At 34.7% G+C, this 54,040-nt stretch overlaps 4 protein-coding genes across 5 annotated transcripts; 1 reads left to right on the top strand and 3 right to left on the bottom strand.

The window, feature by feature from the left end:
* Positions 1–11,013: 11,013 nt before the first annotated feature.
* LOC131946468 (kxDL motif-containing protein 1-like) lies at positions 11,014–16,737 on the bottom strand. 2 transcript variants are annotated; one of them, XM_059307239.1, is made up of 5 exons: positions 16,608–16,737; positions 13,645–13,790; positions 13,125–13,277; positions 12,816–12,862; positions 11,014–12,674 (listed from the first exon to the last, which is right to left on the bottom strand). In XM_059307239.1, the coding sequence occupies exons 2-5, from the start codon at positions 13,779–13,781 to the stop codon at positions 12,466–12,468; spliced, it is 546 nt and encodes a 181-aa protein (XP_059163222.1). In that variant the 5' UTR covers positions 13,782–13,790; positions 16,608–16,737; the 3' UTR covers positions 11,014–12,465. The 2 variants fall into 2 exon arrangements, with proteins under 2 accessions (XP_059163222.1, XP_059163221.1); XM_059307238.1 differs by having other exon boundaries at positions 16,614–16,737.
* Positions 16,738–17,535: 798 nt separating this feature from the next.
* On the top strand, positions 17,536–21,615 carry LOC131946507 (ribosome biogenesis protein NSA2 homolog). The gene is made up of 9 exons (XM_059307326.1): positions 17,536–17,616; positions 19,558–19,625; positions 19,740–19,859; positions 19,975–20,125; positions 20,303–20,387; positions 20,749–20,843; positions 21,001–21,141; positions 21,317–21,368; positions 21,502–21,615. Exons 1-9 carry the CDS (start codon positions 17,614–17,616, stop codon positions 21,567–21,569), a joined length of 783 nt encoding a protein of 260 aa, XP_059163309.1. The 5' UTR covers positions 17,536–17,613; the 3' UTR covers positions 21,570–21,615.
* Positions 21,616–23,489: 1,874 nt separating this feature from the next.
* Positions 23,490–25,952, bottom strand: LOC131946517 (archaemetzincin-2-like). The gene is made up of 5 exons (XM_059307338.1): positions 25,708–25,952; positions 25,133–25,456; positions 24,782–25,009; positions 24,257–24,405; positions 23,490–23,823 (listed from the first exon to the last, which is right to left on the bottom strand). The coding sequence occupies exons 1-5, from the start codon at positions 25,950–25,952 to the stop codon at positions 23,627–23,629; spliced, it is 1,143 nt and encodes a 380-aa protein (XP_059163321.1). The 3' UTR covers positions 23,490–23,626.
* Positions 25,953–35,716: 9,764 nt separating this feature from the next.
* On the bottom strand, positions 35,717–50,830 carry LOC131946516 (bile salt export pump-like). The gene is made up of 24 exons (XM_059307336.1): positions 50,667–50,830; positions 50,421–50,425; positions 49,993–50,287; positions 49,426–49,597; positions 48,971–49,095; positions 48,680–48,851; positions 48,242–48,355; positions 47,854–47,964; positions 47,294–47,416; positions 46,897–47,100; positions 46,636–46,806; positions 45,623–45,784; positions 45,081–45,116; positions 43,394–43,564; positions 42,390–42,467; positions 41,886–41,969; positions 41,562–41,692; positions 41,110–41,182; positions 39,919–40,160; positions 39,119–39,281; positions 38,333–38,530; positions 37,004–37,210; positions 36,238–36,384; positions 35,717–35,932 (listed from the first exon to the last, which is right to left on the bottom strand). Exons 1-24 carry the CDS (start codon positions 50,828–50,830, stop codon positions 35,717–35,719), a joined length of 3,564 nt encoding a protein of 1,187 aa, XP_059163319.1.
* Between the last annotated feature and the right edge of the window lie 3,210 nt (positions 50,831–54,040).

Raw genomic sequence — 54,040 nt, 5'->3', positions numbered from 1 at the left:
CGTACTTTTTTATTTAAAAAGAACAACTACATGCCGTTTGGTGTTGTGGTTTGCTGACGGCCATCTAGTGTGAGTTTTTTTTTTATTGATTGTAGTTTCCTGATGGTCTCGAAGTGCTGTTTCTGCTTTCATTCATTTATTTCTTTAATACTTACTTTTCAGGCCAAAATGTATCAAATTGCTTGCTGATAATTTATTTTGACCTTTTTTGTGTGGTTATTTAAATACAAGTCACTTTTTAAAAACATTTATTTTCTGTGTATTAACTTATCGAGCTTAATTTTAACTGATGACTTTCAAATGTTTGTCCTTTTGGTCTAGATGTCGGTGTATTTAACCAAAGCATGCCAGGTTAAACGTCCACCTCGTGCTGCCTAAATCTATAGCTGCAGCAATATTGAAATCATCCACGTCCATATAAATCTCATTGAAATATTTTGTTGCTGAGGATAAAACTTAATACGGATCAAATAGATGTTGCCATGGAAACCAGATTCAAACAAGAATCATAATTAGACACATTATTTTCTTTCTAATACAATCCAACACAAGATATTAACGTAAACCTGTGTTTGATTTCAATTAGTTTTTAATCCTTTGATACATTTTAAATTAAATTCGTTTTCTTTTTGTCATAGTTTCGTGTCTTAATATGTCATAGGTTTAGATTTCAGTTATATTTATATAATATAAAAACAGAAAATGACTTTCCCGAACTCACAAAGTCTACATGATACACCATTTTAAAATGCCAGTTGCCATTTTGTCCAGATTTTTTCCACCACGATCTGTTGAACAAATGCGAAAGTCGTGTCGGGCACCAGTCGTGTCAGACGACCACTGACCGACGGCTGGTGTACCCAGAACTGATCCCCGCCCCGGGCCGATAGCCATTGATACAAATGAAGCCGTCAGAAAGAGCTCGCTAATGAGACGACGTTTAGGGAAAAATATAAAGAAAAATCCAAAAACAAAAAAAAAGTTTTCCAGTGTGAATAGAGCCTTATTAAACCCGGAGAATGTTATCCTAGAGAGGTGCAACGATTCGGTCTAAATAAACTCAACAATGACATCGGTAGCTCCCCTTAGGCGAGAATTGGAAATGTCTTGGGTTTTCTCCCTTTGATACTCAGTATTTAATGACGTATTACGCACGGATTAGCTGACTCGTTAGGGCTTCGAGACGAGGAGATATGCTCCCATCTTATACAATGGCTAATTTACTTTAGGGCTCAGCCTTCTCAAATTAGTGGATACTCTTAGCGTTTTCGGCGCGTGCGTCTAAAATTAGAATCCTCTCAGTGAGTTTGAAAAATTAAAAAACACATTTTTATCCTGTCTAGTGTGAAGATAAATCACACATTTAAAAAAAAAAATTCTTTCTAGTGTGAAGATAAAATCACACATTTTTAAACTCTGTATAGTATGAAAAGAAAATCACATATTCTTTATAATGTGTATTGTTAAAAATAAAATTACACATTTTTATCCTGTCCAGTGTGAAAAATAAAATCACACATTTTTGTATTCCGTCTAGTGTAAGGATAAAATCACAATTTTTTTTTTAAATTGTCTAGTGTGAAAAATAAAATCACATATTCTTTATCCTGTATTATGTGAAAATATTAGAATCACATATTTTTCACACCATGTGCACAAAAGGAAATAAACATCACATAATTTCCTCATCATGTGTACTAAAAATATGACAATCACATATTTTCTGCTACAAAAATTTGTGTACAAAAAAATTGGAGTGACATATTTTTCTTTATGCGTACAAAAAAATGTAATTGCATATCTTTTCTGCTCGTGTATTGAAAATAAGAAACATATATATATATATATATATATATATATATATATATATATATATATATATATATATATATATATATATATATATATATATATATATATGTAGTATGTATATATATATATATTATATATATCGAATACCACCTCATGTCCAGAAATGTATAGAAATAAAAATACAGGTAGTGAGTATTAAACTTTTGTTATAAACTTACATTCTGCCCTGTAAAATCACATCATATATAAATAAGGAGTATAGCGTAATTATTTTGCTTGAAAAATTAACCTCGTATAAAATATAAAAAAATATATACAGAAATTAAAAAAAAAAGACAAGAAATATTCTATGACAATGCTTTGTTTTTCTAAGTCTCTTCCAATGGTGGTTTACAAAAATATAAATGTGAAAACTACAAATATAAAAACTATGAATGTAAAAAACTACGAATGTGAATTGTAGGCTATGAATAAATAGGCAGTTCAGTTTTCTGCCTGTGGAGAGTTACATGATACCAGGACAATGACACGAGTGCACCTCATAAGACGACGTTCATCAATGACGTAATTGGTGGTTGGGTAACTGTGACGTAATGGTTAATAGGAACCCTAGCCTTAACCCTGGGGTGTTTGTGTAACCAGAGAGGTGTGTGTCAGGTGAGTGGTGTGATCAGGGTGGTATGGTGTTTTTCTCAAATTCTTCATTACCTGGAAGGTATTGCTCCATGGTATTTTAAAAGGTAATTCATCATCAAATTGTAATACCTAAATGAATCCCTGTATAAAATTTAATTTTGTTTTTTAAAAAGTATGTTTGAAGATTGAACTTCCGTGTTTGCACTATAATACAGCATTTTCTCGCCTAAATATTTATGGCGTTTGAAGTTTTACTGTATGCATAGAGTAAAAAAAAATTCTCATCTTTGATGAAACACTCTGGTCTGGAGATAATTTTGAATGTAACGATGTCTACACGTCTGAAAGCATCAGCAGTGAAAACAACAATCAACTATGAACACAATTTTAAAAGGTTTTAAAATCTTCATTTGTTTTATGAGTCTTCTTTAAACTTTGAGGTTTAAATTTAAACTGGTATCTAAAGAGAGATAATATTTATTACAACATAAATAATATTTTAAAAACACTTCAATACTAATTTTAAAAACATATAAAAACATATAAAAACACAAAAGTACTGTTATAGAGATAATTCTTTTATATTTTTTATTAAACATATAAAGTACGATTATAGAAATAATTCTTAATTTTTCTAACACATAAAGGACGATTATAGAAATAATTTTCCGCGATTTGCAACGCTTCAAACAATATTTTTTTTGTTGCTATTGGACAGTGCGAATGATTAGTCAACACACACCACTGAAATGGTCACTATGCAGATCAATATATCGTGGATTTAAAAATCTTACACTTATACATGGTAGTAATTCATAAACTGTACAACTCCGTGAATTAAAGTTTGTTTGATTAAAATTTCTGTATACTCGGAAAATCACAGTCTACCCTCAACTAGATCCTCAGCAAGCCATGGGCGGAGACTCAATTATTTCAATCTACTGTGACGACCGTTCTTGCAGTGATATTTTGATAAAGTCAGTAAGTTCTATGACACCAAGATCACGGAAACTTGTGTGCTGTATTATATAAACATGTTACGGCCTAATCCAGAAACCCTCCAACATGGGGAAATGGCAGGCCAAATCTGAAAATGACCAACCTTGACAAATAAAATGACCAACTTGACAAATAAAATTACCAACCATGACAAATAAAATGACCAACCTTGACAAATATCCGATATTTTCTTGACCTCAAGACTTGGTCATTCACTTTACGAAATATCACGTGACTTTTGGCCAGAGTTGGATACATACATTTTTATTGAGTATTATATTTCAGGTAGCTTAAATTATAATTCAAGAATAGTAAAGTATAATGATGAATTTTCTATCTAATTGTAGAATGTTTATTATTAGCAGAACTTCCAACAGTTTTGCAGCAAATAACCATCAAACTGTTTAAACGACGAACTTTGTGTTACAATAAGATAAAGTTTTTAGACATTTCGATTTTTTTTTTTGTTTCTACACTTGCAGCATTTTTTTGAGCACCTAGTAGAAGGCCTACAGCAACTACATGTGCATCGAGTGTAGCCCGGGCAGTCTGTGAGGGATTGGAAAGGACTCGACGGTTGTAAAGGATTTATCTTTTGTGCTCGAATATTACGGTATGATCTGTTTCTTGTGCAGAATGACAATCTCACATCTGGAATACAATTTTTTAAATAACATCATGTCAAGTTTCTAGCTTGTAGACAACGCACTCTAATTTCATGACATCTGTGAAAACACTTCTTGGGTCCCCATTACCTCTGTCAACATTAGGTATACATGACGAGTATCATCTCAGAATTTTTCTTGTGGGTATCAAACAACCAGATTTGGTTATATATTTTCTACCATTTCAAGCAATAGCCTGTCAAAATAGCATACTCACTGGTAGTTTCATGTACTTCGGACTTTGGCTATTACCCTCGGCCAATGTGGGAAACGGCCAGCCAAATCTATGTAAAACAAATGGGCACATAACAAAGTCGTTATCAGTTCCACGAGTTCCTTTTGTCGCCAAATCAATTAAGAACCGCCATCACATTTTTACCCTTTTAATTAAACTCTTTAAAGCCAAAAAAATTATGTGAGTGATTATTCCATGTCTCGAGTCAAGCGAGGTGGACCCTAATGTCTGTCCTCCATCCAATATTTATACGAACAAGGCAGGAAGATGAAGGTGTGACCTAGAGCCGTGATGTAATTATTCCAACAAAAAAAGCCAGGTAGTAATTGTTCAAGTCTCCCAGAGAACAGGGCGGGGGTGAATAATTCAAGCAGTTATTTGCCGTGTCTTGACTCGGACATGCTTGACTGGTCACGGGCTGGGGACGATTTTTATACTCACGCATATCGCTAGCACGCGCAATATTTACAGGGGAAGAGAAGGACGCGAACAGTAGGCGAACATTTTTACGAATTTTTTTTTGTTGAATTTTAATCTTACACTATGGTATCGATCTATGCTGAGACTCATGTTGTCTTTCTTAGTTGGGATGGCGTGGCTGTGTGGTGATTTACATGGTTAGAGTTCGATTACCGTGTTCGGGTTCAATGGACGACTTCGAACCCACCCACCTAGCTATGGTCTGTACCAGACTTAAGTCGGGGGGGGGGGTGGACTTTCGGCTGGGCATAGTGCTGACCCAACAATCCCTTCATGCACCAAAGTCACAGATACAAATGAACACTACTTCATCTGCCAAGTTATCGATAGAAACTGAAAATTTAATAGGTACAAGCTGGTTTTTTTTTTTTTTTTAAATAGAGACAAGCTTTTAAAAACCAGTCATCTCGATAAAAAACACCAAAAGTTCTTTAGTTAAAACTTTAAAAAATCAAGAACCTTTTTTTTAAAAAGTATTGACAGTCCACAAAATCACGTGCAGCCCCCCCCCCCCCTTCCCATGCTCACCCCACGTGCCATACGACATGTACTCACCAAATTAGATGCGACGATGAGAAGACTAAAATTTTAATTAAGGTCTGCTCACACCTCGCGTGTTGCCGTGTCGCGCAACATGCAAGCCTGCTCAAATCAAAGCCCGTGCGTGCTCCAAGGTAAGTTGATGAGCAGATAAAAAAAATTAGCCTCCACGACAGAAGAGTTCCGCGATTCCTGTTAGGTCATTTTTTATTTAGCCCAGTCACGGCGGGCAGGGATGAATAAATGTAGGATTATGTTGTCTTTTTGGTGGTTAAATATTAAACTCCCATGTTAAGTAAACCAGGCGGATTTTTTTTACCAACAAAAAGTAAAAGGAATCGGCCATGAATTATTACAAAGTCTAGGAGCGTCTATCTTGTAGGGTCACTGGAGGCCGTATTTTTCAATCTTATCCTGATAGTTCTACTCTTTGTTTCACCCTGTCCGTTCCATCTTGATAGATACAGCCACGACAGATGTTCTAGATATGTTGTCTCGTCCTTAGCGAAAATTATCTAATAATTCCAACTCGTAGAAATTACCTTTATGTTTTATCGAACCAATGTTCTTGTTACTTCCATCTGAACGTAGAAATGATCTTTACAATGTGTTTAACATTAATGATCTTGTGACTTCCATCTAGCCGTAAATATGATCTTCACAATTTTATCTAAACCACACAAATAATCTTCACAATTTTATCATATATATATATATATATATATATATATATATATATATATATATATATATATATATATATATATATATATATATATATATATATATACACTAGCTGTATGTCATTGCTTCACTATGACGTAAAATAAATTGAAAGTAGTACTGTGAAGAAATTAGAAAAAAACACACAATGTAGGTCGACAAAACAAAACAATTTATCACTCTAAACAAAAAAAACAAAACAAAATGTACACACAATACAACCAAAAACAATTAACGCAACATAATCTGTTTTGTAATCCTTGTAAAAAAACAATTTGACATAATGATTTCTAGAATATTAATTAAGACAAGCGAACTAGGGGAAATTATCACTCTCTTAATATTACTATGTATACTTCTAGAAATTTAATTTAAGATTTCAATACAGATCAATAATTACTTTAGCGTGTAATATAATAGTTTAACACTATTCGAGTTTACAAAAATATGTTGTCTACAATCAAAATTAAATATATTGTCATCATAAATGCTAAAATATTACAGCGTAAAAATAATGAAAGTTTTTAAAAACATAATTGGTATAAAATCAAATTTTTTAATTGTTAGAGATATTCTATCTATCTACATGGTAGAACATTCTGGAATAGAACATTCTACAATTTTTATCTAAACCAAACAAATGATCTTAACAATTTTATCTAAAAGACACAAATGATCTTTACTATTTTATCTTACAAAGGTATTTCTTATTATTTCCATCTAGTCACAAAGATTCTTTAAATTCGTAGCGAGCAGCCTATCTTCTTAGATTTAAAGAGCAATCATATCTTAGCATTTCTTTCTAGAAAAAAAAATGATCTTCACAGTAAATATCTTTATCTTTATAGCTATCTGAAATTATCTTCACTATTTCCTATAGCACTAATGATTTCCATAATTTTACCCCGCCCCCCCCCCCCCAAAAAAAAAAAACAAAAAAAAAAAACAACCTTTAAAAACCTAATTCAAACGATACAAGATTTCTTCATAATACCTCATTTACAAAATTGTCTTAAACATTCAGCCAACAATCTTCATAGCTGTAGCTATCAGAATTTATCTCTACATTTCCACTATCACTAATGATACCGGTACATCTAACGAACCAGAGTTTCTTTCCGGCATCTCTTCGGGGGAGGTGGGGGGTATTGGGGGTCCATCCCGGACGATATGAAAAAAAATGTACAAAGAAAATGTGTTCTTTAATCAGTGTCCTTACCCTCCTCGGAAATATTAAGCCCCCCCCCTCCCCACCTCGCCAAAAAATGCTTGAAAGAAACCTTGAAGCAGACACAGATGTAACAATACCCCATCTAGCAGAACAAAAGTATAGACTCTCCCTAACCCAACTGATATTCCAGAGTACAGACAGCAAGGAGAAATCTCCGTGTAGAAGATCTCTGTCTAGCAGATACAATCAAGTATGATGTTAATTAGAGGACAGAGATTAGCCGACACGTCGGTTCTTCAACCCACAGCATCCTCAAGTTCTAGTTGTAATAGAGTTAACCTCTCGCCTTCTTACATCACTTCCGGTGGTAAACAGGATGCGGAAATTGATTGTCAAAAAATAAAACGTGTATTTTACTTAGGTTTATCTCGAGAATGTGGGAAAAATGGAGGGGATAGCGGGGTAGGGGGCGGGGAAAAAAAGCTGACGTCATCGTGTTGCACCATATCTCACCCATAAAAACATAAACGGTTAAAGTGATGTTTTACAACAGAGTTGCACGTTAGTGCACTTTAAAATGTGTATGCCTTGGGTTGGGGAGGGGGAGTCGGGGGAGGCAGGGTGTATTTCTGATATTTTTTCTCGGAGGGCGGGGGGGGGGGGGGGGGGGTTAATACTTCTGGTGGGGGGGGGGCTATCAATAATTGTGTTTATTGTTAAAAAATAATTCAGATAAGTTTCATTTTGTTGTACAATAAACAATTGACTTATTTATGATAGCTATTTACGAGTAAAAGACAATGTATTTTTAATCTGAGTCAGAACAAAACTACAATGTCCTTTATGAGTTATACAAAATATAGTGTGAAATAATTTTTGTTTCGTGTATTTGTTAAATAAGACGAATCAAACACACTTCTTTCTTGTTCTTCGTTCTTAATTTTTAGCGTTGGAAGTGATCGAGCCTTAGAAGTCATCCATAAATGAAGTCACACTCGTAGGGGGAGGGGGGGTCCGTAATTTTGTGACGATGTGTGATGAGGGGGAGGGGGGGTTCAGATGTTGCGACGTCACATTTTTGCATTATAAAAAAGCAATGTTAGAAAACGAATTTTAGACGTTATTTCGCATTTTAGATAACTGTTTTAATAAATTGTAATAGTTTAGACAAGATTTTAGAAAAATATCGATGTTTAAAAAAAATTCAACTGCAATTTTGAGGGGGGGGGGGGGGTTTGTAGGTTGAGGCGTGACATCATTTTAGGGGGGGGGTCTGGCTTTTTGTGACGACGTATGACGGTGGGGAAGGGGGGAGGTAAAAATCGACAAAAAAGCGTGACGTCATTTATGGATGACCCCTTATCTGCCAGAGGGTTAGAACTCGAGACTTTACCAAACACACTGATTACGTTTACAAATAGCTTTTGGGCTGTTATACGAATTCTGGCAGGGTAAATGGATAATTCAACATTGAAGTTGAAGAGGGGTTGGAATAACATGTGTCTACACTACTAGAACATTAACGTTGCAAGCCTACTGGTATTTTTTACTCGAAGCAAATTAATGTTAGTTGTGTTGGGATGATGGTCAGGGCAGTAGAGAAATTTTGTATTAAAAGAAATACAAAATTAATATTTTTAACGGGTACACTAGTAGACACTGGTCTTTTTTTCCCACTATCTGTTATAGCATAAAACAAATGAAAAAAAAAACTACCAAACATAACATGAGTACTGCTGAGGATTCAAGAAGTACGGGCTTCTAGTGTTGCTGTTGTGCCAGCTTTGTTAAATGTCGCTTAAAATATCTGAATCAGCATTGAAATAACTAATTTTATAAAGTATTTGAGTTAAATTCCTGCGTTGTCGCTTGCATGAGACATGCAATTTTCGTGTATGCAGTCAGATATTCGTTCTTACAATAAAATTAAATACTGTCTTGTACAAAATTAACATGACTAAATGAGAAACATTTATCAATGAAACATTTCAAATATTTGTTTTTTTTGTAGGTTATCTTTTTTTTAAACACAGAGTAATTTCCCATGTAAATGTTTTGTTTTTAGTACTAAGTTAACAACATACGGCAAGATATAATAAAATACGGGACTTGAAAAACCAAATGGGGTGATAAAAATAGAACAAGTGCCTGATGACTAACCGGAGGTTGAATTAAATATGAAATAAGCTAATGGGACGTTTTGATGCGCTCATTAGCCAGCAGGAAACAGAATCCCGCCTAAAGGACCGCGTCACCAAATGCCGCGGAAAGGTGGCATGCATAGTTGATTGTGTGGGCATGACACGCGGTTAGGCGACCTGCAGACGATCAAATGTCACAAGGCTGCAGTCGCCCGGCCAAGATGGCACAAGGGGAGTCAGCCCGCAGTCAGCTCCGTGACTCCTGCTCCTGTCAGCTTTGACATTACCAGGCGTCATTGCGTCACTTCTACCCTTTCCTTGCCAATCCGGCAACACCCAGTTTGGCATATAGATGCGACTCAGCGTCGCACTACGACTTCCTGGCACACTGCACATCAAACAGATCCCGTCTGATAATAAAAACAATTGGAAAATTAGCGCTTGCTATTTTTTAAAGCATTACCGTAGTTTAGATCGCAGTTTTTTTTTGTGGTTTTTAAAAAAAAAAAAATCTTAATTAGCATTATCAAATCCCACAAAGACATACTTATTATTACATTCTAAATAAAAATACAGAGATTCTGATTAAAGCATTTCATAAAATTATTCATGGATACCTATTCTGCGATATTTTTTTTATAACAAGCTTTTATACTGGTGTTAAACAGCTGAATTAGAGGTCAATATTTGTTTAACAAATAAAATATATAATAACTGGTTTATGGTAGGCCAGTTTGTTGAGTTCTAAATAAGGAGAAATAGAAAGATGATTATCTATTCATTTCCACAGCCTGACAAATGTGAGGTAATCCACATCTCATCCAATCCACCACAGATAAATGTGCTTAACTAAATAGTGAGTGGCTTTATTCAGACCAATACATTTCTCTTAACATTGTAAAGTTCCCTTTTCAAACCATGGGGCAAGTGAAGTAAAGTCCACCTGTTTCTGTGACCTCTGCATATGAAGGGATAGTGTGGTGAGCTCGGCCGCCTTTACTTTCCGTAATGTGAGTTGGGTACCCATCGGAGCTGGGTGGACTCAGGGACGTTCTAGTGACTGGAACCCGGATTCGAACTTGGTAAATTCGGGGTAGCAGTCTAGCGTCCTACCACTAGGCCACACCTTCCACTATTGTTTAATTAACAATTTCATTCTTTTAGCCAATGTTAGTACTTATAAAAAATTTCCATGTTTTCACATTTAAAATATCTATTACTGCCCAGTTACTGATTCTTGCATTAATGTTATTGAAGATGAAGCATGTATAAAACATTTGGCATACAAAGTGCTTGGTCAACTCACCAAAGCTCCCAACATACTGTTTTCTCAAATACAAGTCAACATACATTGTCATGTTGGATGATGTGTATAATGTGAAGGTATTAAATTCTTCAGTAAATTAAGGTCCACTATTTTGTTTTAAATTAAAACACTTGATAAACTAGAACTAGAAATGGTTATCTTATATATGGAATGAAAATTGGTGTAGGTATAATTATGCACAGTATAAATAAAACTATTTTAGATTTTCAATCAATGTAATGACAGAGAATATTTAAAACCAAATCAATATTTAATAAGGACAAAAAATAAAGTAACTTAATAAAACATGACATTTTCTAGACTATAACATTTAGTCAACAATCTGCTATACACTTTTCTTTAAGTTAAAAAAAAATAGGAGCAGAAAAATCAACTTTTCTAGAAAAACCGATGCAAGGGAGGTAATTCATTTTTTTACAGTCACAAACAAGAAGGAGGATTATAATTTTTAAAAGTTCAATTTCAAAAGTTATACTTTTTCTTCATTAAAACAACAATCATTAAATATAAAGCCAGCATCTATTAACAAAATATTTGTGAGTAATGTACAGGTTTTATACATAAATTATGAGATATAAATCTAGAAAACATACAAGCAGCCAGTGCACATGGCAGCTTAGTGTGTGACATAGCCATAGTATAAAATTAATGTCACAAGAATATATCGCCTTACTCCTATTCCTTTAAAAACTTTAAAAACCTTAAAAAATTTACAATTATATTTCTTGATCAACCACATCTAAACCAGTTAACCTTATCTGAAAATTATTTGCTCATTAATGTAAATTTAATTATGCACAGTTTGTTACTTATAACTGTCAAATTTACCTAATGTACACTTAATAATGTTATTGTTTGCAGTTCAATGTCATTTTTATCACAATTAAAAAACAGGCATTTCTGTTAAATTAATTTAACAGTATCAAAATACCATTTGAAACATGTGTCAAAAGAAAAAGTTTCATGAATAGCTAGTCAAGATTAGCTTCTAAACATCCTTTTAAATATATTGATGTTGTTAAACAAAAAGAAAAACTGAATAGGACACATCAAGATTTACCTGAAATAAATCTTAACTTGAAAGTAAAAGGAGAGAGAAAGTAACTGATAGTTATTAATTGGAATAGAACTTAACAATTGTTGGAATTTTGAAAAAATTGTGTACAACAACTTAATTGCAGAAAGCATACTTTCCATTAGTGAAAATACAATAAGAAAATCAAAAGTTAGTTCTTATTCACCACATTTTCTTCAGTTAAAATTACAGTGTCATCATAATCAACAAATAATTTGTTGTGAAAGCTCAGAAGCTGTAGCCCAAACAGTAAGTAATGCACGTGAAGTTGAAATCTTGAAAAAACTATCAATAACTTAAAAGTTTAATTAAACTTTTTCATAGCGATAAAACAATTAAATTAAAATTATCATCTAATGACTTTCTAAGACCGGTATAGCCATGTCATGATAATCTTTTTTTTTAAATTAATAAATATTAAGAAAATTACAAAAACAGAATCATTATTCATAAAATAATGAGAATATTGTTCTTCAAAATAAGGGGGATAATCCTGTAAATATAGCAGGCTAAGCAAAAATAAAAGTAAGCAGAAATGAACTTGGAGAAAAAAGCAGTTATCTTTGATTTCATTGTGACCTGTATTTTGAATCTTTTAAATCAGAAGAGGAATGGCTGCAGTATATTGCACACTTATAAATGTCTCTTCACAACAGTATGACTATTCCTTCTCTGGACTTGTGGGGGATCCTGCATTTGTTATTGTAACCAGAGGAGGGTCCTGCGAGTGGTGCCGGGACTCTGGTGAACTGGCATCTTTTGACATGAGAGACTGACGAGCTGACTCTATGGGTATGAGGTAATCATCACTGCTATCATCAACTTCATCTTCTTCTTCATCAGAGATTAGATTAAATACACTACTACAAGCTGAAAATAAACAAATTAGAAAAATTAATTTTAAAAATCAAAATGTATTTTGCACAAGAAAGATAAATACATCAATAAAAGCATCAATAAAAAAACAAAATAAACAAATAAAAAAGAATTAAGAAATAAAAGGTGAAAAACCTGAAAAGGCTTCAGGGTATGTTTTTTCCAGTCTCTGCTTAAGCAACCTGCAAGCAGAAAAAATTCACATTTTTTAAGCTGTTTTTTTTTAAAAATATATTTTGGTTTACACTGGGACCACACACAAATTTGTCATTTTTGAGAAAAGAAGACAGGACAACTTCAAGTGTTTTAAATGTTTACATAATTATTATAGGGAGATCATTTCACATAATGGAATTTTTGTACAAAAAACTTCAATTTTATAAGGCTAAAATAATAAAAATAAAAAATATAAATAAACTTAGAAAAGACCAAGTTGGAACATACCTGATACGTTTAAATACAGTATCTAAATCTTTTTTCATTTCTGACAACAGCTGAGTATGTTTGTGGAAGTCTTTTAATGTTGCCTCATAGCGACCAGAAGATAAAATATTGAAATTGATCAACATCTCATTCGTCTTTTCAAAGCGGGAGAGCCTATAGAACAAATTTAAGTGTAAACATTACTTCTGTGATCATCAACAGGAAACTATAACCTTTTATCTATTTAACTCTAATTGCTAGGTTAGGAATAGCTAGTGTTGGATTTTTGGAAATCGTGAAAAAAACCTTGAATTTGATTTTGCTGCTATGGATCATAAAATATGAAAAATAACAAAGCAAGAATATATTATTCTTGATTCTGTATCATTTAATAATCTGTGCATAAATATGAACAGTAGAAAATGAATACCTAAATTACATATTCAATTTTGCAATAAAAATGAAAATTTAAAAATAAATAATTCTGGATGTTTCAATTTATTTCTTTATAATTTTTTCATAAGACGCAAATTTTACTAACATATCTCTTTGAATAAAAACCATTGATGTTATGTCTTCTCGATTAACTTGTTCCATTAGGGAGGAAGCAAAAACTGTGGCTTCATCACGACCAGAGTGTAAGGTTCCACTGTGTTCATCTTTGACCACACTTGTCATTCTCAATAACTGAAACAAGTAGTTTAAAGTAAAGTGTTAGATTTTTATTAACTATATTAATTCTGACAGCAAAAAGTTGTGTTGATACTTAAAGTAGCTCAATCATCAAATGGAGCCAAAAAAGTTCCAAAGTTGATGTTCATTAAGTTAACTGGTAAGGTTTTCACATGAGTTAGTGACCAATATGAACTAAATTCAATATGGCTTACAAATTTACAGGAACACACTTATTAGAAAATCACTTAAAATAATTTAAACAAGACATTATACCCCCCCCCCCCCCCCAAAAAAAAACAAAAAAAAAACAACAACAACATGTTATTAGGCAATCCCATTACTATGATTAGGCCTTAGGCTTAGGCTAAAGATTAACATTGATTTAACCTAATGTTTTATTTATTTCATTTCAGCTTAAATTTCACATTTAACAGTTAGGCCTTCAAGACCTATATCTGCAAAGTATGACTACAGTACAATTAAAGTAATTAAAGTGATCAATTAGGCTTAAAACTTAAATACATTTTAATAAATTGTTGTTTGTGGGTGGGGGTACAATGATGCAATATGCAAAACAGGGAAACAGAAAATATAAGGCATTATTTGGAGAATTACATATATTCCCTATTTAGCAAGACATTAAGATAAGCCACATGACGAACACACAGCAATTTTACTCAATTTATTCAACTATTTGTAGTTGTATATTATTATGATAAATTAAAATCAGATAAATAATCAAATTTATTATGACAATTTTTTTTTCTTCTTCAGTTAGGCATTTGCACTTAAGAAATGAGTAGGAGCCTTGTTGGCCTGCTAGTCTCGCTGTAGCTAATAACTAATCTAGTAGCTAGACTAGAAACTAGTTCAGTCTAGAGCTAGACTAGAGTAGTCTAGATACTAGAATAGATAGTTCTAATTTAGTAGTGAGTAGTGAGACGTCAGTGAGAGGTGAGGGTAAAACTCCATTTTAGTGTATTTTATTCGCTGCTTCTCGTATACTTCCGGTTAAGTGTATTTTATTATAAACACAACCCAAACTCACAAAACTATTTAGAAAACACTAGGATTAAACCTAGATCTACTTATGTTTTTAGGAAAAGGTAAAAAAGATTTTGTTTCTCTCTGTCTGCGTTTCTGTAGCGATAGTTGTTTTACGAGATAAGGTTGCTGATCTTATGCTCAACCCCCAACCTGGAGGACCAGGGTGCTAGCTTTCGTCTGACCCCTACCCGCGCAGACCTTCCCAGCTTGGTTGAACCTGCCAGGAGTTAACACTCCCGCTGGTATAGCTCTGGGGGTCGTCAGGGTACGCAAGCTGCCAAGCCACGACAAGGCCCTAGCACCAGATGACAGATCTTCAACACACTAGTAAAACCTGTTTTACTCTATGGAGCCGAGACATGGAGAATAACTGCTATAAATAAGAAGAAAATACAATCATTTATAAACGCATGTCTCAGAAAGATCCTGCGAATTCGCTGGCCTAAAACCATCAGAAATGATGTTCTATGGCAACGGACAAATCAACTGCCAGTGGAAGTAGAGATCCTCCAGAGAAAATGGAAATGGATTGGCCACACACTCAGGAAGCCTGTATCCAGCATAACAAGACAGGCCCTCACCTGGAATCCACAAGGCAGGAGGAAGAGAGGCAGACCAAGAAAGACCTGGAGACGTGACCTGGAACTGGAAGAAGACACCAAGAAGATTGGATACACTTGGGGACAGTTGGAGAGACTAGCCCTGGACAGAGACGTCTGGAAAGCTCTTGTCAGCGGCCTATGTCCCAGTAGGGACGACAGGCAAACATGAACATGAAAAAAGATTTTAAAAAAGCATTACAGTTCCAATTAAATAGCGTGTGATCGTCGGCGTGAGAAAAATCCCTAGACGGTCGAGGGTTCACCATGAGTTCATATTGACTTTAATTATCTGCATACGTCATAGCTTGGGCAATTGCTATTTGAAATTGTGGTGGCCTCAGTGTTGGGGTCATTGTGAGTTCATATATGTTTATTTATAGTTTATAGTATCATGCGTGAGAGATGCTTTTTACAATACAAACTTAAATGCCTAGCAATTATGAGTTTGGTAGTTTACCCATCGCCATGGAAACTTTAACTGACACGAACATATTTTCAAGAGTAAAAAAAAAACGAAATAGTGCACATTCAATAATTCCAAATTTGGATTTTTCTCAAGTTTTGACAAAAGTAAATTAGGCCTATCTAAAACTAAAACTCATAAAGCAATTGAAGTGACTACTCGGAAGAAAATAAATTTTTCTCACCGACGTCTCCACTTAGTCGGCAAAAGATAGCTCTGCGCATGTGCAGTGACCTATGGCTAGAGTTAGATTTAGGGTTAGGACTAGGGTTAGGGTTAGGATTAGGGATAGGGTTGGTGTTAGGTTCTGCGGTTGTAAACACACGCATGCACAGTACCATCGAAAACATCGCTGCGATGGCAAGTCGTAGTTTCTCTCAATTGCGCATGCGTATCTTTTTCCGGCTAGCATTGGCCAAAAGAAATCTAGGCTTAGACTTAGAGTTTTCCTAACGTTTTTGTATGTTTCGGTTGTGTTGATAATAAAATATGCTAAACTGAAGGTGAACGTGAAGCGGGGAAAAAAATACGCTTAAGAAAGGCTAAATATACCATATAGGCCTACAAAATTAAATAAAAATTGGAGTTTACTGTTTTACCGAGAGGTGGGCACCCTCCTGGTTAATTTGATAACTGAGTCTAGAGTCTAGTTACTAAAGTTAGTCTTAAGTCTAGTAAATAATAGTAATTTAACATAAATTATGCCCAATAAATTACTTATACTTCTTAGTTAAGTCCAAATAATCGATTCTACAGAGTAGGTGTAGATCTAGACTCTAGAATATGTTGTCCTAGTCATAAAACTAGTGTTAGTAGATGTCCTTTTACTTTTAATTTTGTTTTTGTTTACAATTTTATGCAGGGTCTGGCAGCAAGGCCAGATTTTTTGTTAGATACAGTTTATATTATTATTTTGGGTAACAAAAGCGATTCGATCTAGGTATTTAGAATCACTAGCATCAGTGGCGTAGCGGGGTCGGGTGTCACCCGGTGCGGCACTAAATGGTGTCACCCCCCCAGAGGCGTTGCGACCCTTCCCGGGAACAAACTTTCATGTTTTCGATTTGCACCCCCCCCCTCAAACTTTCGATTTGCACCCCCCCCCCCCTCAAGTTTTTTATTTGCACCCCCCTCAAACTTTCAATTTGCACCCCCCTCAAGTTTTTCTCTATATATTTTGCCTTGGTGTCACCCCCCTAAATGGTGTCACCCGGTGCGGTCCGCACCCCCCGCCCCCCTCGCTACGCCCCTGACTAGCATTGATAATTACCAGTAAATTTGTTAAAGTTCTTTATATTTATGATACATATTAAGATATATGTATACATAGATCTATATATAATCATCAAATGAATTATTTCCAAATTTACAAATCCCTCTCTTTTGTTAAATTAATTTATGAATTCTAATTAGGTAGGCTTACATTAACAAAAATAAAAGACAATAGAAACTAAATTATAAAATATGTCATGTAGGCCTAGGTAAATATGTTATTCCGAAAAGTAAGTTAAACCTAATTAAAACTTGATTGATTAGTCTAACTGAAAACTGAAAACATTACAATAACTAGATCTGAATGTTGATGAAATATTATTTTTAGCCTATTTGGCATTTCTTTAAAAGTTGCATGTTCGTCCATTATTAAACTTAACAGAAAAGAGTTCCTTTTAATGTTGACTTGCTAAACAGCGAGTCGGGTTTTCAGAAATAAAAACAATCCAAAATGGTAAATGTTGATTTAATCGTCTTAACTTTAAATTATAATAAAATGAATATCACCCATGATGCGTTTGTTAAAAGTGAACCGAGATTCCCCTTAGGCCAGGGCCCTTAAATTACCCTCAATGAAACCTAAAAAAAAAAAAAACGAACAGAGCAGTCGGCATTCACTCAGGACTCAGTTTTCAGTCAAGAGTCACTGTCACTCAGTCACAGCCCCCCAGTAGCTGTAGAAACAGCTGTAGTACAGTGAGTGACTGTACATTGTACAATAACAATGGATCCATCATAGAGTTGATAGGAATTATTTCATCATTTTTGACATTGATAAAAAATAGTTAGGCCTAGTCACACTCTAGTGTTAGTTAGTAGTAGTAGTAGGCCTATTATTTTATTTTTTTACATTTTGCCATCAAAGCGGCCATAAACAAAAAACTAATGACATCAAACCTGAAAATAATTTAGAAATAGCCTATAGGCCTAATATTTTTAGAATCAATGTTATAGGCCTAATAGTTTCAAGTTCAAATTTATTCAAAAAACGGTTACAATTGTAGGCACAAAGGCCTTTTTTCATATTGGCCGTTTAAACAAATAAAACAATTCAATAACACATAGCAAATTTGAAAACACTTTTCAAATCCGGAGAACTAAAAAATAATGTGTTTAGTTTAAAAGTTTAAGGCTTTATTTCTATTTATTTTCATCAAGCCAAAGTTAATTTGTAAGGCCTATAAAACCCGAAGTTTGACAAACATCTTTACAGGAACTTTTAACTTTGTGATCAATATTCTGAAAACCCCACTTCATAGAAATTTTTCTCAAAACTTTGCCAATAAAACTTTTGGATTATTGAAGATGCCGATGTTCGATAATAGACCCTTCCAAAAATAGGTGTGTTTGGTTGTTAGTAGTATTGTAATCTCAACTAGCTTTATATTTAGAAATTAGGGTTAGGCGAATGGTAGGGCTATCATGGTTAACAGTAACATTGACCTTACGATTATCAAGCCTGTATTGTCTGTATTTTAGTGAACTGCCAGTGTCCTGAAACCCCTTTTTAAAGAACATTCTATTATCAGACACTGGTATAAAAAGATCCCCCGGTTGGGTCCATTATTGTACAACTGTAAATGTTAAATATTTAGGCCTATATAGTTTACAACAGTTCAAATTTTGTTCATTTGGTCTTTGCCCAGAATCTAGATTTCTGTATAGTTCTAGATGGCTAGGGCCTGGGATAATATTGTTAATGTGTAGTAAAGCACATTGCTTTTGACCAATAACTATTTTATAAATTTTTTTTCTCAAACAAGGATGACATTGAAATATATGGGTCTATAATTCACGTGTAACGAGTACCTACGGCTAGTTTAATAATGGTACCCAAATCAGCCACATGAAATCAAATGTGACAGACTTCTTCAGTTGATGTTGTTTAACCGTCAAATAAAAATCCCTTCTAAGGCTATAAAACATGTGAGCTAACAAATTTCCCCCTCCCTACTGATGCTAGCAAACCTGCCCACTGGGGCAGCATAAAAGCTTCTATTGTCTTGTTTTAAGTTGTCTGTCTTTTTTAACTGTTCATCTTTTTGTCCTCACTCTGTGGTGCACGCTCGGCTAATATTTCCCAAAAATTACACATGGAACTTTGCACCTTGCATGGGCAAAATCTTTATCTGGCCTATAATTTTCAGGTTTAGTGATAATAGTGTTACAGTGGCACTCACATATTAATTAAGGAAGAGATAAAATGTAAATTTAGATTCTATGATTAGTTTTTAGAACAATATACTGTATTTTTTTATCTTTGCTCTAGAAAAGTACACCTCCCTGTTAACCAAATATAAAGTGTAATCCTAAGATCGTAACATATGGTGTATAAATAATTAATCTGTTAATTAAATGTGTGTTTCACTATATTAAATTTTTTGTTTCCTTTTAGCCTCAAAATGAATATATTGAATTACATACCAAGCGCCATGGAAGGAGATTTGACTATGAAGAGAGAAAGTAAGTATCACCTGAGTTGGCATAATTGTTGTTTCATCATAATAGCTGCTGTACTGTAATTATGTTTTATGGATCACAGCATAAAATTTTTTAACAATGATTATCTTTAATTAGGAGAAAGAGGGAAGGCCGCAAGCCTCATGAAATGGCAGAAAAGGCCAAGAAACTTAGGGGCATCAAGGCCAAATTGTACAACAAAAAGAGGCATTCAGAAAAAATACAGATGAAAAAGACGTAAGTATTATTTAAAATTAAATTGTGAAGTTAAGCCTTTGCTGTAAGTGTAGCTCATTTAATTTTCACAATCACATATTTGATTAGTGATGGCTAATTAGTATGAAATTTGCAGAATCAAAATGCATGAGGAAAGGAAAACCAAACAGAAGTCAACAGACAATGATTCTAAATATGGTAATCCAACATATCTCTTGGAACGTGAGAATCAGATTCGTGCCAAAATCCTCTCCAATACCATCAAACAGAAGCGCAAAGAAAAAGCGGTACTAATTTTTATTTACAGTATTCTTTTTTTATTTATTGAAGTACATATATTTAGCATAATACTCTAATATACCTGCATTTACCTTAGTAAAATTGATTAATGAATTTAGTGATCTTAATTATGTCCTTGTTAGTAACACTTTTCATGGTCTCCTATTATCACTTATTAAAAAAAGGGCAAGTGGGATGTTCCAATACCCAAAGTTAGGGGAGTTTCAGAAGCAGAGGTGTTTAAAGTTGTCAAAACTGGAAAGACAAAAAGTGAGTTGAGTGTATTTTACTTTTACTGAATGTATTTGTGTTGTTTATAAACTGAAAGACTGTACAATGCTAAAACTTATCAGTGTTTAAATATTTCTGTAGATGTTTTATGTGATCTGCATAATAACACTTTTTTATTGATTTAAAAACTAAATGAAATAGTAATTATAAAGAATTTTAAATAGTGTTTTTTGACATTTTAAGTGGTCACTTCCATAGGGTATGGACAAGTGGCCCAAATGGATTTTGTGTGCTCTATCTAATCAATACAAAAACTATTTCCTTTGCTTTCATATTAATGTTTTTACGATACCATTATGGTTGGATTTTTCAAGATAGTTTGTAATTTGACCATTTTCAGGGAAAGCTTGGAAAAGAATGGTCACTAAAGTCACATATGTCGGTGAGGGATTTACAAGAAAGCCTGTCAAATTTGAGAGATTTATAAGACCTATGGTATGTTTTCAAAAACTGATTTGTTTCTTTTGCATAGTATTTTTATATAACATTTACTAGGTTATACATCATATTGAATATGAGATGTTTTAAAATTTAGTTTTTGTATAACCAATTTAGCATAGGTATTGAAGGATTTATTTTTTATACTTTCTAGGCTCTCCGTTTTAAAAAAGCCAATGTGACACATCCAGAGTTGAAGGCCTCATTTTTCCTTCCAATTATTGGTGTGAAGAAGAATCCCAGCTCTGCCATGTATACAAGTCTTGGTGTTATAACTAAAGGAACAGTTATTGAGGTAGGTTCATGTATTTGTCAGATTTTTGTTTGATCAAACTTCTAAAATGTTATTAATTTATTCCATCATAAATCATTCTGTAATTTCATGTTTTTATTCACCTTAATTTGCTAGTTCACCATTAAGAAAAATCAACTGCTATAGATTATTTATTTACTTGACATCTCTTTTCTAGGTTAACATAAGTGAACTGGGTCTTGTTACAAATGCTGGAAAAGTTGTGTGGGGTAAGAAAACCAGCTGTTTGAAACTATCTTGTAGGAGTGCATATTTATCAGTTACAATTATTTTTTTTTACAATTTAAAAGAATGTGAGATTATAAATGAACTTCTGTATAATGTATGTTTAAAATATTTCAGGTAAATATGCACAAGTCACAAATAATCCAGAAAATGACGGTTGCATAAATGCTGTCTTGCTGGTTTGAATGTGTATTCTTTGGGGGATGGGTCATGTTCAAATAAAATTATTACCACATTTTTGTCTCCTTTTTATTTATTAAGTTTTTATTGTGTGCATGTGGATTCTGGTCAGGAATCATTGTTGTCATTATATTTTGTTTACCTACGCAAACCTGTTCAGACTTGACAACTATGATCTGCCTTTTGGTTGCTCAAATCTTACTCCCTCAGAGTTTGCTGAGTGTAGTGTTAATAAAAACTGTAGAATCTTTGAGGTACACACTCTTTTTGGCATTTCTTTTGCTTCTGTCTATAAACAGCTGGGCTAAATTTGTGTTAATTAGCATCTAGGTGATGTCGTTTGTTCAGAACCATAATACTATAGTTAAGTTTTTTTTTTTAAAGAAATTCAGACATTCACATAAATAAATGTTGAATGCTTGACTTTGTAAGGCAGTTAAAGTGGTTCTAAACTACAGTATACATTCAAAGTCCTGATTTGTGCATCGAAAACCTTCCATTAGCTCTTGGAAAATGCAAGGAAGTTTTAAAAATAAAATACCAAAAAAAGTTGTTAAAGTGCTTATTTGGTTCTAAAATAAATTACCCTGTTTTTTTAAAAAAAATAGCTGGTACAATATCTACTTGTGTAACATTCCTGCTTCTATCTTTAAACAGCTGGGCTACATTTGTGTTAATTTAATAAACATCTAAGGTTCTTCGTTCTTAATTTTAGTGTTAGAAGGGATCCCTTCCAACACAATTAAGGATACATATCAACTGGTTATGTGCTATTGAGTTAATTGAGGCTCTTGACTCTGATTTCAGCCAGCTTTTCTTTTTGGATTTGCTTCCATTGCATTTGTCCAACCAAGAACAAACTACAAGGCAACAGTTGTTTGTTTTTGGAGTTGTCTCTCCTAGAAGTAGTAGAAGAGTGGCTGTCCCCAACTAACGAGCCTCATCTACCCGAGGGTTTAAACTCGAAGATTTTCGGTTTAACAACCATGAGCTTTACCGATTCAATTACGCCGACCACTATCTAAGATTCCAAGTGATGTCATTTGTTCAGAAACATAAAACCATACTGTTAACATTTGGTAAAAATAATAAGAGTTGGCACAATACCTAAATCAGAGTGTGGAAATACACAAACACATTTTAGTACTAAATTCTCTGGAATTTTTGTTAATAAATGCTTCTCAGAGTGACAATTAAAAGTTCACTTAATCACTAGCACCCTATAGCATCTCAATGGCAGCAGCCAGTGTTTTCTTTGTGTAATTGTGACCTTGCACTGGTATTATGTTTGTAAAAATCAATTGAATAGACTGCATTTACAAAATTAAAATGTGGTTTGGTAATTTTGCAGTATTTAAGTAGTTCTGATGCTCTAATTTTGGGTGATTAAATTGCAGGATCACACCCTCCCCAATTTTAATGCTATTAAAACAGTTTTTTGTTTTATATCCAATTAAACAGCCTTTGAAAGTATAGTGAACAAAAAATTTCCTGCTCTTGAAAATTATTTTGCATGAACCCAGTACATTATTTGAGTTGAAAGTGATTCAGAATTTTATTTGTAAAGTTTTAATTTTTTTCCCTCCTTTTGGCTATGTAACTTTAACAAAGCGTTGTTGAAAATAAAAACCTACAAAAACTGAAGGTTTGCATCTATTACAGGCAAGATGTCAAATTGTACACTAAGAGGATGTCATGTATTTATTTTGATAATGTGTACTAAGGATATGCCAAAATAGCTATCTACATAGCCTTAGTATTTTCAATGTTAGGCCTCTCCATAAATACATTTTCAATTGTTCGTTTAAAAAAAATTGCACAAAAATTTGATATTTTACATACTTTTGTATTGATGAATATTTTAAAAAAAAATTGACATATAACTAATGGTAAATTAATTAACTTAAAATTTTGAAACTGTCACTAGATATCTTCTTCTTACATAACATAAACAAGGTACAATCATCACATTTTGATTCATAGAGTCACAAAATTATCACAGAATTTATATCACAGTAGATGGAACAACAGGACTTGTTATTTCTAACAGCCTTAAATAATTTTAAGGAGCCACATTTGAGCTTATAAATTTGATTCTTTGACTTGTCCACTCAGCTTCTTCTGTGAACAAGTGTTTTTTGTAGAATTCTAGCAAACTCTCATAGCGCTTTAGGACATCAAAACCAACAAGGGCATGAAGTTTATGCAGATCAACTGGGCACAGCATCATTGGCTGACTGAAGTCTTCTGCTAAATGACCTAAATAATATAACTCAAATTATTTAATAATATGAACCATAATTAAACAAAATACATTTCAAAACAGGTCTATATTCTTCTTTGTCGTTGGATGGAATTTCCTCCAACACTTGTGTCAACTTGTTATGTGCCAAATAGGCAGTTTACTTAGATTTCAGCCTGCTTTTTTTTGGATTTGCTTCCATGACCTTTGTCCTTCCAAGAACAAACTACAAGGCAGCATTTGATTAATTTGAGAGTTTTCTCTCCTAGATGAGATGCCATCCCCAACTATCAAGCGTCATTACCAACCACACCCACCCTATATAATATCTAATGCTATGCTTAAAGTCAAGTCATAAATCTGGTGGATATATTAAAAAAATGTGATAATCATAACTAATCCACTCAGTGCATAAGAAATAATATTTACCATCTGTACATAAAAACGTACCTGATCCATTCATACAGCAACGGAAATAGATACAATGATCTAGGCCAAGTAAATGGCAAAGTTCATGAACTACCAGTTTGCAACTTCTTTGTAAAATCAACCTGTGGCGTTCTTCTTGTTTTATTTTCTTGTTTGTTTTGATGTCATACCTGATGATAAATCAAATGGTACATGTAAAAAGACAGTAGGTGATAATTTGGCTACTATAAAATACTCAAATCCTACTGAGAGATTTAAAGAAAACCTGTTCAATTTGATGTAATTATAAGACCTCTTGTTTGCTTTCATAAACTTATTTGTTCCATTTCCAGACAAATCACTCCTGAACTTTCTCCAACTGTCCCCAATAACTGTTCTCCAGTTGGAAATACATTTCTCCTAATAAATGTTTTAACAGTATTTCTACTTTTATAGCATTTCAATGTTTTTTGTACAGAAGGCCCTTTGTTAATCCTCCCAGCATAGTTAAAGTGGGTAAATAAGTTCTGTACACATTTTTAAACTTTTAATTTTATTAGAGCTTACCAAAATTCTTTAGAGAAGGTCAGAGCAGGATCATAACGCAACAGGCTAAATATAGCAACACGTCTGTTACCAGAGGCCATGCCAGCCACAAACAAATCAGATTCATCACCATACAAGTCATAGGGTGTAAGTCCAATCAGGCACAAAGCATCATCTGGCATTATCAAGTGCATTCTGGGTAAAATTGAATCCACGTTTATTTGAACATGCTTTGACACTGAATTAAACCTGAGAAAGTAAAGTAACTCACTGTAAAGAGGTATAATTTTAATTATTTTTTTGCTCAAATGCTATGATTATGAACATCATATAAGTATAAAAACCAATGGACTTAGTCACAAAAAAACCCACCTTGTAGTAAGAGTGGACTTTTTAACTCTAGCTGATTGGCGTTTTGATGGATTATGACTTGGGTCCTCAGTTAAGATTAAATCTGAACCTTTTTTCTCTATGTCTAGTCCTTCAAACACTTCTACTGGTAGGCCTAAATATCTTTGCACATAGTCAATTAAATCACTAAACATTATGTCTTTGCTATTGAAAGCGCCAATTTTTGCAATGTAAATTTTTCCATTTGGGTACTTCTGAGATATAGTTTTACCTTTAGGGTTAAAGCTTTGCCTCATGAACTTTAATTTCCTATTAGAGAACCATGGATTTTCATCTAGATATTTGCTGTGAAAAGTTTTTTAAAAAGTTAAAATATTGGTAGTTATCCAGAATAAATAATTTAAAAAACTTATTTTTACTAAAAAAAAGTTGGACAGTAGGCCTACTGCATTTAAAATCAAGATCTAAATGAATCTTAGATATAATTATAAGACAACAGTGTATACAAGATCTAACATATAAGTTAACAATCATTGAACACATAGAAATAATTAAAAGAAGCAGTGAATGCCAGGCAGTTCTTTACAGTAACACACCTGAAGCTCTGCCCTTCCTCAGCATACTGAGCTAGCCAGTCATCTATTGAAGAAGGAGCAGGTATAGCTGAGAAATATGTAGGTGTTTCTTTGGTGTCAGAATACACTAGAGGCAGTCTGTCAGGCTTGAATCCTATGGCTTTCAAAGCATCTTCTTGTGATGGTGGTCTGTAGCCTTTAGCATAAGGAACATGCAACTTCCTTTTGGTTGTAACTTTTGTTCTCTTTAAACCTTCCTTAGGCATGGCTGTGTAGTGAATAAATTTCAAGCCATTAAGGAACAGGTTAGAAAAAAACATGATATAGCCCTTAATTAGTAGCTGGCTATAACAAAAAAAAATTAGTAAGCTTGATGACTGATTTAATGATATCAAACTAAAAATAAAATAGGCCAATTAAAAAAAAATATTAAAATATAATTTTTGAATATTAAACACAACTCAAACAATAATTGCCGATAAATTGAAAAAATAAAATAACATACCATACTCCCCCCAACCACCTCTCCCCCCCCCCCACATATAGCTTCATTTATTTTACAGTTACAATTTCTAACTCCATTTAACTATAATATTAATAAGCTATTAATAATTTTACACTTTTAAAGTAAAGTATACACACATATATAGGCCTACATATAATATTATATAGCCTATAGGTTATTTATCTCTATATATCTATATACAGGGGCATATATATTTTATATATATATATATATAATATATATATATATATATATATATATATATATATATATATATATATATATATATATATATATATATATATATATATATATATATTCTCTTCGCTGGCAAGTTTATGAGGTTACATACTACATAGATTTTATACTTATTTATATTATTATAATTAATAATTATAAAAATATGCAGACTCATTTTAATTGTATTAAGTAGGAAGGTGGACATAGTCGTCATAAGACCAGTAACTCCTTTCTGTCAGAAAATAAAATCAATAAGCCTAAGCCTTCAAAATATGTCACTAGGCAGATGTAGAATCTCTGCTTGTGCTACTTTTCTCCACTTTGGTATGCTAATATTAAAATTAATGATGTATTAATATAGGGCAATATAGATTTATTTGGTAAAATGGTGCGCAACAAAAATTATGTCGCAAATAGACTATTTATAGAGTTCACTCCCTTGTAAATCTATCTAGAACTTGGATCTAGTAAAGGCAAAGGTCTTGATCTAGAGAAGAAATCTATATTTTAATGAACATAATGTATCCGCATTTTTATTTAGGTCTACATAATAGACACAACCAACAGTAATGCCCTTATTTAGCCTAATTAATTATTTGGCCTACACGTTTTTGGCATTACATAACCGTTGAGGGTAAAATGCGAGACGCGGAATGCAAAATTGGAAACGGTTAAAAATTAAATCGTAAAAATGCGAGAAGAAAACGCGAGCCATACCTGGGGGTAAAGTAAAAAAGTAAATAGCGAGACAATTTTGTGGTTATTTATGAGATTCTGAAAAATGTCTAATCAAATCGTGAACTGAACAAGTACCCACGAGTGATGTTATTACTTTTCGTTATCAAATCGTCACTGAGTGTCTCGAAATATCGTAAATTATTATCGACACTGTCAAATTCTATTTTTATCTTGCTGACCTCATTCTTAGGATCTTTCAAATTTTGAACTGTCGTAGTCCTACTTTTGCTGAGCCAAGTAAGAAACAATTTAAAAATAAAAATTATTATATGAATTAAAAAGTGATTTAAATCAGCAAAAAATCAATAAATAAAAATCATAACAATTAGGCTAGGCTCATGGTTGCTAAACCGAAAAGTCTCGAGTTCGAACCCTCGGGCAGATGAGGCTCGATAGCTGGGGACAGCCACTCTTCTAGGAGAGACGACTCCAAAATCAAACAACTGCTGTCTTGTAGTTTGTTCTTGGTTGGACAAAGGCTATGGAAGCAAATCCATAAAGAAATGCAGGCTGAAATCGGAGTCAATGGCCTCAATGGCGCATAACCAGTTGACACGTAATCCTTAATTGTGATGGAAGCATGGTCGAGTCGGCAAAGCTCATGGTTGATAAATTTGAAAAAAAGTCTCGAGTTCAAACCCTCTGGCAGATAAGGCTCGATCCCTCCCAACACTAAAAATTAAGAACGAAGAAGAAGATGGCTAGGCCTAGTTACTCAAATGTGTTTAGCCTTTAGATTTCTCTACAATTAGAATCTACAACTAAACAGATCATACTTCGAAATACCCCAAATTCACACACTAGACCTAAATTACATCCAATTTGGGCCTAGTGGCGTAGCTAGGATTTTCGGGCCCCTAAGCAAAAATTATTATAGGGCCCCTACGTCTATCTGTAAATTGATGTATTTTATACGTCCTAATTGTGCATTTATACGGTATTATTATGTAGCACCCCATAACGTAAAATACCTTTGATTTTGTATCACTTTTATGTAAAACAAACTAACAAATGAACTGTAAGTCTGTAAAATTTAAGTAACCTAACACGGGGCAGGGGCCTCACAATTTAGGCGTGACACCATGACGAAAACTCTAAAATGTACCGTGAAAACTGTTTTATTCAGTTAAAATAATAAGATATCAAGGAGAAGGGGTAACACTCCACCGGAGATGCAAAATTGCTGGATGGGGTGAGGGTGACACTCACTAAACGCACCGGGAGATATTGAACCTTGTGACGCTACTAACAAAATACACATTTTTAAATGTTGCTCATGATTTATTTAGATTTGTTTTTTCTTTCTTATAAGTTTTCAAAATGATTAAAATGTTCCTTGAAGTGCACTTGAGCTGCTGCTGTATGTTCTATACTCGTGATGGCCAAGTTACTGACCCAAAGGGCATATCTAAAACTTTGTTCATAACCTCGTCATAATGGAGAGACTCGAGGCGCCCAAGCATATACTACTGCCGAGGCGGCTGGAGAACACCCCTTATTTTCTTTAGCCATTGACTATAGTAGCCCTCCGTATCCCAATGGCATGGCGCTTATTAAAATAAGTGTATGCACTGTAGTGCTCATGGGGGGGAGACCGTGGCGCCGGCTGATTCACCTGTGCAGTTTGGCCGTCGAATTCAGCAGTAACCCTGAATTCAGAAATTACCTGTCCCCAGGTGCTAAGAAAGCCGCTGGGAAACTCTGGGTGGCAAACTGAACCGCCCTACTGTCAATGAGCCGCTCTACGAAAGAAAATAAATAAATTTAATAACAGAAGTCAGAGTTTTGTTTCTGGCTTCTCTACGAGGGTGAGGCGCTGCACCTCTTGTGCGGGGTTGTGGTAGGAAATTTCACGGTCAGTAGAGGTTTGACTGAATTATTCTAAACAACTTCCCAATGTTTCTTGGCGATTGGAGCGTTTTTGTATTAACGCATAAAGGACAAGGAGACAGACCAACAAAAATCTTTAAGTAGCGGCATATTGATTGGAGATAAATACGATCAACAAACAAATTCTGATTAAGGTTAAAACTAACAGAAAAACATTGACAAATTTTCGGTGAGGACAGAGAGTTGAGAGGGAAGGGGGTACAGGTTTGTGGCGGTGGGGTAGAGAATTTTTAGAGATGCGTATAAATTTGCGGGTGCGGGTGCCAATCTAACAAAAGAGTCTAATTCTTTCAACAGCTTGCCCGACAATGCAACAATGCGTATAATGTTATTAATACCGATGGCCCTGTACAATCCCTCCCCAGTAAGAAAGTGTAATATAGTGAGACTTGTGAAGTCAAGGGAACTCACTCTTCTGTATTAGTATTATATTTATATTGTTATCTTGAGTGATGTCCCTTACATGTTTATGTATATAAGTGTCTCGTGACTTCCGCCCTCTCTCTCTTTCCTCATGGTGTGAATAAACTACTGTTAACAATCAATGTGGCTTCTCGTCAGTGATTCCAATCCATCACATTGGCGACGAGGATGGGATAATCCACTAGAAAGAGCACCTACTTACGCAAAAAAGAGGTTTGCTAGAGCATATTGGCTAAGTATTTCTAGAATAATGGCGCTGTATGGCCAAATAAAAGAATTTGATTCGAATGATGAAATCATTCATGATTACCTAGATAGGTTAAGCTTTTACCTTGAAGCAAACAACGTGACGATAGAAGCCAAAAAGAGAGCTGTTTTGTTAACAGTCATAGGGCCTCAACAATTTAGGCTACTAAAGGACTTATGCGCACCAGCTAGTCTAACTACCAAGAGCTTTAACGAGCTGAGCAAATTGCTAACAGACCACCATGCGCCTACCCCATCAAAGTTTCTATGTCGAGCTAGATTTGACAGTAGGACTCGTCAACCAAAAGAGTCAATATTAGAATATGTTGCTGCTTTACGTCATCTAAGTAAATTTTGTGAATTCGGAGACACGCTGTCTGACAGACTATGTGAAAAGTTTGTGACAGGTGTAAACAGCCCTGATGTTCAAAGAAAGTTGCTGCTCGAGTCAGATCTCACATTAGAAAAAGCAATACAACTAGCAACTTCATTCCAGCAGTCATCCGAGGCGGCGAAATCTCTAACGCCTTCAGAGATCCATGCAGTAAACAGCAGGTTAGTCAACAAACACCAACCCCATCAGAGCATTCCAACTTATGCTAAACAGCCTGCACGTTTAAAGCCTAGATCTAAATCTAGTAATAATTATCAAAAATGTCATCGATGCAAAGGTCCCCATGCATCTCATCGATGCAAGTTCAAGTCAGCAACTTGTTATAAGTGCAGTAAGCAAGGTCACATTGCCAAGGCCTGCTTTGCAAAGTCTTCGTCTGTTGCTAAATCTAGCCAGTCAAGACAGTACCGCAACCAAAGGCAGCACTATGTTAACTCTCACCAAGACTACCTAACCCAACCAATGAACCACTCTACCTGTGAAAATGCTCAAACTGATTCGCAGCCGGATTTCAACCTGTTCTCTGTGAAATCAATAAGTCATGCTCCCATCAATGTACTAGTTAATATCAACGGTAAGAGCATCAGCTTCCAACTTGACACTGGAGCATCTCTAACAGTCATCACAAAGAAGGACTTTAACGCTGTCACAGGAGGATCAGTGCCTCTACAGCCATATCACAAGTGCCTAACAACATACACTGGTGACAATGTTCCGGTAATAGGAGAGTGTATGGTTCATGTAAGTTATAATGGTCAAAGTGTTAAACTTCCTCTTCTTGTGGTTGAAGGAAATGGACCACCATTACTAGGTAGGAACTGGTTAAGTGATCTTAAGTTAAATTGGGAGAGTATATGTTCATTGAACAATGCAAGAGAATCTAGTCTTACTTCAATAGATAAAGTAATATCTGAAAATAAATGTGTTTTTGGTAATCCTGGATTACTAAATGATAGAACAGTGAAGATAAGCATTAAAGACACAAATCCAAGATACTGCAAAGCTAGAGTTCCACCTTATGCAATGAGGAATAAAATTGAAAATGAGCTAAGTAGATTGGAATCTAATGGCATCATAAAGAAGGTAGACTATTCCGATTGGGCAACGCCCATTGTGCCAGTGTTAAAGAAGGATGGTTCTATAAGAATTTGTGGAGACTATAAAACTACACTGAATAAGCAAATAGAGCTAAATAGGTACCCTATTCCTAACATTGAGGAAATTTCTTTGAATTTGGCAGGAGGAGACAAACTCACTGAATTAGACTTTAGTCATGCTTACACTCAACTAGAACTGCATCCAGATTCAAAAGTCTATACGACAATAAACACACATAAAGGACTCTACCAATATGAAAGACTATGTTTTGGCATATCATCTAGCCCTGGAATTTTCCAAGCTGTCATGGACAGTATTTTTAAGGATATTCCAAATGTTTGTGTTTACTTTGACAATGTGTACATAACTGGTAAGAATGACACTGAACATCTTAAAACACTTGATAAAGTATTGAAAGTAGTTGGTGAAAAAGGTTTAAAGATAAACAAAGATAAATGTCAATTCATGTTGACAGAAATTAGTTTTCTTGGTTATATATTGAGCAAACAAGGCATCAGACCTCAACCTGAGAAAACAAAAGCCATTAAAGAAGCACCCAAACCTAAAAATACCCAACAACTAAGAGCTTTTTTGGGCTTGATAAATTACTATGCAAAGTTCAAAGGGAATCTGTCTGGTAAACTATCACCACTGTACAAGCTGCTACAGAAAAATGCAACTTGGCACTGGGGTAAACAACAAGATACTGCTTTTAATACAGCAAAAGAGGCTTTGTCTTCTGACACCTTACTAACTCACTATGACCCAGGGAAAAGACTTATATTAACATGTGATGCTTCACCAGATGGTGTAGGAGCAGTCTTGTCCCACATGGATGAGAAGGGTGACAGACCCATTGCTTTTGCCAGTAGATCTTTGAACCAGGCTTAGAAAAATTATTCTCAGTTAGATGGGGAAGGCTTAGGCATCATTTTTGGTGTTAAGAAATTTCATAAGTTTCTGTTTGGTAGGAAGTTCACCATCTTTACAGATCATAAACCATTGCTAGGTTTATTTGGAGAAAACAAAACCCTACCTGAGCATGCCTCACCAAGAATTCAAAGATGGGCTATCACACTAGCTGCATACAATTATGAATTGAACTACAAACCTGGATCTGATAATAGTGCAGATAGTCTTAGTAGATTACCTTTAAAAAACCAAAGCCTTAGCTATGTACCAGAAGATGTATTTGTTCTCTTCACTATCATGGATAACTCCAATATAAATGTGAATGATGTTAATGTGAATGATGTTAAAAGAGAAACACAAAAAGATGAGTGCTTAATAAAAGTATATGAGTACTGTAAGAATGGTTGGCCTGAAGAGTCTGTGAATGATGACTTAAGGCCATATAAAATAAGAAATAAAAACCTTTGTGAAGATAATATAAAAGATGGAGAAGATGCAGTCCATTATCAGTCAGAGTTGCCTAAACAAAGTATTTGTAACTTAACAAATGATTATGGTGATATGGCAATTTCAAATGCTTTAAGTAAGAAGGAATGTGATCATCAAACAACCTTGCTAACATCATTAGCACTTACAGAAACTAAAAGGGTAACATCAAAAGAAAAGAAAAAAGATTTTTGCCATTTAATACACCCATTTCAAATACTGGATCACAGTTGCAAAGTGATATGGTCCAGAATATTACTCATAAACAGTATTTTTGGTTACCAGGAAAGCACTATCAGATTACCTGAGAAAATTGATCAATCAAAGAAATCTATGTCAATTAAGGATCTGAATAATAGCATAATACTTTCAGATGCCAATTCAAAAATAGTTCCATTAAATCATGACAAACATTCATTGAAAGAGAATTTGGTGTTAATGAGAATGTGTATCTAAGAAATTATGGGAGAAAGGAAAAATGGATACCAGGTCAAATTGTTCAATGTACAGGACCTGTGTCTTATAAAGTAAAAACAAATGATGGACTTATTGTCCGTAGACATGCAGACCAGTTAAAAATAACTTGTGCAGATAATAAGTGTGAATCTATCAATCCCACCAAATCTGAACAGTTCACACCAACTCAGTTTGTTCCACAACCAAGTTCTGTTGATATGAGTGAACCAAGTAGTCTGGAGTCAGAAAATGTAAATTCTGGAGTTAATGACTTAAATCCTAGACCTCCTGAGATAGAGAATCCAAATGGTCAGAATATTGAGTCACCAAATCAAAAGCCACTGAGAAGGTCAAACAGGACAATCAAAGTCCCAAATAAGTTAGACCTATGATTTTAAAGGTCAAAAGGACTTTGACATCATTGTTTTGTATTTTAATTATGTTGTAACATATTGTGCATTGTTTGTAAGGATGTAATCTACCATAGTGTTCATGTTACAATATAATTTCTCATTGGTGATTTTAGGATACTGTAAATTGTTCTATTGAGAGATGTGTTGTGTTTACTAAGGGTAAAGGGATGTAATATAGTGAGACTTGTGAAGTCAAGGGAACTCACTCTTCTGTATTAGTATTATATTTATATTGTTATCTTGAGTGATGTCCCTTACATGTTTATGTATATAAGTGTCTCGTGACTTCCGCCCTCTCTCTCTTTCCTCATGGTGTGAATAAACTACTGTTAACAATCAATGTGGCTTCTCGTCAGTGATTCCAATCCATCACAGAAAGGTGTGAGGGCCTTTTTGTAACTTTTGATTACTTCTACACTAGAAAAGAAACTGGATTTCCGTTTTCTTTTTTAAATTATTTTTCATAATACAAATATTAAAATTCCAATGTAAAAGTTTTTAAACAATTAAAGAGGGAAAAGGGCCCCTATGCCTTGTTTACGCTAGCTTTACGGTAGCTACGCCAATGTTTGGGCCTAATTAAATGTTGTTAAAATAGAACTAGATTCTACTTGAGTTGAGCTGTGTGTAGTATTTCAATCGTTGTCCAGATATTTAAATGCAGTTGCTATTTATATTTGCTGATTGTCAACAACACATTTTTGTGTGTTTAGTTCAGGAAATCACTGGTTAACTAAGAAAATTCCAAACAATTCAAGTTTGAGTGTTAACTTCTACTACCAAGATAAACTAAAAATAAACCTTGTTCTGTTTTTCTATGTCTTTATTTAAAGTTTTCCATGACAGACCGCTACTTGGTTATCTGAAATCTTCCTGTGAACGTATAACAAAAGCCCTGCAATATTGACACTCAAGGCAGCGACCATTATAACTATCCACAGCACAGACAGCAAGCAGCACAAACACTGTCATCACTGCCAGTGGCGTAGCGAGGTCGGGTGTCACCCGGTGCGGCACTTAATGGTGTCACCCCCCCCCCCCCCCGAGGCGCAGCGACCCTTCCCGGGGACAAACTTTCAAATTTTCGATTTGCACCCCCCCCCTCAAACTTTCGATTTGCACCCCCCTCAAGTTTTTCTCCATATATATTGTGCTATTTTTTGCCTTAGTGTCACCCCCCTAAATGGTGTCACCCGGTGCGGTCCGCACCCCCGCCCCCCCCCCCTCGCTACGCCTCTGATCACTGCAATCATCAATTTAGAAGTATGTACTGTAAGATAGCTAAAATTTAAACGTGAAAGTAAATGTTACAGTGTTGAAATGATAGTTGTCAGTTCAATATACTGTTACCTTATCAGCTAGATTTCTTAAAAAGACACAGGTTATTAGCTAAAACTGCAGCAATATTACCATAATAATAATAATATATAATTTATAAATGCTCCTGCGAGTGTGACGTCATTTATGGACGACCCCTCCTAATAGGCCTGCGTATGTCTCACATGTAATAGAACTAGTTGCATTATGATTTACAAAATGTTGCTGTGTTTACTTGTAAATAATTGAATGCATATTCTAATACTTACGTTTTATCATTTTAAGTAATACAAGTGGTCAATAACATGAATATGCAAAATGGTGGATCAATCGAAAACGATTAGATTAAAGATTAAATCAACACTAACCTTAGAAGTACCTATTATCGATACTTCTCAGGAGCGACACACTGTGTACAATTATGTACAACGTGTTTTGCAAAAAGTCACAAAGGATAAATGCAATTCTGAATTGCTATTTACTCATTATTAGAAAGAAGCGTCTTATTTGAATAACATACAATACAGAAACCATCTAGACTAAAATTAAATGATTGTTTTAAATTTTCAAATATAGACAAGAAAATGAGGTAAAACGGTAGCTTGAATTCCATTTTCAACTTTAAAATTATAAAGCAATTAAAACCGAAACTGTGCTTAAATTTAAGAAAAGAAGTAGGCCTTGTAGATTACAAATAATGCATAATAATATACACATTCGCATTTTTACTTTGAAAAAAATTAGGTCAAATGTCATATATATATATATATATATATATATATATATATATATATATATATATATATATATATATATATATATATATATATATATATATATATATATATATATATATATATATATATATCGTAAAGTGGTCAGAAGAATATCAATGTTTATCTTGTGCGACATCTAAACCCCGTCATCACATGACCTCTTGACCTGGGCTTTCATCATACGATACAGCGCCCCACGACTCGCCATCAACTGCTCGTGTGTGCCCAACTCCTGGATCACGCCTTTCTTTAACACCGCGATGCGATCTGCGTTTCTGATGGTGCTCAGCCTGTGAGCTATGGTGATGCACGTGCGACCTTCCCTGGCCTTGTCTAACGCTTCCAGCACCACCTGGTTAAATTTGTCATTGGATTTGGACATTATTAAAACGGCAATGTTTAAAAACTTACTCCAATATTTACATTTAAAATACTACCATTTTGGTTAGAACAAGTTCCGTTCGAGTGTATTAACGAGAAACTAACATTCCTTCACAGATATACCTTACCACCATTCAGGGGTGTACTTTCATACCTACAAGCAGGGCCGGCGCTACCTATAAGGCGAACTAGGCGGTCGCCTAGGGCGCTGTCCGTAGGGGGCGACAAAATGCACGACTAGTTCACGTAAGTTTTTGTATGAAAGAGAGTACTCACCCTCTCACTCTCAGTATCCAAAGCTGACGTGGCCTCGTCTAGCAGAAGAATCTTTGGATTTCTCAGCAGAGTTCTCGCGATTGCTACCCTTTGTTTTTGTCCTCCACTTAGTTGCGTCCCCTTATTCCCCACATTTGTTCCGTAGCCCTGAAGTTAAGATTCAAACATTATAAAAGACTTGTATGAATGTTCTATTTACAATTGTTAATATTTAGTTTTAGTTTTGGTATACAAATACTTCACTACCTATGTCAGTGTACACATTACCAAGTCATAATATAGGATTTAGATCTTCTCTTATGGTTATTGAATGTGATAGCTTTATCAGGCATCATAATATATTACCTGTAACATGAATACCTAGACTTACCGGGGGTGAAAGTGATGGCAGAGAGAGTGTATAAACTCACCGAGGGCAGAGATTGTATAAACTCACCGAGGGCAGAGACTGTATAAAATCACTGAGGGCAGAGACTTATAAACTCACCGAGGGGAGAACCTTATAAACTCACAGAGGGCAGAGACTGTATAAACTCACCCAGGGCAGACTGTATAAACTTACCCAGGGCAGAGGCTATAAACTCACAGAGGGCAGAGGCTATAAACTCACCGAGGGCAGAGACTGTATAAACTCACCGAGGGCAGAGACTGTATAAACTCACTGAGGGCAGAGACTGTATAAAATCACCGAGGGCAGAGACTGTATAAACTCACCGTGGGCAGATACTGTATAAACTCACTGAGGGCAGAGACTGTATAAACTCACCCAGGGCAGAGACTGTATAAACGTGTGTATGTTAGCTGTCCGAGCTGCCTCTATGATCTCCTCCATGCCCACCTCCCTCGTGTTGTCCCCGTAAGCGATGTTCTCAGCCAGACTTCTGTCGAACAGGACTGGTTCTTGTGACACCAGGCCGATTTGCATACGCAGCCATTGAACGTTAAGGTCAAGGATGTTGTGATTATCAAAAAGCTGAAATTTCAATTAACCCCACTTTTACTGAACATTTTAAACATTTTTGCTTTAATTAATATTCAAGTTTAAATTTTTAAATGGTTTTCTTTTTTTGACAAGATAATTTTCATTGATTAGATCAATTTGAAGGTTAATTATATACATGAAGACCAATGTATAATCTTCTAAACTAAATGGGGACTCCTACAGTCAGAATAATCGGAAAATCCTTTTTTTTCAACATCGTTGAACGTTGAGTGTTACTTTATTTAGAATTCAGTTCTCTATCCATCAGTATGTCAAATTTGACTAGAGCTTCGTATACTACGGTATAGAGAGTATAGACGAATCGTTGTAATCGTGCACAAAAATAAAATGAACTTTTGACAGCTTTTGCCTTTTTGTACTTCATTATTTTATCTTATACGGAATATAAAAGATGTATTGTAATCGCGCAAAAATTGGAAATCGAGATTTTGACTAATTTTAACATTTTATAAACTTCCCGAACGGAAAAACTGGGGTTTGCAATTTGGACCCTGTCTTTCTGCCTGTAAACACCTTAACTTGAGTACCTTATCAGTTAGGTTGGCGAAACTTCAAATATAAGTATTTTATCAAATTTTTAGTTCTGTATCAATTTTTTATTTTGAGCTATTTCCTGTAACTGGTTGCTGAAAAGCCTATTAAAAGAGCACCGATTACGTTACGTTAGACGAAATTACGCACATACATTCTCTTCCTTATGATTCTCAACTATCTGTCACTACCTTTATGCCTGAATATATATATATATATATATATATATATATATATATATATATATATATATATATATATATATATGATTTTCACTTATCTGTTTGTTTTTTCAGGTTTGATTATAGTCCTTTTGAGTGTTATGTCAGTCTTTTTTTCTAATTTGTTTTATAAATTTTGGTTTGTTATTTTAACGTTAATAAAATTTATAAGTATTTGATAACCTTGTGTTTTTTGTTTGGGCTAAGGTTAACTACTGACCAGCTGTCGGTTTCGCCATGGTTGCACTGACGCCCGATTATTTTAGTAGTCCTATGTATTAAATTAGGTGCCCCATGACAGGGCTTAGAAAAATACCAGCAAACCTTTGACATTACTTACAATACTGCCTTCCTGTGCGTCATAAAATCGTTCTATAAGTTGCACTATGGTGCTCTTTCCACATCCGCTTCCTCCTACCAATGCCAGCGTTTGACCGGGAAGAACTTCTAGGTCAAGGCCATTTAATACCTGAACTTCTTTTCGCATAGGATAATGGAATCGTATACCATTGAACTTAATGGAACTTTTAAACGAATCCTGTCAAAAGAAAATATTGAAAATAGATTTAAAAAAAAAACATGGGATATTGTAAACAAAAAAAGGAGAAAATAAATATTGCAATGAATATCATTCAGTTCATTAATAAAAACGGTTAGAGATTTAGGGGCCCCCAAAAAAAAACAAAAACAAAAAAACAACCTTATTTTTTTGTATTCCAAAATTATTGTTATTGTGCACATTGATATAGTGGTTTTGAAATAAGGGATTAGAATAAAACCAACAAAGAAAAAACAACATAGGAATTAAACCAACAAGGAAACCATTCCACAAATCAATCTCCAGTGTTTGGACAGGCTTGCCAAATATGAATAAACGTTTTTTTACAATTTTCGGCGGGCATGACATGAGATACAAATATTTTAAAAACTCGATGGGGCTTTTCCCAGTTTGCCGCTGCAAAGCACATCCAAACCCCCTATGACATTTCATATGCACCCTCCCCCTCCCACATGGAGAATAATGTCAGAAATAAACAATACATCTTTTTATTTAACATCAACAACACCACAAAAGTATGTAACGTAAGCTGCTAAATAGACAAAAGCACCGCAGCAGAAAACAAACCTCATCAAGTTTCACAGATCCTCCTTGACTGTCCGCCACACTAGGAGTGCTGTCCACTGCGGCAAAGATGGTCTTGGCCGCCTGTTTGGCGAGTGTGGTGTCTGGTATCTGGACCACGATCCTTGTCAGGGTGACCACCGCAAAAGTCACAAACGAGAAAACTCTGCAAGACGAAGGTCAATGTCATCTTGATTTAAAAATGGAGTAAACAAAATTAGAGGTGAAGTGACCCATTTTGGCGCCTGAAGCAAACTTTCTATTTGGCGTCCCTTCCCATATATATATATATATATATATATATATATATATATATATATATATATATATATATATATATATATATATATATATATATATATATATATATATATATATATATATATATATATATATATATATATATATATATATATATATATATATCTATGAATGTATGTCTATCTGCGTGTATAACCTTTATGCATTACTACACCTTTCACGCGATCGCCATGAAACTTTGGGAAGTTATATTGAGAATACTATTTGTAAGGTTTCTGTGGCAAAAAAATAGTATTAATTTCAGAGGGGTAGCGCCCCTGCAAGGTGATATTTAATGCCCGGAGCACCCCGTTAGCTCTATGGCACCTACGTTCGTTTTAAAGAATGCTATGGATACGATGGGCTAATATAATAGTTAAAAAATTAGGCGCGTCTTAAAATTCAGTCTTTCTTCTGAGACTGCAGCAACGCGTGGAATGGGTACACTAGTTATATAAAAAATATTTTAACATATATTACAAAATAATAATAAAAAAAATTACCGTATCATATCATAAAACGGCAACTCCCCCGTCCGAACCAGAAGATATCCACACGCGAACATCACAGAGAAGGAGAAATACGGCAGTGCCAGGAAGAACCCGTACAGGACCCCACTTCCGATGACGTCCGCACTAAATGTGTGTGGCGACTTCTCCAGCTTATTGACGAACATCTGGTAGAATTTCTGCTCAAGTGTCAGGGCGGCCACTGTTCGAACGTTCGAGATGGTTTGGACAGCATGCTGGAGAAATAGACATTCTAATGTAGTAACTTAAACATGACAGGGTTTATTTTGAACAGCATGCTGAATAATAAATAGATTTAATTTATTTCATCCGTATATGATTTGGAAGCAGTCCTATTGACTCTTTTTACTAATTAATTCCTTTAAGACAATTATAATAGAAATACATTTCTGAAATTATTAAAGAGAACATACGCTTTAGTTTCGTCAGGATTTTATGATAAGGGATGTAGCCTAAACTAAACAGAAAATTTAAACAACTTCAACTAAGGGGTAAAAATAACAAAATCTCATAAATTTTCGTCTTTCAACTACTTATATATTAATTCGTATCAAAAACAGAATAAAATAGTTATCCCTTAACTTTAAATACATTGGGAAGAAAATAATTATTTTTCACTTATAAAATGTATTATATGATCATACAATAAGACATATTTCTTCGTCATTTTGTTTTACGCTTTTGTTTATTTTAATTGTAAACAAAGCTCGTAAAACATTATTGTGTATTAGTATTAGAGTTATTATCAGAGTTAGGCTTAATTGCATTGTGTTAGATGGAGATCCAGAGGTCCAAGTTTAAGAGTCAGGGTACTAGGGATTTGCGTCAGGAAAGTGTGAAAAAGAGAGTGTGTTTGAAATTCAGCGCCTTTTTTCGCTCTCCCTAATCCAAAAACCTTGATACGCCTTTTACTTGAAACACTTACCTACCCAGAGGCGTAGAGAGCGCGGGGCGGGGGTGCAAACCGCACCGGGTGATACCCGGCCTAGCGACGCCACTGAACCTACCTCACGTACTTAATGCCACTGTGTGTAAGTCGAACCAAAGTTAAGTGACCAAGCGTGCAATACTAACCTACCACACATTACGTACCGCCATTGGGTGTAAGTCTAACCAAAGTTACGTGACCAAGCGTACAATACTATCCTACCACACATTACTTACCGCCACTGCCTCCTCCAAAGCCTTTTTGGTCTTGTCCGTGATGCGACTGGTTAAAACCATTTGTCCCCACCCGCTGAGTAAACAAATCATTTCATTACACCAATTAAGAGGTTAATATTGTATTACAATGAATTATTAACCTAGAACCACTACCAAAACTGGCAATGTGAGGATTTATCTGTGTCACTTTGTTGGTCTTAAAATAAAAGACTCTGTTTAATAATCTGTTGTTGTTAGAATTATCGAGTGCTCACTTAATTACATTAATTAGTATATATCGTAAAAAACATTTGAAATAAATTAGTGTCCGCATTATTTGTTTTCATTATAATGATTTTAATAATACTCATTTTAGGTTGTAGGTTGTGAACGCAATAAAATGGTGAAAATTTTTGTTTGCGCCTATCATGGTAATTTATTGAAAAAAAAGAAGTTTTACAACGACAGAATACCTGAAAATGACGATAGGTGCGAATGCCACGATGATGAACGCCATCTTCCAGGAGTAGTAGAAGGTAAACCCCAGGGCGATCACGATCAAGGACAATGAGTTGATGGTCAGTCCCATGGCGGAGGTAAAGGTCTGCCACATAAGTCATTGAAATTAAATTAAATTAAATTAAGCTTTTAATGTATTCAATCATTTAATCTACTGGTAAAGCTACTGATGAGGTTATTTTACCTAAGTGTTTAGACAATCCCGGATGACTACTAATTAGATTACTCTAAAACGTCACTAATTTCACAGGTGAGCTACTACAGAGAGAGTGCCATACCTCTTGAACTCTGGAAGCCTCTGTTGCTAGTCTTGTTGTCAGTACCCCAATGGCGTTCCTCGGGTCATCAAACCAACACATTTTCTTTTTTTTTTTAAATTAAAAAAATGATCAACATTTAAATTTGAATATTGTTTTTTTTTCTTTGATTTAACTCTTACTGCTAGTCTTGTTGTCAGTACACCAATGGCGTTTCTCGGGCCGTCAAACCAACACATTTTCTTTTTTTTTTAATTACAAAAATGATCAACATTTAAATTTGAATTTTTTTTTTATTTAACTCTTAAACATCTGATGTTTTAATAATAATATGAGATATTAATTCCTATTTCATATTATTTCTATAGGTATAAAGTATAGAGAGAAATAGCGATTTTTGCAACATACAGATTTCAAGTATCCTAATGCCCAAAATCACTGACGATAGCAGTGTTTTAATCAGATCAAAACTACTGCACCGCAAAAGGATATTTATGCATTAATGAGTTAAAATTTAAAATCTACCTGTCGAAGGGATGACCGGAAAAGTATGTCCCTCAAACGAGTAGTTAGAGATTCCCCTGAAACAGCAAACATGCAGTCCTGCCAAACAAAGGTTAGTGTATCTTTAGCATTTACATGTAAAATATATAACTTTTAACATTAGCTGTAGAGTATGAACGCCTAAACAAAGCATAACCAGATATTTTACGAATAGCTACAATTAACTGAATATTCTTGAAAAATTATATCTACCTAAATTCGGACAGAAGTCAGAGTTATGTGTCATGTCTAATAAATGTCAATATTAAGTTTACGATTTAAACCATATCATTTTGTGAACTGTAAAAATTTCCCGATAAGTTTTTCTCACCTGTACGAATTTCCCGAATAAGTTCAGGATCGCCAACCCGACGACCAGTAGACATAAAGTGTTGATAGAAGTCTCTTGCTCTTGTTTATCGGGGTATGACAAGATCTGTACGAAGTTCAATGTAGTATGTTTAGAAAGTATGTACAGAAACGACACAATTTAAATTACAAAGATAAGGGTGATTGCAACATTTATAAAAGATGTCAAACCTCCTTAAGCAAATCAAATTCGTATAACAGCTAAATATGGTGAAACAAATACATAAGTAACGTAATCAAAGCAACAGTTATGGTTATCAAATATCACTATTGAAACAGTCACATATACACATTGTGATTATTGAAGCAGTCACATATACTCATTGTAACTATTGAAGCAGTCACAAATACTCATTTTGACTATTGAAGCAGTCACATATACTCATTGTGATTATTGAAGCAGTCACATATACTCATTGTGACTATTAAAGCAGTCACATATACTCTTTAACTTTAAGTGGGCATAACGGGAGAGAAAAAGGTTAGATGATACCGAGAATTGTCGTAGTCTACGAGGTTAAGCTTTATGTTAATTATCTTGATTGTAAATAACGACAACGCCCTCAGTATTTGCTCTATCGTGGTCTCAACATGTAGGTACATAACATGGTAACAACCTTAGCGAAATGGGCAAACAGGTTTGACCAAAGCGGCATCACAGCCCCATAGATGATACTGGCCAGTGTTCCAATGAGGATGAAAATCCATTCAGGGGAGTTAAGTTTTATCAAACGTAAGAACATGTGTGTAGTTGACATGGGTTTATTTCCTTGAATGTTTTCTTTCACCTATAAAAACAGGTATTTTATAAATATTCTACTATAAGTACTACTTCATGTAAATGGTCAATACATCAAACATGAAAAAATTGTGTATAAGAAAAGGCTTTTATTTTATTCACAAATTTAAAAAAAAATCACAAATGAAAAAAAAAATGTCTGAAAAAGTAAAACAAATTTATTTTGGTGTAATCTTACTAAAGTTATATGCTGGTGTGACTAAAAATAAAACCAACAACACAAATGGTACAGGGTATTTGGCTAAAATTTGGAGAAAGTTCACACCTTCAAGTAATTTGGCGCCATTCTATCTGATCAAGGAACAAAGCAAGTAGCACTAGCAATAACTGCCCAAATAATCACAGCACGCATTAAGAAGAATGTTTGTGATAAAAAGACATATTTTGGCACAAGATCTAAACTGATTCTGTCACTGGTCATGCTGTCTACTTGTAAGAGTGCGAGGCATGGACCCTCAATGCAGACACCAAGAGACGGACCAAGGCTCTGGGTTGAGATGTGTGTACCGAATCCTTGGGATCTCATACAGAAAATGATCAGAAAATCAACAGGGGTTGATTGATTGATCAGTGAACTACTCTGTCTCATCTAATCCTGTACTATTCTATCTCTGGCCCTCCCAAACGTTTGGGCCTAAGCTCAGTAACTAGTGTTACTCTCTTTAGGTATCTCATTCTGTTTTCCAAATTTACTTCACAGGGGACTGAAGTAATATTTATATGAATACACATTTATACTGGTTCAGAATGGAATTTCAGAAAGTAACTGGTATTAATATATGACAATAAAACGTTTTGATAGAGGGATACATGGGTGGGGGCATTATAAACGCCTGTAAAATTGAATGTCTTTATATTATTAGTTTCAACCACAGATAGATGCAGTACACCTACGTTTCGTCCAGGTGAAATGGTGGTGACGTCAACAGACAACTGTTTAGTGATAAGTTGAGCTGGTTGGTTCTCTGAATGGTCACGCTCTGCTGATTCATCAGTCTGTTTCACTTGAGCCACATTTAATAGGAAAAAAAATATTAAATTTTCAACACTCTAGAAACCTAAACAATAACCAAAAAACCCAAATAAGCAACATGTTGTCTTAAAAATATCTTACTGATATAATAAGTGTGGTAATAACTGCAAACTATTGTTTTAAATGTTTTGAGAGATTATCGAGTTCAAGTAAGTAATTAAATAAATTAGTGTGTACAAATGTATACGATTATTACAAAATAATCCTTGCGATATATGATGTAAGGTATGGTGCAAGTTGAACAGTAAAATTGGATTTTGTTTACCTATATTTACCCAATATAGTGTTATACATATGCATAATAACCAAAAATATTTTGTAATAACATTTTCGCTAATTTAAAAAATAATCTTAGACAAGATTAACTCTTTGATAATATTAATTACGAATATTTTTCTTATTATTCAAAATGTGAACCATGTTGACACAATTAAAAAAAAAGTCTATGCCCCTATTTCGAACAGATACTTACTTTGTTGCGTCTGATAAGCAGCAGAGATAAAATAATCTTTAATAATTAACAACCAAGTGAATAAAATATAACACATTTTAAGTTACTCTCTGTAATGTGAATTGTAAGTGTGACACTTTCAAAAACTTTCGCCTATTAACTTTAACCTACACTAACGTTATGTGATACCCTAACCAAGTCTAAAAATGTGACATTCTTTTTCATAGTCTATAACCGAATTGTAGTGTGCTGACTGCGTTATGTTTAAAAGTCCACTATGCTTGTATGATTGTGTGTATAGTTTGTCGGTTAATTAATACAACTCCACTTGCATGTGTCCATAGTGTTTGTTTACGCACTCTTGGCTTAATAAAACTACTTAGGATCATAAATCTTTAACCATGTCTATACCATAAGAAGGGTGACATAAATGTGATTTACAACAAACGCGTATTTTGAGCAACCAAAGCCTAGGTTATCACAGAAGTATCTAAATGGCAAGCTCTGACCATCGTTAAGAATAAGGTCTGAATATTAAACCATCCTCATAATTGAGCTCTGACCTGTGAAGAAACGAGGCTGTAGTAAACTCCCCTTTTTTCCATCAGCTCCGTGTGGGTGCCCACCTCCACCACTCGACCTTTGGACAGCGTCACTATCTTGTCTGCGTTCCGAATGGTTGACAGTCGGTGAGCGACGATTAAAGTCGTTCGACCTTTGCTGACCTTGAAAATAATTTTACGAAATCAAATAATTATTTTTAATTTAATTAAGTGAGAATATGCTTCCCTATTCATCTTTAGAGTTGTTAATAAGCTGGGTTAACTTACCTTCCCTAAGTATAACGTACACAAGATTAACTAGAATGGATTTGCTTACCCTATCTTGAGCATATAGCATGATTAAACTGTTTTATCTTAAGCATGTATTATGGATTGACTTAACGTATCAAGTACATATAAACATAATTAACTTATTAAATTTTAACCAAATAGAAAGTAGCTTATCTAGAGCATCTTATGAAATAGATTATCTTATTTTAACTTAACCATCTAGGAGGGATTAACTTACATTTACCTAAGCATATTGTATAAACGATTTTCTAACTTTTACCGAAACATTTAAGATCGATTATTTTACTTTATCATAGGCATCTAGGTTCGTCTTCGACCTTTATTCTTAAGCATATAGGATGTATTATCTTACTTTATCCTAAATATATAGGAAGTATTATCTTACTTTATCTTAATCATCTAGGATGTATTACCATGCTTTATCTTAAGCAGAGTTTCTTTCAGGCATCTCTTCGGGGGGCCAAGTCCCCCGAAAAAATTCTACCACCCCCCCCCCCCCCCCGAACGAAATGAAATGTATATATTTTATATAGAAAATATATACTTTTAACAGTGTCCGCCCCCCCCCCCCCCCGAAGAAAGTCTACCCCCCCCCCCCCCCCCGAAAATTTCAAGTGCCCCCCCCCCCCCCCGGAGAAAAAAGTCTGGAAGAAACACTGATCTTAAGCATCGAGGATTTTTTACCATACTTTATCCTAAGCATCTAGTATAAAAGAACGTACCTTATCTAGAGCATCTTGTACGATAGCCTCACTCTCAGTGTCCAGTGCTGAGGTCGCCTCGTCCAGCAAAAGAATTTTTGGGTCCTTGACCAGAGCTCGGGCGATGGCGATTCTCTGTTTCTGTCCTCCACTTAGTTGGGCGCCATGTTCGCCTACATACGTCTCGAATCGCTAAAAGTTATTTAAAAAATACAAGAGTTGCTATTTAATACAAAGCAATTTACATATGTTCGTATTTAAAATAATACTTGATAAGATTACCTGTGGAAGTGCCATAATAAAATCGTATGCGTTGGCCTGTTTGCTGACTTCTATTATTTGATCCATACTAACATCATTTAGACCGTACCGGATATTTTCTGCGATTGTCGTAGCAAAGAGTACCGGTTCCTGGCTGACTAGACCAATGTGCTGACGTATCCATCGGAGGTTCAAGCTCTCAATGTCATGGCCGTCTATTAATATCTGTTGTTACATTAGAAACATCTCATCAACTTTTTAAATACCATTTTTTTAGTAAGGATAATTTTACTTGATACTTCACATTTGTTTAACTTTCCAGTGATATGTGACCTCACATAAATGTTTACCTGACCAGTGTGATACGTTGTTACATTAGTGTCTAACTGACCAATTGTGATTTCCAAGAAGTATTTACCTTGCCAGTGGGGTTGTAAAAGCGCAACAAGAGTTGTATGATTGTAGACTTTCCTGAGCCACTAGCCCCAACCAAAGCAACTGTTTGACCTTTAAGTGCATGGAGGTCAATGCCACGCAGAACCTACGGAGTTCCCAAAAGCAAGAATTTATATCATGGCTTTTTCTTTTAACTGATTAGCAAAGACCATTATGCCTCACTTAACTACACAGACACAAAAAGAAGCAAAAAAAAAAAAAAAAAAAAACAAACAGCAACTTAAAAACCTTATTTATGAAACGATGCATGAGTTTGAAAATAATTATTCTATAATCAGATAATCAGTTATTTTTCATTTAAAAACTCAGCAGATATATTAAATTAATATATGTTTACGTCCTGTTTAGTTACATTATTAAAACATTTTCATTGTTTGCAAATTATTAACTTTACGTATTTTGCAGATTATTGATATGTTGAAAAGATTTCTTAACGCCAGTTAGAATTTTGTAAAAAATAAATCATTCACTATAAATTTGTTTTTATTTTCAATATGTAAATAGTGAACGATGTCGTGGTACCTGAAAAGAGGGTCTTGATGGGTAAGAGAAAAAAATATTTCGGAACAAAATTTCTCCATTTACTTGTGCCGGCATTTCACCTTCTGCTGAGCTGCTGTCACACAACGATTTCTGCAGACATTTTAGATAAATGGTAGAATAGAGTATAATCAAAGATGTCCTAATTTTGAAGTAAAAAGCACACAATTTTGAATTAACAAATAAAAGTAAAGGAGGAGCAAAGATATTAGCATGGTGAAGAATACATTGAAAACATTTAAATAGATTGTGTAACAAACACTTAAAATAAATGGCAAATTTTTTTTTTGAATGAAATCTTCTATCACAATTAGATACGTATCTAAATCGCACCTTAATTTATAATGTACTAACGTGTAGTCGACCTCACCTTGTCGATAATTCGATAAATCTTGACTGCCGCAGCCATTGCAACGTAAATACCGTTTGTTGCAGGTATAGCATAACCCAAATACACAGCACTGATAAAGGTGGAGAAGAACACCTGAAATAGAGCGTTAGGCTGCAATCTTGTACATCAATTTTTGATTAATTTCTAATCGTTTGAAAATTAAGATACATTTTGTTTTTTTACTACCGAACGATTGTTCTTTAGTTAAGATACGTTGATTTATGAAACTTCTGTTATGTTGGCAGAGCTTGTGGTCAATTGATTTGGACTTAATTCTACAATAATTGGTCTTTTCAACTAACATCCAGATTTAAAAGCAGAACATGTAGGCCTACTGAACTTTTAAAAAAGAAACCGTCCTCAAAGATGTCATGGACATTTTTAAAATTTAAAGAGTCTGAGCAACAGACAACTCACCACAACTGTAGAGCTCACTGTGTACTCGTCACTCCTGATCAGCTGACCGCCGTAGTAGAAGCCTAGCGAATAGCCAAAGAAAATACTGCACCAAAGCATACCTTGTCCTATACCATTTGCAATTCCTCTTTCTACTCCGAATTTTCGGGCGTGATTTAGGTTTTCATAATATCTGGGGCAGAATATTACAACCGTTAGTCAAATGTCAAGAATATTCATTCAACAAATTAACTAAGTGTTTCTGAAGACACGTATACAAACAGCACTAAATTTTTGCATATGTTGCCTAACCTCTTGGCCTCCTTTTCCTGACCACCAAAAGCCACGACTGTCCTTATGTTGGAGATGGCTTGTTCAGCCACAACCCCAGCCCTGGCGTAAGCCTCTCTCTCCTTCATGGTGGTTTTACCGATACTCTAATGATGGGAATAACAGAGATATTACTCATTTAATAATCGAACGTCAATTTTTATCACACTAGCCTGTTCCCACAGCCAATAGGCTGCATGATTCACTTAAATAACTGATGATGTGTCATTTGTTGTGGCGATTGACCATACGACTCCCCCTGTTGGTCACTTAACTCGCGCTGTGGGCCATATAGCTCACCCTGATGACCACATTAATCACGCTGATGACCACAACTCAACATAATGGCCCGCATAACTCAACTTATTTACCACTCAACTCACCCTATTAGCCACATGACCCACAGTATTAGCCACATATCAACCTTTTTGGCTTACCCAGTTGGCTGCTGCTGCTCCACCAATGATAACGGGGTAGGCACACAATACGACCAATGTCAGCTTCCAACCGAAGATGAAAGTGATGATGATGCTGACTATACTACAGGCGAACCACTGTGAGGCCATTGGGAGATTTGTTTCTATAGCTCTATATATTAGATTCACGTCCCTGGGAAGTATGTATAAGCTGTTTGCTACTTTGTTGTACTAAATAGTTAAGGTAGCACTTAATCTTAATCAACATTGATTATTGGTTTAACTAAACCTTCTCTGCCATTCTACCAGTAGGTCTGCTGATATGGTATATTGTGTAAGTAAACTTACTCTGTGATCCTACCAGATTTGGTATATTAATTGTGTAACAAAACCTACTCTATCATCTTAACAGATTTGATATATTAATTGTATAACAAAACCTACTATGTCATCCTACCACATTTGGTATATTAATTGTGTAACAAAACCTACTCTGTCCTCTTAACAGATTTGATATATTAAATGTGTAACAAAACCTACTCTGTCATCCTACTTGATGTGGTATGTTAATTATGTAACAACACCTACTCTGTCATCCTAACAGACAAGTCTCCCGTCTTGTGGTCATCAAACCAGGCAATCTCCTGGACAAGGATGTTTGAGAAAAAAGATTTCCTCAGTCGGATCACTTGGCGCTGGGCTGAGACCGTGAACAAAATTTTCTTGGTCGCTCCACACACCCACGCACACACAGACAGACCTGAAACACGGGCGGAGGGGTGGGGAGGGATCAACGGGACGTACAGTTCTATAGTTACATCGCATAATATCGAGCCTCGAGCAGTGATGTAAACGTCATCATATTTGCCCAGGGATGAGACAGCTCAAGGGAATAACATAAATGTTATCTCAGTCATTTCTAGCCAGTATATAGGATGTTTACTCTTATAAACAACAGTTTGTTTTATAAACAAGAAAGAGATAAATTCTGAAGTATAGATTTGTATCAGACTTACCAAGACTTAGAAAAAAAAGAATTTGGAAGTTTTCGAAATTGTCAGATTGTGAACCTTGAGTAGAAGTGCTGTCATTTGTTACAAGTTGGCTACCATTAGCGACGAGGAAGCTTTGGTTGTCATACCTGAGGGGGGGGGGGGGGGGGGATTATATTGGAAGTAAAAATATAATTGATGACCCCGTAGATTAAAATAAAATTAATTTGTTGCAGAGTAGGATAGGAACCTTGTGAAACGGTAACTTACGTGAGCCCGTTAGAGTGTGAGGAGGTCCTGTTTACAGAATTAACCTTAGCGACGTTGTCCAAATATCCCTGTTCAACCAGTGAGCCAACAAAATGACCGTACAGGACCATGTTTAAAATGTGCAGAGCACCATTGATTGCTGCCAGTATAAAGCCTATCACCATCATGACGATGTCCCTTGTGTCGGCAAACCGAAACTAAACAATGGAGGAGAATAGTCCAGTTAATTATTGTAAGAATATAAATGGGAGATTGATGATTTATAGTACATCACAAACAAAATGTCTAGGAAACATTCAATAATATAGAATTTTTGTGTGTGTGAAAGATACAAATGAATTTGAAAATATAATATCGACATTCTAAATTGTTTTATTAAAACTAGCCGGCCAGTCTCAGCACTGGCTTTTCTGAAAAACGTAGCTGTAAAGAACCGTGAGTTATCGTATACCCGGGTATCGGGTGATCGGGTTTCGGAAATTAATTAAATTTCCAATTATTGTCTATATGCAAATAACTACATTTGGGAGATATATGTAACTTTAAAACGAACCCTAAAACTAACCCTCACCCCACCCAACCACAACCAGAACCAAAACCACAAACATAAAGGTAAACAAATACATAGAGATAAATCCTTTCAACTTCTCGGAGTTCCTCGTCTAGAAAAACAACCACATAAACACAAACAGAAACATAAACATATACCACAACCTTCACCATTGCCTCAATAACAACATAAACAAAAACAGAAACATATACCATAACCTTCACCACTGAAGGTTATGGTATATGTAGATAGATTAGGCGTGCGATCTGCCACTCCGGGCTATTCTGTGAGCATAATAATGACAACGTTCGTTTTAAAGAGCACCCTACTATATTGTTACGGTGGCACATGATATTCAATGATTAAACCGAACAAGAGGTCGTACGCGGCGCCCTTGCGGTAGTGTGACCGAGGGCTCCCAAGTGCGCCCCGCGACGTCCATGACACGTGGGCAATCGCCGAAGTGTGTTCTACTTCACCAGTACGGAGTGATTAACGTACACTCTAGGCTTTCATTCAGCACGCCCTATGTTGTGTTGTGCTGTAGTGTGGGCAAGACCGTGCCTCAACAAATATGATCCAAAAAATATAGCGCATGCATTTTTACATTTAAAGGACTCAATGTTAGAAAACAAGATCACATGTCTATGAGTATAGGATTTATAATGCAATGATGAGACCCTCCTAAAACATTACTTCAGACTTCCTTCTGAGATCGCGGCAACGCGCGGGGATGGGTACGCTAGTATTATATATAAAACAAATATATGTGCTGGATGGCTTACAACTGGTGTATGGTGTAAAGACTACTGCTGCTTATATTATTTTGGTGAAAGTCAAGTGGACAGCAGTTTAGTAAATATTTGAGTCTCAGTCTACTATTACAAATGACAAGAATTTTATCGGTTTAAACATATTTAAATCAGACGTTGCATGTATTTTCTCATGTACGGAAATTATGCGTTCAGATGTTATTAGCATATATATGTAACGACGATGCTGATAACAAAAAAAATGTGCAAAGAAGAAAAAAAAAACAATAATAAAAATAGGTTCATAGGAAAGTTCTCTATATGGGTGTCGTTTTATGATGTTTAATTTATAATTTTAAACTCTTATTCTCTGACATGCGAATTCAAATAGACTCACATAGACACAGGCACAGACACAGACATAGATGTAGGCATAGGCATAATTATACATGTGTGAATGCGCGCCTGTGTGTCTCTGTTTTCATCGATGGTTGTGCATGTGCGTATGTGTATGTGCTAGTTAAAGTGCAGGCGCTAAATCTCACTGTATAAAATGGTAGGTGAAAATTATTACCAATACCAAACCTACTTGTAAAAACAGTAGAATTGCCAGTGTTGTTTTAAAATTGATTACAAGTACCAAAACTGTTTATGAAAAACTGAAAACTCGTACCAGTTCAGAAAAGCTGACCTTCTCATCATTGTTGCTTAAAAGTTTGTAAAAATTCTTGAATTTTCTTTTACTCGAACTATCTTTTCCCAAGATTCGAATTTTCTCTGAAGGTTTGCTGGTTTGAAAATGATTGGACGTTCCTACAAAGGAAGCAAGATTAATTTAGTAGCTGTTTTTTTAAAAATTTAAACAATGTTCAGTGCTGAAAATAGTTTGATTTCGATGAATATGATCCAGTACCAAAAATAGTATAAATAAAGAAAATATATAATACCTTTTTGACGATCGGTTCTCCCCCCCATGTTATCACTAAAATGGAATAAATCATATCTTGTGTAAGTAAATGACACTCTTTAAATAAATAAATAAATAAATAAATAAATATATATATATATATATATATATATATATATATATATATATATATATATATATATATATATATATATATATATATATATATAAGTATGTCTGTTGGGAAGGGGAGGTTGTTGTTAAAATATTATTTGTGCATTTAAAAAAATATATTTGGCTATCTAAGAATAAATACATTGCATTGGGTTATCGGTCTTTATTATTTTAACCTTAACAAAATATTGCCCTTAAAAGGCGATAATCCGATGCAAGCAACCTATTTACCTGCTAAAAGTTGTTAGCCATACATAAGACGGCTGTTGTTGAGTTTTCAATGAAGGAATAGTCTATGTGATTGATAGCTCTATTATTAGCCAATAAAACACATATACATAATTTAAATTAATTCTGTTATACAGTTTTAAATGTTTAGAATTGTTCCGTTTTATTTACTTTAATACTTGGTTTGTATTCACTCTGTGACAGCCAATTCATTAAAAAAAAAACATCAACAGGTAGATGACCTTTTTAGATAAAATCTTTTCGCCTGTTTTCCATTGCCTGTCATTTATTAAAATAATATAATTTCTTCAAATGGCCAGTTTTAACAATGTATCTAGATTATAAAGCGTAGCCTACTGGGTTCAGTTTAATATAAAGTTATTCCTACGTTTATGACAGTAAATATATTTTTTTTAAATCTGTTAGTGCTTGTTCTTTAAATACCATCTACTATGGCTACTTTCTATGCTCTATTACATGATAGCAAATATAACCATTTAGGTAGCCCGAGGTCGGCTAGCCTGCTACATTCTGACAGTGGCTGCCTATAGCTAGTGTGTCTGTTTATTATGTTAATTATGCGGAATATTAAGTTGCTTGTCAACATACATCGATTAAAACAACATACTTTTTCAACAGGCCTATCACCATCCAAAAATTTACAGCAATTTTAGTTGTTTTTTTTTTTGAGCTAGCGAGCGGTTATTCCACATGAACAGCGGGATAATAAGAGAAACTGATATCAAGTAGGTTATTCCACATG

Source organism: Physella acuta, unplaced genomic scaffold (genome assembly GCF_028476545.2).
Source record: "Physella acuta isolate Inbredline_101_S28 unplaced genomic scaffold, ASM2847654v3 ptg000562l, whole genome shotgun sequence".
Classification (NCBI taxonomy): Eukaryota; Metazoa; Mollusca; class Gastropoda; family Physidae; genus Physella; species Physella acuta.
This window is presented reverse-complemented; position numbering and strand designations above follow the sequence as displayed.

What these genes read in the sequence shown, in the direction of transcription:
- LOC131946507 (XM_059307326.1), top strand. An exon ending in CAAAACTGGAAAGACAAAAA is followed by an intron (nt 20,388 to 20,748) that starts GTGAGTTGAGTG and finishes GACCATTTTCAG; the next exon opens with GGAAAGCTTGGAAAAGAATG. An exon ending in CTAAAGGAACAGTTATTGAG is followed by an intron (nt 21,142 to 21,316) that starts GTAGGTTCATGT and finishes TCTCTTTTCTAG; the next exon opens with GTTAACATAAGTGAACTGGG.
- LOC131946468 (XM_059307239.1), bottom strand. Translation starts at nt 13,781, where the DNA reads ATGACAAGTGTGGTCAAAGATGAACACAGTGGAACCTTACACTCTGGT. An exon ending in GTTTTTATTCAAAGAGATAT is followed by an intron (nt 13,278 to 13,644) that starts GTTAGTAAAATT and finishes TTTGTTCTATAG; the next exon opens with GCTCTCCCGCTTTGAAAAGA. An exon ending in ACTGTATTTAAACGTATCAG is followed by an intron (nt 12,863 to 13,124) that starts GTATGTTCCAAC and finishes TTCTGCTTGCAG; the next exon opens with GTTGCTTAAGCAGAGACTGG.
- LOC131946517 (XM_059307338.1), bottom strand. Translation starts at nt 25,952, where the DNA reads ATGCCTAAGGAAGGTTTAAAGAGAACAAAAGTTACAACCAAAAGGAAG. An exon ending in GAGGAAGGGCAGAGCTTCAG is followed by an intron (nt 25,457 to 25,707) that starts GTGTGTTACTGT and finishes AACTTTTCACAG; the next exon opens with CAAATATCTAGATGAAAATC. An exon ending in ACCTTCTCTAAAGAATTTTG is followed by an intron (nt 24,406 to 24,781) that starts GTAAGCTCTAAT and finishes ATTTATCATCAG; the next exon opens with GTATGACATCAAAACAAACA.
- LOC131946516 (XM_059307336.1), bottom strand. Translation starts at nt 50,830, where the DNA reads ATGGTGATAGGCTTTATACTGGCAGCAATCAATGGTGCTCTGCACATT. An exon ending in ACAGCCTCGTTTCTTCACAG is followed by an intron (nt 45,117 to 45,622) that starts GTCAGAGCTCAA and finishes TAATTATTAAAG; the next exon opens with ATTATTTTATCTCTGCTGCT. An exon ending in GATCTGTGAAACTTGATGAG is followed by an intron (nt 38,531 to 39,118) that starts GTTTGTTTTCTG and finishes TTCTTTTGACAG; the next exon opens with GATTCGTTTAAAAGTTCCAT.